Source organism: Ranitomeya variabilis, chromosome 7, assembly GCF_051348905.1.
Source record: "Ranitomeya variabilis isolate aRanVar5 chromosome 7, aRanVar5.hap1, whole genome shotgun sequence".
In the NCBI taxonomy this organism is placed as follows: domain Eukaryota; kingdom Metazoa; phylum Chordata; class Amphibia; order Anura; family Dendrobatidae; genus Ranitomeya; species Ranitomeya variabilis.
In genome coordinates this window covers 1,823,305-1,895,133 of record NC_135238.1, presented here as the reverse complement: position 1 = coordinate 1,895,133, position 71,829 = coordinate 1,823,305, and the positions used below count along the sequence as shown (strand labels likewise).

Sequence of the window (71,829 nt, the reverse complement as noted above, 5' to 3'; positions counted from 1 at the left end):
ATCACTAATTTCCATGACACTGGGCAGTTGTGTGTGGAGACCCTCATTATTATCTACCATCCATTTGGCGGGGGGGGGGGGCACAGTTCTTTCCCCTGATGTCGCATGTTACCTCGAACAGAGGCCACCCTTGTCACCGGCTCCAGCCATGTACCCTCCCTGTGTTCCCACGTCACACTGCAGCCGACTTCTTCACAAACAGCTTGAAAGAAGGGGCACCCCGCCAGCACCCCAGAAGACTTGCACAGTAGAATTGCTTCCTGACAGCCCTGACTCCTACTGGCAGCAGCCCATCCAGCAAAGTCAAGCCATGGTGCATCCTCTGCCAGCCAGTCCCGAGCCAGACGCTGCAGGCGACAACGTGGCAGGAGAAGAGCCAGGTCATTGGAGGCCATCGAAACCTGGGGCCACAGAAAAAAAGGAAATCAACAAACACGGCAGCGATCCACTCTCACATTGCAAATCTGCAGCCAGTTCTTACCCTCACCCACTCTGCACCCTGCACACCATCACTCCAACCTACACCCCCTCACACACACGTTACACCCCACCAAATAATGTACTACCCCCCACAACATGCTGGATCCAATGCCCCCCACTCTGACCCCTCAGCCTTGTCCTCACCTTACGTCTTGGTGCAGCGGCTGCAGATGGAGTAATAAACACATTTCTGGTTTTTACTTTCGGGGCAAGGTAAACAGCAGGTTACACATTGACATTACACAGGGGTCAAAGTTCAGAGGTAGCTTACGTATGGGGGACTCAATACTGATAAACAGGGAAGAAGAAAGGAGGCTCCTCCCCGTATAGCTCATATACTGTCATGGCCTGACTGTGTAATGTGTCAGGGCAATTATTTTCTGGGAGATAGGCTTTGTTTCCTGGAACAATTTCATGGGTACAAACACTTTCGGCCATGCCTGTATGTGGCAATCTGCCGCTGGGATCGCATCTTCTGGGTATGATGGTCAACACTCCAACATGGTGGATTAGGGTCAGAATGGACAGCAGCCAGCTTTACTATCCTAATATAAGGCAACTCAATACATTATAGAGCAAAATAAATCCCCGACCATCCCACTTCCGATTAAACAGAGAGGGACAACCAGGCCCTATTCCTGGTGTGGTGAAGATCACTGATGGCGAGCATCGGAAATGGAGCTACAGGTAGGATCAAACAGAGCTGAGGGGAACACTGAGGGGGACTTCACAGGGGATCGATGAAAGTGATCATCAGAAAGAGAGCTGCAGGAATCACTGATGAGGAGCTGCAGAGGGGATTGATGAAAGTGAGCATCAGAAAGAGAGCTGCAGGAATCACTGATGAGGAGCTGCAGAGGGGATTGCTGAAAGTGAGCATCAGAAAGAGAGCTGCAGGAATCACTGATGAGGAGCTGCAGAGGGGATTGCTGAAAGTGAGCATCAGAAAAAGAGCTGCAGGAATCACTGATGAGGAGCTGCAGAGGGGATTGATGAAAGTGAGCATCAGAAAGAGAGCTGCAGGAATCACTGATGAGGAGCTGCAGAGGGGATTGCTGAACGTGAGCATCAGAAAGAGAGCTGCAGGAATCACTGATGAGGAGCTGCAGAGGGGATTGCTGAAAGTGAGCATCAGAAAGAGAGCTGCAGGAATCACTGATGAGGAGCTGTAGAGGGGATCGATGAAAGTGAGCATCAGAAAGAGCTGTGGGGATCACTGAGGGGGAGCTGCACAGGGAATCGATGAAAGTGAGCATCAGAAAGAGAGCTGCGGGGAACACTGAGGGGGACTTCACAGGGGATCGATGAAAGTGATCATCAGAAAGAGAGCTGCAAGGAACACTGAGGGGGACTTCACAGGGGATCGATAAAAGTGATCATCAGAAAGAGAGCTGCAAGGAACACTGAGGGGGACTTCACAGGGGATCGATAAAAGTGAGCATCAGAAAGAGAGCTGTGGGGATCACTGAGGGGAGCTGCAGAGGGGATCGATGAAAGTGAGCATCAGGAAGAGAGCTGCAGGAATCACTGATCAGGAGCTGCAGAGGGGATTGCTGAAAGTGATCATCAGAAAGAGCTGCAGGAATCACTGATGAGGAGCTGCAGAGGGGATTGCTAAAAATGAGCATCAGAAAGAGAGCTGTGGGGATCACTGAGGGGGAGCTGCAGAGGGGATTGCTGAAAGTGATCATCAGAAAGAGAGCTGCAGGAATCACTGATGAGGAGCTGCAGAGGGGATTGCTAAAAATGAGCATCAGAAAGAGAGCTGTGGGGATCACTGAGGCGGAGCTGCAGAGGGGATTGCTGAAAGTGAGCATCAGAAAGAGCTGTGGGGATCACTGAGGGGGAGCTGCACAGGGAATTGATGAAAGTGAGCATCAGAAAGAGAGCTGCAGGAATCACTGATGAGGAGCTGCAGAGGGGATTGCTGAGAGAGAGCATCAGAAAGAGAGCTGTGGGGATCACTGAGGGGGAGCTGCACAGGGAATTGATGAAAGTGAGCATCAGAAAGAGAGCTGTGGGGATCACTGATGAGGAGCTGCAGAGGGGATTGCTGAAAGTGATCATCAGAAAGAGAGCTGCAGGAATCACTGATGAGGAGCTGCAGAGGGGATCGATGACAGTGAGCATCAGAAAGAGAGCTGTGGGGATCACTGAGGGGGAGCTGCACAGGGAATTGATGAAAGTGAGCATCAGAAAGAGAGCTGCAGGAATCACTGATGAGCTGCAGAGAGGATTGCTGAAAGTGAGCATCAGAAAGAGAGCTGCAGGAATCACTGATGAGGAGCTGCAGAGGGGATCGATGAATGTGAGCATCAGAAAGAGAGCTGTGGGGATCACTGATGAGGAGCTGCAGAGGGGATCGATGAAAGTGAGCATCAGGAAGAGAGCTGCAGGAATCACTGATCAGGAGCTGCAGAGGGGATTGCTGAAAGTGATCATCAGAAAGAGAGCTGCAGGAATCACTGATGAGGAGCTGCAGAGGGTATTGCTAAAAATGAGCATCAGAAAGAGAGCTGTGGGGATCACTGAGGGGGAGCTGCAGAGGGGATTGCTGAAAGTGAGCATCAGAAAGAGAGCTGCAGGAATCACTGATGAGGAGCTGCAGAGGGTATTGCTAAAAATGAGCATCAGAAAGAGAGCTGTGGGGATCACTGAGGGGGAGCTGCAGAGGGGATTGCTGAAAGTGAGCATCAGAAAGAGAGCTGCAGGAATCACTGATGAGGAGCTGCAGAGGGTATTGCTAAAAATGAGCATCAGAAAGAGAGCTGTGGGGATCACTGAGGGGGAGCTGCAGAGGGGATTGCTGAAAGTGAGCATCAGAAAGAGAGCTGCAGGAATCACTGATGAGGAGCTGCAGAGGGTATTGCTAAAAATGAGCATCAGAAAGAGAGCTGTGGGGATCACTGAGGGGGAGCTGCAGAGGGGATTGCTGAAAGTGAGCATCAGAAAGAGCTGTGGGGATCACTGAGGGGGAGCTGCACAGGAGATTGCTGAAAGTGATCATCAGAAAGAGAGCTGCAGGAATCACTGATGAGCTGCAGAGGGGATTGCTGAAAGAGAGCATCAGAAAGAGAGCTGTGGGGATCACTGAGGGGGAGCTGCACAGGGAATTGATGAAAGTGAGCATCAGAAAGAGAGCTGTGGGGATCACTGATGAGGAGCTGCAGAGGGGATTGCTGAAAGTGATCATCAGAAAGAGAGCTGCAGGAATCACTGATGAGGAGCTGCAGTGGGGATTGCTGAAGGCGAGCATCAGAAAGAGCTGTGGGGATCACTGAGGGGGAGCTGCACAGGGAATTGATGAAAGTGAGCATCAGAAAGAGAGCTGCAGGAATCACTGATGAGGAGCTGCAGAGGGGATCGATGAAAGTGATCATCAGAAAGAGAGCTACAGGAATCACTGATGAGGAGCTGCAGTGGGGATTGCTGAAAGCGAGCATCAGAAAGAGAGCTGCGGGGAACACTGAGGGGGGCTTTACAGGGGATCAATGAAAGTGAGCATCAGAAAAAGAGCCACAGGGATTACTGAGTGGGGGCTGCAGACAGGATCAATGGAGTGAGCATCAGAAAGGGAGCTGCAGGACCACTGAGGAGGAGCTGCAGACGGGATCAATGAAAGACAGCATCAGAAAGAGAACTGCAGGGGAATACTGAGGGTGGCCTGCACAGGGTATCGATGAAAGTGAGCATCAGAAATCACTGAGGGGAGCAACAGAGGGGATCAATGAAAGTGAGCATGAGAAAGAGCTACAGGAATCACTGTGGGGAGATGCGGAAGGGATTGATGAAAGTGAGCATCAGAAAAAGAGCTGCGGGGAACACTGAGGGGGGCTTCACAGGGGATCGATGAAAGTGAGCATCAGAAAGAGAGCTGCAGGAATCACTGAGGGGAAGTGTCATGGTTAGGACATGGTTAATGTCCTTGTTCTCTCAGGGTTAATGTTGTTAGCCTCTTTTTCAAGATGGGAGAGCTACTTATACTCACTCCTAACCAGGTATCCTTGTCAGCTATAGGTTTACTTCAGTCTGTATGCTTGATCTCTGGACAGTGTGCCGGCTTTTATAGTGCTCTTGCTTTCCGTGCTTTACTTAATTCGCTTTCCTGGATTTCAGACCCCTGGCTTGGCTTCTATTACCTGACTCTCCCTGCTGGTATCCCGTTATCTCCTGGCTTCAACCTCTGCTTGTTTGACTATTCTTTTATGCTTGTCCCTTGTCTGTTTCCCGGCATCTGGCTCTGCCCCCTGACCACCTCCCACTGTCACATGTCTAAGGTCCTGTTGTTTTACCTGATCACTCTGTCACATGTGTAAGGTCCCATTGGTGATCAGGTTAGTACTCGGCGTCTAGTCCAGCTCCATTGCTGCTGGGTGCAGTTTCCCCTGCAACAGCAATACCTGGGCTTCATGACATTATAGCTGACTACACAGTCTTTCTCCCTGGTGGGGGGGTGTTGGTATGCCATGGACCAGGTACAGGATCTCACGGGACAGGTTAATGAGCTTTCCCAGCTTTTGCAGAAGCTGTCTGTGGAACAGCAAGCCCTGGTCCACTCGCACCAACAGGTGCAGAGAGATGTGGCAGGTGCTTTACAGATGTCTGCTCCATTTTGGTCCCGGGAGGGGGCCCCTCTGATGTATACTTAGCGGACCCCGAACCACTGGTAAATTTACCCAACACTTTTTCTGGGGATAAAAAAATTGTTCAGGGTCTTTAAGGAGGGATGCAAGTTGTTTTTTGAGTTACGTCCCCGGGCCTCTAGAAATGAAGGTATAGGGTGGGGGTAGTTATGTCCTGGGGGCCTTCTCTCTCTCTTCCTCTGCTCCTGAACGCATGTCTGTGAACCTGTTTTTTGAGTCTCTGGGGCACATTTATGATGAGCCTGGTAAAGTGCGTCTGGCAGAGGATTTGGTGATGAGTGTGACACAGGGGAGGCACTTCGCTGAATGGTTCTGCTCAGAGTTTAGGCGTTGGGCAGCCGAAGTTTCTTGGAATGACACAGCCCTGAGGGGGTTGTTCCGCATGGGTTTGTCTAACCGTCTGAAGGACGCTCTGGCACTTCATCCTCCTCCTGATACAGAGGGAGCATCAGAAAGTGATCTGTGGAGATCATTGAGGGAGAGCACCGGAAAGCGATCTGCAGGAATCACTAAGAGCATTTGAAAGTAAGCTGCGGTGATCATTGCGGGGGACCTTCAGGGATCATTAACTGTCAATAACCATTCTGCTGCCTCACCACCACCCGAGCTGCCGCCTCATCAACCACCCGAGCTGTCGCCTCACCATCCACCCGAGCTGCCGCCTCACCAGCACCCGAGCTTCCGCATCACCACCGCCAGAGCTGCCGCATCACCAACCACCCGAGCTGCCGCATCATCAACCAACCACCCGAGATGCCACGTCACCACCACCAGAGTTTCCGCATCCCCATCGCCAGAACTGCCGTCTCACCACCACCGGAGCTGCCGCCTCATCACCACCCGAGATGCCGCTCCCCCCAACCTTCTGTCTTTTCCCCATTATCCCGTAGAATGTAAGTCCGCAAAGACAAGGTCCTCTCCCCTCTGTACCAGTCTGTCATTGTAAATTCGTTTACTGTAAACGTTATCTATAACCCTGTATGTAACCCCCTTTCTCATGTACAGCACCATGGAATTAATGGTGCTATATAAATAAATAATAATCATTGAGGGGGAGCATCTCAGATCACTGAGCGGGAGCATATGGGATCACTGAGGGGGGGGCACCAGAAAGTGAGCTGTGAATATCATGGAGGGGGAGCCTTGCGGATTATTGAGGGGGAGCACCGGTAAGGGAGTGTTGGGGATTATTCAGGATGAATATCGGTAAGGGGGATGCAGAGATCACTGAGGGGGAGCGCTGGAAAGTGAGCTGAGGCGGATGTTATGATCCTTAGTGGTTGAGGATCACAAATTACTCCAGCTAAGTAACAAACATAGGACAAGCTCTAGGGAGGTGGCAAACTGGACTGACCGCAAATCTGAACCTATCCAAACACACTAGAAGTAGCCGGTGAACGTGCCTAAAAATCCTAGACGTCTCGAGCCAGCCTGAGGAACTAACTACCCCTAGAGAGAAAGAAAGACCTCTCTTGCCTCCAGAGAAATAATCCCCAAAGATATAGAAGCCCCCAACAAATAATAACGGTGAGGTAAGAGGAAGGCACATAGACAGGGGTGAAAGCAGATTCAGCAAATGAGGCCCACTAATACTAGATAGCAGAAAATAGAAAAGGGAATCTATGCGGTCAGTAAAAAACCCTTACAAAATATCCACTCTGAGATTTCAAGAACCCCCACACTAACTAACGGTGTGGGGGGAGAAACTCAGTCCCCTAGAGCAACCAGCAAGCGAGGAAATCACATTTTAGCGAGCTGGACTAAAAACATAATGAACACTGATGATCAAAAAATGATCAAACAAAAACTTAGCTCGTCTTGGAGAGACTGGGAGCAAGGTAGCCACAAGGAATCTGAAGAGCACTGAATACATTGTTAGCAGGCAAGGAACTGAGTATCCAGGTGAGCTAAATATGAAACCAACCAAGGATAACGAACCAGCTGATGCTGCAACCTGCAGAAAGACAACACTACACAGTACCGCTTGTGACCACTAGAGGGAGCCCAAAAATAGAGTTCACAACAGCGGATCACTGAGTGGGACTTGCAGGAATTATTTAGAGGGAGCATCCGGGATCATTGAGGGGGGAGCACCAGAAAGTGAGCTGGGGTGATCATGTAGGGGGAGCATTTAGGATCACTGAGGGGGAGCACCGATAAAGGAGCCTTTGGAATTACTAAGGGGGAGCACGGCACATGCAAGAGCATTGCAAAGTAAGCTGTGGGGATCACTGAGGCGGAGCACCAAAATGGGAACTGTGGGGATCAATGATGCAGATCATTGGAAAGGGAGCTGCAGGGGAGATGTGGGAGTTGATTAACAGGGTGCACATAAGAACAGTATGTCTTTAGCAAGGATTTATGGAAGACATCTGGAATCTGAAAGGATTAGGGAAGTTTTAGATAAAAGGCTACTGGATTACCAACCTCCGATATCTCCCAACGATCAATGAATTTGTGTCCTAGCTTAGCAGAGGGGACTTTGAGTTTCATATCTACCAATACTAAGGCACCTTGTCCCCAATAGCAAAGCTTGGCCCATTTATGCGCCTCTATTAGTGGAGGAGGTCTATTTATTAGCGGAGGAGGTCTATCTATTAGCTCTTAACTTTTGGCTGGCCCACAGATTTCGAGGCTCCCGCCAGTATAGTCTGTAGTCACAGTCCATGTTCTATTAGATAGCAGGTAACTCAACCGACATCCATGTATCCAGCAGCAACAGTCCTTAAGAAAGTTCCTGAAACCTGGACGACAGATCCCGTAACAGTAGAATGTGTGTCCAGCCCAGCTGGAAACCAGTCTCCAAGCTCCATAGGCCATTTATCCATGTTTCCAGGACCTCATCCTAGATCCTCTCCCTTCGATGTCACACTCCCCAGCTCCTTGACTAAACATGTGGCTTCTTCCTCCCTCCAACATTTTCTTTTAGCTCAAAAAAATGAAGAATATTTGAGAAGCCCTTCACCAGGGATTGTATGTGAGGCCCCCTGTGGTGATGGCTTCCCTGGGTCTACTATCCCCATCCACACAATGGGCCTAGTGGCTGGGAGAACAATGATGTGAGACCCTGAGATACTGATGAGATTAATAGAATGATTGATAAAAGGTAAATGTAAAGGTACCGTCACATTAAGCGACGCTGCAGCGATATTGACAACGATGCCGATCGCTGCAGCGTCGCTGTGTGGTCGCTGGAGAGCTGTCACACAGACCGCTCTCCAGCGACCAACGATGCCGAAGTCCCCGGGTAACCAGGGTAAACATCGGGTTACTAAGCGCAGGGCCGCGCTTAGTAACCCGATGTTTACCCTGGTTACCATCGTAAATTTAAAAAAAACAAACAGTACATACTCACATTCCGGTGTCACGCCCCTCGCCGTCTGCTTCCCGCACTGACTGTGAGTGCCGCCGTAAAGTAAAAGCTGAGCACAGCGGTGACGTCACCGCTGTGCTGTGCTTTACAGCCGGCCGGCGCTCACAGTCAGTGCGGGAAGCAGACGGCCAGGGACCTGACGGACATCAGAGGGTAAGTATGTAGTGGGTTTTTTTTACATTTACAATGGTAACCAGGGTAAATATCGGGTTACTAAGCGCGGCCCTGCACTTAGTAACCCGATATTTACCCTGGTTACCATTGTAAAACATCGCTGGCATCGTTGCTTTTGCTGTCCAACACGACGATACACGCCGATCTGACGACCAAATAAAGTTCTGAACTTTCAGCAACGACCAGCGATATCACAGCGGGATCCTGATCGCTGCTGCCTGTCAAACTCAACGATATCGCTATCCAGGACGCTGCAACGTCACGGATCGCCGTCGTTATCGCTGCAAAGTCGTTTAGTGTGAAGGTACCTTTAAGCAATCTCCTGTCTTGCCTTCAGTAAACATAAGATCCAACTGATCTAAACCAGGAATTGAAGCTTGTGGGAGATAATTTGCAAATCTTTACGGCGATTGTACAGAAATTCGTTTTGTTCAATATATAGAAGGAGATTACCAATATATATATGTTTACAGACCAGAGGAAAACACAAGCTCTACATGCCAGAAATGCAAACTTGGGACTCTGTTAGGGGAGAAGGTGCAAAGTCTTCAGGAGACAATAGCTAATCTGAAGCTCATCACAGAAGATAGGGATTTCCTGACTCAGCAGAACAATCTCGTCAGAATGTTCCAAGAGAAGAACTTCTCATTGTTCCTTCAGAATATGGTGACAGAGTAGAAAAATCTATTCAGAAAGTTCGAAGAGAAGCAGCTTTCAGGACAACTATGAAAATGTACATAAAAAAAGTGCTTTGCTCACAAAGATCACCCCAATAAGAAATCAGAAGCCTCTTGACGGGATAAAAAAAGCACGGTGTTGAACATGAAAAGGAGTGGAGTGGTTGTGGTGGACTCATTACTGAGAGGAACAGAAGCCGCTATCTGCTGACCGGACATCACCTCATGAAGTGTGCTGTCCTCCAGGTGCCCAAATCAAAGATGTGTCTGATAGGGTATCAAGACTCTTCAGTGCTACAGACAACTACACATGTCTGCTAATACACGTAGGAACAAATGACCCAGCAAGAAAGGACCTAGAAACTATATGCAGAGACTAAGAAGACCTAGGCCGGAAAGTGAAGGAACTGGGAGCGCAGGTCGTCTTCTCATCCATCCTCCCAGTGGATGGACATGGACCAAGGAGATTGATCAGCATTCTACAGGTGAACGACTGGCTACATCGATGGTGCCGTGAGCAACGTTTTGGATTTCTTGACCATGGAGTGAATTACCTGTATGATGGACTCCTTACTAGAGATGAGTTGCATCTTATGAATACAGGAAAACACATATTTGGTAGACGCCTTGCTACACTCATCAGGAGAGCTTTAATAGAGTAATATGGGATTGGAAATATACAGCCAGGAAGAAATATGCAGCTAATGAATTATTTTGAGAACCTAATATTAGAAGTGGAAATAAAGAACAAAAACAACAAACTCTGAATGAAAATAGAGGAGCAAGAAAAGCTGACTGCAAACTAAAATGTGTCTATACAAATGCACAGAGCATGGTAAGTAAACAAGGAGGATTGGAGCTGCTAACACAGGAAGAGAGATATGATGTCATAGGCATCACTGAAACTTGGTGGGATGATATACATGATTGGAATACAAACCTTGAAAGATACAACTTATTTATTGGAAACAGGATTAACAAGAGGGGAGGAGTTGCATTATATGTTAGTAAAACATATGTGTCCACAGAGATCCAAGCTCCAGAGACTGGTAGCTCAGTAGAAAAATGATTGGATAAAAATTCAAGGAGAGAAGAACAGAGAACAGAAAGGACACTATTGTAGGTGTTTACTATAGGCCACCTGGAAAGATTCAAGATATGGAAGAACTCTTTTTACATCAGCTGTCTGCTTTCAAAAAAGTACCCCATCGTGATCATGGGAGATTTTAACTATCCAGATATTTGCTGGGAATCTCTCCCAGGCAAAAGTAATGGGTCCAAAAATTTCCCATCTTCTCTTGCTGACAACTTTATCTTTCAAAGGGTAGAAGAGAGAACAAGAGGATCTGTAATCTTGGACCTAATTCTTACCAACAAGGAGAAAATGGTTGAGGAAGTAAAAGGTGGCTGGGAATTTAGGAGGCAGCGATCATGCTATCCTCAAATTTTGTATTACAAGAGGAGTAAGACCAGTGAGGACTCAGACTAAAGGCCCCGTCTCACATAGCGAGATCGCTAGCGAGATCGCTGCTGAGTCACAAGTTTTGTGACGCAACAGCGACCTCAGTAGCGATCTTGCTATGTGTGACACGTACCAGCGATCAGGCCCCTGCTGTGAGATCGCTGGTCGTGTCGGAATGGCCTGGACCTGTTTTTGGTCGTTGAGGTCCCGCTGACATCGCTGAATCGGTGTGTGTGACACCGATCCAGCGATGTCTTCACTGGTAACCAGGGTAAACATCGGGTTACTAAGCGCAGGGCCGCGCTTAGTAACCCGATGTTTACCCTGGTTACCAGCGTAAATGTAAAAAAAAACAAACAGTACATACTCACCATCTGTTGCCCGTCAGGTCCCTTGGCGTCTGCTTCCTGCTCTGACTGAGCCGCCGTACAGTGAGAGCGCAGCACAGCAGTGACGTCACCGCTGCGCTCTGCTCTCACTGTACGGCGGCTCAGTCAGAGCAGGAAGCAGACGCCAAGGGACCTGACGGGCAACAGATGGTGAGTATGTACTGTTTTTTTTTTTTTACATTTACGCTGGTAACCAGGGTAAACATCGGGTTACTAAGCGCGGCCCTGCGCTTAGTAACCCGATGTTTACCCTGGTTACCCGGGTGCTGCAGGGGGACTTCGGCATCGTTGAAGACAGTTTCAACGATGCCGAAGTCGTTCCCCTGATCGTTGGTCGCTGGAGAGAGCTGTCTGTGTGACACCTCCCCAGCGACCACACAGCGACCACACAGCGATGCTGCAGCGATCAGCATCGTTGTCTGTATCGCTGCAGCGTCACTGTGTGAGACGGGGCCTTAAGTAAGGGTGGACTTCAGAAAGGCAGATTTTAAGGGACTCAGAAAGAGGGTAGGAAAGGTCCAATGCCCGATGTTCTAAAGGACAGAAATGTCCAAGAAGGATGGGAGGTTTTACTAAATGAAATTCTCACAGCACAATCTGTAACAATCCCCCAAAAAGGAAAAAATGGAAGAATTTAAAGAGACCAGGGTGAATGAACAAAGAAAGTAATCACTTGTTAAAAAGGAAAAAAGGAATGTATATGAAATGGAAAGAGGGGCATATCTACAGAAGAATATAATACCGTGTACAGGGAATGCAGGGGAAGAGTCAGAAGAGCTAAAGTCAGTAATGAAGTCAAGCTTGCAAGGGAGACCAAAAGCAGTAAAAAAGGATTTTGGGGTTATGTCAGAAGCAAAAGAAATATCAAAGATACTATAGGATATTTACAGGATGAAAAGGGTGAAGCGGACAAAAAATATGTTGAGAAGGATGAACTTTTAAATTCCTATTTTGCATCTGTGTTCTCTAATAAAGAAAATAATAAAGAAAATGATGCCATCAAAGGAATCCATACTATACATGAACAGAGAGATGGTGAGAGAACACTCTGGTCCAGATGAATTACATCCTAGGGTACTGAAAGAAATGGTTGAGGAAATTGCAGAACCACCTGCCAGAATCTTTGAAAAATCCTGGAAAACAGGAAAAGTCCCAGAAGATTGGAGAAGGGCAAATGTTCTCCCTATCTTCAAAAAAAGAAAGAAGACGGAGGCAGAAAATTACAGGCCAATGAGCCTTACTTCTATACCTGGAAATATCTTAGAACAAATTATTAAACAGCATGTATGCAAGTACTTGGATAACATAGTAATTAACCAGAGCCAGCATGGATTTGTAGCAAACAGATCATGTCAGGCTAATCTAATTTCCTTCTATGATGGAATCGCTGACTGGGTGGATCAGGGAAATGTGGTAGATATAGTACATCTCAACTTCAGCAAAGCATTTGATAAAGTCTCTCACACTATCCTTATTGAGAAAATAACCAAGTATGGGACTGACAAGGCTCCGGTTAGGTGCATTAATAATTGGCTCAGTGATCGTCCTGAAAGAGTGGTAAATGGTTGCACATCCAATTGGAAAAGTGTTTCAAGAGGGTACCACAAGGCTCTATCCTGGCCCCAGTGTTACAAGTGGGGTACCACAAGGCTCTGTCCTGGCTCCAGTGTTACAAGTGGGCCTACAAGGCTTTGTCCTGGCCCCAGTGTTACAAGTGGGGTACTACAAGGCTCTGTCCTGGCCCGTGTTACAAGTGGGGTACCACAAGGCTCTGTCCTGGCCCCAGAGTTGTTTAACATTTTTATAAATTATCTACATAAGGGAACTGAAGGTAAACTGATCAAATTTGTAGACAATGTAAAGCTAGGATGGATAGCTAAGGGTACTGTCACACTCTGCAACTTTCCAACGATCACAACCAGCGATACGACCTGGCCGTGATCGTTGGAAAGTCGTTGTGTGGTCGCTGGAGAGCTGTCACACAGACCGCTCTCCAGCGACCAACGATGCCGAAGGCCCCGGGTAACCAGGGTAAACATCGGGTTACTAAGCGCAGGGCCGCGCTTAGTAACCCGATGTTTACCCTGGTTACCAGTGTGAAAGTAAAAAAAAAAAAAACAGTACATACTCACATTCCGGTGTCCTTCAGGTGCCTCGCAGTCTGCTTCCTGCTCTGACTGAGTGCCGCCGTAAAGTGAAAGCACAGCACAGCGGTGACGTCACCGCTGTGATCTGCTTTCACTTTACGGCCGGCAGTCAGTCAGTGCGGGAAGCAGACGGCAAGGGACCTGACAGACACCGGAATGTGAGTATGTACTGTTTGTTTTTTTTTACTTTTACGATGGTAACCAGGGTAAACATCGGGTTACTAAGCGCGGCCCTGCGCTTAGTAACCCGATGTTTACCCTGGTTACAAGCGAACGCATCGTTGGATCGGTGTCACACACACCGATCCAACGATGACAGCGGGAGATCCAGCGACGAAAGAAAGTTCCAAACGATCTGCTACGACGTACGATTCTCAGCAGGGTCCCTGATCGCTGCTGCGTGTCAGACACAGCGATATCGTATGGATATCGCTGGAACGTCACGGATCGTACCGTCGTAGCGACAAAAGTGCCACTGTGAGACAGTACCCTTACACTAGAGAAGACAGAGAAAGGATTCAGAAGGATCTAGATAAGCTTGAACAATGGGCAGCATCTAATAGAATGGTATTTCACAAGAAGAGAGGCAAGATTCTACATCTGAGCAAGAAAAAAGAAAATTACATCTATAGAATGGGAGGAATAGAAATAAGCAACAGCATATGTGAAAAAGACTTGGGTATACTAATAGATCACAGACTGCACATGAGTCAACAGCGTGATGCAGCAGCAAAAAAGGCAAACTCTGTTATAGGATGTATTAAAGGTACCGTCACACTGAGCAACTTTTGAACGAGACCGACAGCGATCCGTGACGTTGCAGCGTCCTGGTTAGCGATCTCGTTGTGTTTGACACGCAGCAGTGATCAGGATCCTGCTGTGACATCGCTGGTCGGAGCTAGAAGGCCAGAACTTTATTTAGTCGCTGATCACCCGCTGTCATCGCTGGATCGGCGTGACGCCGATCCAGCGATGTGTTCACTTGTAACCAGGGTAAATATCGGGTTACTAAGTGCAGGGCCGCGCTTAGTAACCCGATATTTACCCTGGTTACCATTGTAAATGTAAAAAAAACAAAACAGTACATACTCACATTCCGGTGTCTGTCACTTCCCTCGCCGTCAGCTTCCCGCACTGACTGTGAGCGCCGGCCGTAAAGTAAAAGCAGAGCACAGAGGTGACGTCACCGCTGTGCTCTGCTTTACGGCCGGCGCTGACACAGTCAGTGCGGGAAGCTGACGGCGAGGGAAGTGACAGACACCGGAATGTGAGTATGTACTGTTTTTTTTTTTTTACATTTACAATGGTAACCAGGGTAAACATCGGGTTACTAAGCGCGGCCCTGCGCTTAGTAACCCGATGTTTACCCTGGTTACCCGGGGACTTCGGCATCGTTGGTCGCTGGAGAGCTGTCTGTGTGACAGCTCTCCAGTGACCACACAACGACTTACCAACGATCACGGCCAGGTCGTATCGCTGGTCGTGATCGTTGGTAAATCGTTTAGTGTAACGGTACCCTAAGAGAAGCAAAGAGTCTAGATCACATGAAGTAATTATCCCCCTTACTCCTCCTTGGTCAGGCCTCGTCTGGATACTGTGTCCAGTTATGGGCTCCACATTTTAAAAAAATACTGTGAAAAACTGGAAGCTGCCGCACGTGGGGCAGGCGCAGATCCGTGACCTTCTGTCTAGGCCTCTGACAGGATCCCACCCCTGTCAGGGACCCTCTAACTGAGCGGAGCTCAGATAGCAGCTGCCTGAGTCAAGCTCAGCCATCTTCTGCCTTCTGCCTAGCTTTCTATCCAGACCACCAGTTTTACCTAATTGTGAAGAGTGCCCTAATAAATAGAAGCATAGCCCCCCTGGTGAACTTGAGTATGAAATGTGTTGTGTGTTGGTGTTACCTGGTAGTGAGATCTCCTTTATTGCTTCAAATGTAACATCACTCCCCCCCTAGAGGAGAATGATATTACTGCAACGACCAGGACCCTGGGGCGCTGCACTCCCCCCCTGTTAAATCCAGTACTCTAGGACTGGGAAAAGAAAACAACAATGCATTAGTAAAAAGACTTGCAATTTTTGAAATGCTATAAAACAAGTTAATATATACTATGCTTCCCTTTATGGGAGGTGAGGACACTTGAACGTTACAAACAATAACATATTTACATTGCCAGCCTACTCCTAAAAATAGAACATACTAGTAACAAATATATTAACTGTGAAATGTAATTACCCATACGGGTATACTATCTATTAAGTGCAAAGGCAAACATTTTATTTTTATTCAAGTGCAAAACAATTATTCCTTTCTAAGTGCAAAATTTTTAACTAACCCCCTCGGGTTCACTTTATTCAATTGCAGATCAGTTTATCAACCCCCACGGGCTCACTGCATTTCTTGTCAATTTATTCTGAAGTACATCATTTCAGACTATCTAACTTTTATCTCTATAATGTTAACTACATTCTAAAACACAATACTATCTAACTACTCAATACTTTCAAACATTATCACTTTTAAACAAAGTGTGACAAATAAACATTCCCTTTAAGTGCAAACTCAAGTCTTTTCTGAGGTAGTGCATATCAATCACATCATCAATATTCAAGTCAGTTTAGCAACAAAGGTGATGTGATGTGAGGGACCCGTGACGAACCCCCAACGTTGTCCTTGGGCGGGCTACAAGGTGTGTATCCTGACCCGGAATTCTGCCACACCAACCGGTTTTTCTTCAGGTCTGAAAAGCAAAGCAATTCTCACAACTAGATTAACAGTAGTTTCTGTTGGAGGCAGTCTGTGTAAAAGCCTCCTTTGTAAAACCAGTAGGAAGCACCCTTAAGAAGGTGACAACTATTTAAAAGGCCAGTTTGTGAATCATTCACCGTCCATGATTCAAATGTTGTTTAAAACAAGGCAATTTGTGCAAAACTGAGGATCCCTTTAAACATGGGACCCCTTTAAGAAATAACCCTGGACGGGTTTAAACTTGAAATTAGCAGCAAAAGAAAGTTGAAGAACTATTTACATTCCGTGTTCAGTGTTTAATTGGACGGCTTCCAGGGCTTCACTTGAATCCTTTCTGGTCTGGGAAGGGTTGGATCTAGGGTTACACCCGGTGCCAGATAAACACCATTGGTCTGTGTTTCATGAATTGTGAGATCATGGGCAGCAATGAAGTCTGCGTAGCTTGGGTGTAGGCATTTGCAACAGGGGCAGCAGCTGCTGTCTCCGTGGTGAGTTAATTTTCCTGGGCCCTAGGTGACGCTATAAGGGCTGCGCATCTCTGGACATCCCGAGCCCACCAACTGTTTCCTTTTCGGTGCCGGGTATAAGTTACGGTATCCCCGAGGGAAAGGTCTGGGTCCGGGTGTCCCCCTCTAAGACAGGGTTCCACCTCATCCCTGGTGACATGGACCCGCACTGGCAATCCAATTTCCTGGATGAAACCCTTCCCCTTCTGGAGATGGAGAAATACCATGACACCCCATTTTAATGAAAGGCTGTCCTGCAGGTCACCCCGGGCCTCTTGTTCGGCTTCCTCCCTCCACTGTGCTATTAAATGTTGTTGGTACTCTCCCCAGGGGAGGATTCTAAGGTCGTGCCCCTGTAGTCCGGAGCCTGGAAGAGGGGCTGTCAGGGTTCCAGTGGCCACAGTGGGGGAAGGAGCGGTCACGGGGGCAAGCAGATCCCTGGGATGTCGCCGTTTCCGGTACCTGCGCGGGACGCGACTCAACCAACGCCGTTCCACTCCTCTGAGGAAGGCGCTAGGATCAGCGGCGGCATGGACTGCGACTCCTCCATTGACAGCTCTGAGAAGTCCACACCCTCCAGCAGCGGCAGGCCCGGGCATTCCTCCGGCGACCGAGGTCCGCGCTGGGCCGGATCGCTTCCTCTCAGGTGCCCGTGGGTCGCCATCTTTGCTCCTTCTCCATCTTCCCGCTCTCTTCTCCTGGGGCGGTTTCTGTTTCTTTGTCTCCGCCTGCCATTGAGGATCAGGAGGCGGATCGCGGCTGCTGACAGACACGTCCTCAAGGTAGAGATATTTAGACTGGGCGGCCATTATTTTTCGCGCTTCTCAGTCAGTTCACGCCCACGCTGGCACGCCCTTCTTCTCCTGCGCTTCTTCTCCTGCGCTCCTCGTGGCGCTGCAATGGCAGCAGTTTGGGCGGGAATTTTGGCGGCAAATGGCAATACACAGTCTTTCAATAAATCACAGTTCAAGCACAATTCTGGCACAGTTCTTAGGCGCACATGACCCGATTTTCAGGCTTAAGTAGATCCTGTTCGTGACGCCAAAAGTTGGAGCGCCCCCAGTAGGGCAGTGGGGTACTCGGTACCGGGCCCTTCGGTTCTCAAGGGGGATGTCACGGTGGCAGACCCAGTCCGTGGCCCTAGGGATGTCCGTATTAAAAGGGAAAGGTCTTTAAAGGGATAATGTTCATGACGCCACCTGTGGTATTTGGTCAGGGTGACCAATGCTGCTTTAAGGGGTCTGCTGGGGTGATGTTATGGCAGCTAGATGGTACACCTTCCCACAGGTGAAGTATATCCCCAGGGCTTCCCAGTGTGTGGATGGTGGATGGTGAGAGGCGCAGTGAAGAACGAGGACACAAGGTTGCAGTCTCTTTACCTTTACTGAAGGCTTCAGTATCCACAGTCCAGAGCACCAGATCACAGGGCAGGCAGAGTCCGGCCGGTCTGAAGGCAAATCTAGAGTCCCCTTATCCAGGTGGAAATCAGTAGCCTTCCTCTAGCGCCTGGGTGTTGTAGTCCCTTATTGCTGAGCCTCTCATAAGGTCCTCACAACTGTTGTAGATGTTCTAGATGTTATGTCTCTTTCTCTGTCCCCCTGATGGTAAGGATAGGACAAACCCGTATGACCGGTGGCTTGAGGCTTTTTACAGGGACTCTAGCACACCCCGGCCTCTCGTGGGTGCCACCTTGCCTCCTGGGTATGGGGTGGATCAGTAACGTGAAATTAGCTGTCCTGCCGGTCTCTGGAGCAAGGCATAAAGGACTATTGCTCCCTCGGTGTTCCGGCTACTGGATCCTGCGCCTCAGAAGGAGGCAGCCTGTGCAGGGCAGAACTCCTTCTGGTTTCCTCTCCTTTTGCTATGCCTTCTCCTCACACTTTACAATACAGTTCTCTGTTCGTGTCTCTTTCTGGAAGCTACCGCACGTGGGGCAGGCGCAGTCCCGTGGCCTTCTGTCTAGGCCTCTGACAGGATCCCACCCTATCAGGGACCCACTAACTGAGCGGAGCTCAGCTAGCAGCTGCCTGAGTCAAGCTCAGCCAGCTTCTGCCTTCTGCCTAACTTTCTATCCAGACCACCAGTTTTACCTAATTGTGAAGAGTGCCCTAATAATTATGTAATAATTATAGGGGATAACTCAGGAGACTCTTTGCGTGGAACAAGACAACTACAGGACACAGTTTTATAAGTGGTAAAGTCTATATTATCACACGGTGATTCAAACAGGTGCAGAGAGAAACAACACTTGGAGTAAATATTAAATGCAGCTTAGCAGTCTATACGAAACTTCAGGGAAAATGCAATCAAGCAGAAAGTCTATGAAGCACAGTTATTCTTGAGGATACTTGACACGAATAAGTCCTTGCTTAGTCCAAAACAGATAGATATGCTTATAAGGCAGTTCAAATCATATCTTAGCTCAACCAGGGAGGCCTGGGTAATAGTCTCAGGTTCTTGCAGAGCAGCAACAGCTTACATGTCCAGCAAATGCAGATGGAAATAAACACGAGCAGCAGATGAAGGAGGATTACTGAACACTGGTGTATGCAGCAGGAACTCAGAGCAGAGTAGCAGGATAACCCCACAGGTTCACAGGAGCAGGTGTATAGCAAGGGAGTAATCAGAGGTCAGGAGCTGGATGCAAGGCAGAATACTCTAGCACTGTTGTTAATTTGCTTTTTGCTCCCTCTAGTGGTTACTAGTTTTTTGACTCTGGTTTTTCTGTCATTCCTTTTATCCGCACCTGGGTCGTTAGTTAGGGGTGTTGCTATATAAGCTCCCTGGACCTTCAGTTCAATGCCTGGCAACGTAGTTATCAGAGCTAGTCTGCTGTGCTCTTGTCTACTGATCCTGGTTCCAGTTATATCAGCTAAGTCTGCCTTTTGCTTTTTGCTATTTGTTTTGGTTTTGTATTTTTGTCCAGCTTGTTCCAAATCTATATCCTGACCTTTGCTGGAAGCTCTAAGGGGGCTGGTGTTCTCCCCCCGGACCGTTAGACGGTTCGGGGGTTCTTGAATTTCCAGTGTGGATTTTGATAGGGTTTTTGTTGACCATATAAGTTACCTTTCTTTATTCTGCTATCAGTAAGCGGGCCTCTCTGTGCTAAACCTGGTTCATTTCTGTGTTTGTCATTTCCTCTTACCTCACCGTCATTATTTGTGGGGGGCTTCTATCCAGCTTTGGGGTCCCCTTCTCTGGAGGCAAGAAAGGTCTTTGTTTTCCTCTACTAGGGGTAGCTAGATTCTCCGGCTGGCGCGTGTCATCTAGAATCAACGTAGGAATGATCCCCGGCTACTTCTAGTGTTGGCGTTAGGAGTAGATATATGGTCAACCCAGTTACCACTGCCCTATGAGCTGGATTTTTGTATTCTGCAGACTTCCACGTTCCTCTGAGACCCTCGCCATTGGGGTCATAACAAGCACAGACTGAAGGCTGGGGTGGAGTTTTATAGCAGGAAAACACAGTGCACATGAGACCAAAGACGCCATCTTGGAAAAGGGCAGTAATGCACAAAAGGTAATAAAAAATGTTCAGAGTCCTGACAAAATAGAAGCATAGCCCCCCTGGTGGACTGGAGTATGAAATGTGTTGTGTGTTGGTGTTACCTGGTAGTGAGATCTCCTTTATTGCCTTCAAACGTAACATCACTCCCCCCTAGAGGAGAATGATATTACTGCAACGACCAGGACCCTGGGGCTCTGCACTTATATAATAAAAAGTGCATAGTTGTTGTATTATATATTTTTTAATATGATTTCAACATTTCAATTAATTAATACGAATGATAGAGATGTTGATTGGTTTTGTTATTAGTATATACATATATGTACTTTTCAATGGAGTCCACAGAATGCTAATTGAAAACTTGTCCAGCTACATGTCAATTGTTTCAAATGGTCAGTCTAAGCAAATGTAAACCAGTAATTTACATTCAGGCCATGTTCACACTTTGCGTTTTTTACCGCGGAACCGCTGAGATTTTGATGCTGCGGGTCCGCAGCAGTTTCCATAGCGTTTACATTAACATGTAAACCCTATGGAAACCGCAAACTGCTGTGCACATGCTGCGGGAAAAACCGCGCAGAAACGCAGCGGTTTACAACCCGCAGCATGTCACTTCTTTGTGCAGAATCGCTGCGATTCTGCACCCATAGGAATGCATTGAACCGCTTACTTCCCGCATGGGGCTGTGCCCACAATGCGGGAAGTAAGTGGTTAATGTGCGGGTGGTACCCGGGGTGGAGGAGAGGAGACTCTCCTCCAGGCCCTGGGAACCATATTTGGGGTAAAAAAAAGAATAAAAATAAAAAATCATGTTATACTCACCTCTCAGCGCTGCACACAGCCGGCCGGTGTCAGGGTTGCTGTGCGAACAGGACCTGCGGTGACGTCGCGGTCACATGACAGTGAAGTCACGAAGGTCCTTCTCGGCACAGCATCTTTGGAACCGGAGCGCCGCGTGCAGCGCCGAGGAGATCGGGACGTCAAAGGGTGAGTATATATTTTTTTTTTATTTTAACATTACTATTGATGCTGCATATTGCTGCATATGCAGCATCAATAGTATAGGCGGAAACCCGCAGCGGAAACCGCGGAACAAACCGTGATACGTGATAAATCTGCAGGGATAACCGCAGCGGGTTTGCCCTGCAGATTTATCAAATCCGCTGCGGGAGAACCCGCAGAGGTCACCCGCAAAGTGTGAACGTGGCCTTAGAGTACACTTTACATTTATCTTCAAAGAGGAGAACCAAGGGAATGGACTTGTTCGCATGAGATGGTATCAGATACAAGCTCCCAGGGACGCCAGGTGGTGTTCTTATCTATTTGGCCTGAAGGCTTCAGTACACATACCATGACAAAGCCTCAGATAACAGGGTATAGATCAAAAGCCTTTAGGCCATGTGCACACGTTCAGTATTTTTCGTGTGTTTTTCACGTTTTTTCGCTATACAAACGTGATAATAACGCAAAAAAAACGCTTACATATGCCTCCTATTATTTACAGTGTATTCCGCATTTCTTGTGCAAATGTTGCATTTTTTGAGGCGAAAAAATTGCATCGCGGAAAAAAAAGCAGCATGTTCATTAAATTTGCGGAATTGCGGGGATTCCGCACACCTAGGAGTCCATTGATCTGCTTACTTTCCGTATGTGGCTATGCTCACCATGCGGGAAGTAAGCAGATTATGTGCGGTTGGTACCCAGGGTGGAGGAGAGGAGACTCTCCTTCACGGACTGGGCACCATATAAGTGGTTAAAAAAAAAAAAAGAATTAAAATAAAAAATAGTGATATACTCACCTTTGATGGCCCCGGAGTCTTCCCGCCTCTCATCGGTGCATGCTGCCGCTTCCGTTCCTATAGATGGTGTGTGTGAAGGACCTGCGATGACGTCGCAGTCTTGTGATTGGTCGCGTGACCGCTCATGTGACCGCTCACGTGACGTCATCGAAGGTCCTGCAGACACACACCATCTATAGGAATGGACGCCACTGAGGAGACCAGCTGTCTGCAGGTGAGTATAACTATTTTTTTTATTTTTCTTATTATTTTAAAACATTCTATCTTTTACTATTGAGGCTGCATAGGCTGCATGTATAGTAAAAAGTTGGTCACACTTGTCAAACACTATGTTTGACAAGTGTGACCAACCTGTCAAGAAAACTTTGGCATTCTGCAAGCTAATTTCGCTTGCAAAATGCTAAAAAAAACGCGAAAAAAATACGGGAAAAAAACGCAAAAAAAATTGCGGATTTCTTGCAGAAAATTTCCAGTTTTCTTCAGGAAATTTCTGCAAGAAATCCTGACGTGTGCACATACCCTTAACATATAAATGGATTGCCTGAGACAAGGGATAGGGACAGATTTGGATGAGCGAGGACAAATGAGAGAGAAGGCTGACTTTGACTCCTACCATTTCCAATGTAATGTATGACTTATGATTACTGATTGTGTGTTATTCTGAGTGACTGTTTATATTTATCATCTTTTATTAAGTAAATTCATTTTTTGTCTTATTCAATTTACGTGTGAGCATTTATTTATTCATCACAATTCTTCTGAACCTTTAACAAACTAATAGTACAGGATATAATTACTCCAATATTAAAGGGAACCTGTCACCCCCAAAATCAAAGGTGAGGTAATCCCACCGGCATCAGGGTCTTATCTCCAGCATTCTGTAATGCATTCTGTAATGCTGTAGATAAGCCCCCGATGTATCCTGAAAGATGAGAAAAAGACGTTAGATTATACTCACCCAGGGTCGGTCCGGCTGTGGTCCGGGGCCTCCCAACTTCTTACGATGACGTCCTCTTCTGGTCTTCACGCTGCGGCTCCGGAGTACTGATTTATCCTGTTGAGGGCAGAGTAATGTACTGCAGTGCGCAGGCGCTGGGCCTCTCTGACCTTTCCCTGCGCACTGCAGTACTTTGCTCTCCCCTCAACAGGACAGATAAAGTACGCCAGCGCCGGAGCCGCAGCCTGAAGACAAGAAGAGGACGTCATCGTAAGAAGATGGGAGGCCCCGGACCACAGCAGGACCGCCCCTGGGTGAGTATAATATAACCTCTTTTTCTCATCTTTCAGGATACATCGGGGGCTTATCTACAGCATTACAGAATGCATTACAGAATGCTGGAGATAAGCCCCTGATGCCGGTGGGCTTAGCTCATCTTCGATTTTGGGGGTGACAGTTTCCCTATAATGTTTTGTCAAAAAGAGATAGGCAGCTTGACCAGGATAGGTATATGATTGATAAAAATTAATCCTTGTAAGAATAATGACCAGATAGTACACATCGCCCCCTCACTGCACTCCAACGCGCGTTTCGCTACCGCTACGAACATTAGTCTGTGCCTCCTGGCTTACTGATAATAGGCGTCTGGATGATTAAGATTAAATGTTGCTGTGTCGTCACAGTACCCAATCTAAATGTCACAACAAAAATCAAATCTAGAAAAGAACAGAGCCCATCTAGCTGCTTCAGGTACAGTCTTTTATCTGATTCTAAGAAGTCATCATTTTGCGGTCTGTGCTAACGGTGATTTTATGTTTGTCACTTTTGAAGAAGTGGCGCCGTCCTTCAGAAGGTCCATCCAGTAAGTTTCCAACAATTTACAATTACGATTGCCTGAGGTTATAATTAATCTCAGCAGATGAAAAGTTTTGTGAAATGAAGATGCACGGATAAAGTTGATGGAGACGGAGTATGTTGCAAATAGCATCACTCCAACTTAAGCCTCAGAGGCCTCAATCTACACCAAAAAAGGACGCTCAAAACACAACCAATAAGTGATAAGATGAGAAAAGTTCTGTAATTTCGTGAAGGTGCGGATAAACTCAGGCTTCTAACTAACCCCATCTGAACTCTTCTTTGTAAAGTAAATCATTGCTTTGTCAATCTTTGAATTAAAAAAAATTTAATAGTTTGCAAACCCAGGAAAATTCTGCAAGACATTCAGGAACTTGGGTTGCAACCGCTCCTTTATAGCTTGGGGTCCATTCAGGAACCTTTAGTGGTTGAGAAATATCCCAGAAAATTTACTTTCTGAACACAAATTGTTCAAATGTAGTAAATAATAAATTGTCTCTGAGTCTTTGGCGAACAGTACATACGTGTCGGATGTGTGACTTAATATCAGGTGAATAAACCAAGATGTCATCCAGAGGCCACCACATACAGTCCTGCTCACCATTATTGACACCCCTTCATTTTATATCATAGACTGAACAATATCTTCAACAATAAATGGAAATGGACCACAGTTCTATCCTCAGGATTTTTTATTAGCAGTCCAAAGAAATACAACAATAAAACATTGTTTTTCAACTTACATTTTGCAATTTCAAAGAAGAAACATTGTAATCAGCATGTGCAGCCATAAAGGCCCCCGATAAATACTTGGCTGCACACCCTTTGGCACTGATGACGGCCTCCAAACATTTCTTGTAGCCATCTAGAAGCTTCTTGAACTCCTCGGCTGGTACTTTCTCCCACTCTTCCTTTGCAGTTTGTTAGAGCTCTTGAATGTTTGCAGGGTTCTTTTTCCCAATGGCAGATTTCAGCTCACCCCAAAGATTTTCAGTGGGATTGAAGTCAGGACTCATTACCGGCCATTTTACAAGAGTCCATTTTTTTCTTTTTCAACCATTCCTGTGTACTTTGGGATGTGTGCTTTGGGTCTTGCTGGAGGACCGAGGATCTTCAAGTTTTCTTACACTGGATAGAACATTTCGCTCTAAAATCTCTTGATAATTCTCTGATTTCATGATTCCTGTGATGCGGTCAAGGCTTCCAGCACCAGACGCAGCAAAGCAACCCCACAGTATTATGGATCTTCCATCTTGCTTAACTGTTGGTAGGGTGCTCTTTTCCTTATAAGCTTCATTGCGCCGTCTGTATAGCTGTTGCTTTGCATTGCCAAAAACCTCTATTTCTTTAATCTGTTCACAGAACATGTTCCTAGAAGGATTGTGGATTGTCAAGGTACTCTTTGGCAAGATCAGTTGTTCCTTTTTATGCCTTTTCTTCAGGAATGGTTTCTTCCTTGGCCTTCACCCGACTGTTGCAGGGTCTTTGGATGTTTGACATAGCTCACTCCCCTCTGACACAGCCTCTCCTGCTGCACTTTCTTATGATGGAGTCCACCTTTCCCACACACCCAACCTCAGCAGCAAGCATGGCGGAGGAGTTGGTTTTCTCCTGTCAGATAACTGCTCCTTCACCCCAATCCCACTTCCACCCCGTTACCCCTCTGTTACCCTCCCTTTCTTTGAGGTGCACTCCCCCTCCAATTGGCTGTCATTTACCACCCCCCAGGGCCAGCCACCACCTTCTTTGACCACTTCACCACCTGGCTACTTCATTTCCTCTCTGCTGACATCCCCACTATCATCTTGGGAGACTTCAACATCCCCATTGACACTTCCCTCTCAGCTGCCACTAAACTTCTATCTCTCACTTGCTCCTTTGGCCTCACTCAATGGTCTTCTGCAGCCACTCACAAAGATGGTCACACACTGGACCTCATCTTCACCTGCCTCTGCTCCCTATCTAACCTCTCTAACTCACCTCTTCCTCTTCCTGACCACAATCTACTCACATTCTCATCTCTCTCCACTCCTTGTCTACAATCCCCACCCCACAAACTTTTACACTCTCGCAGAAATCTTAAACATCTTGACCTACATTCATTCTCTAAATCCCTCCTCCCTCTCACAGACATAAGTTCCCTACACAATGCGGATGTCGCTGCCGCTCTATATAACACCACAATAGCTGCAGCTTTGGAATCTCTTGCCCCTCTCACACATACCAAAGCTCGCAAAATCAAGAGACAGCCCTGGCACACCAGCCTGACCAAAGAACTGAGGCGGGCTTCCAGGGCTGCTGAGCGCAGATGGAAAAGATCCCACTCCAACGACCACTTCATCGCATTCAAACAGTCCCTCACTACTTTCAAGACCACACTCGCCACAGCTAAACAAACCTACTCATCTCTCATATCCTCCCTGTCTCACAACCCTAAACAGTTATTCAACACCTTCAATTCTCTCCTCCATCCTCCAGCACCTCCTCCCTCCCCATGTATCTCTGCTGAAGACTTTGCCTCATTCTTCAAGCAGAAGATTGAGAACATCAGAGACAGTTTTGGTCAACAACCCCCAGAGCCCTTCCTCCCATCTTCCCAGCCCTCCTCCACCAAAACCAACTTCTCCACCATTACAGAAGATTGACTCTCCACTCTACTCTCGAGATCACATCTCACCACCTGTGCACTTGACCCGCTCCCATCCCACTTCATCCCAAACCTCACCACAGTCTTCCTCCCAACCCTAACCCATCTCTTCAACCTATCACTAACAACTGGTGTTTTCCCCTCAAGCTTTAAACATGCCTCAATCACACCTATCCTCAAACAGCCCTCTCTTCACCCATCCTCTGTATCTAGCTATCGCCCTATATTACTTCTCCCCTATGCCTTAAAACTACTGGAACAACACGTCCATCTTGAACTGTCCTCCCACCTCTCTTCTTGCTCCCGACCGCTTACAATCTGGTTTCCGGCCGCATCACTCCACTGAAACTGCCCTAAAGTCACCAATGACCTATTAGCTGCCAAGGCCAACCGACACTACTCTGTCCTCCTCCTCCTCGACCTGTCGGCTGCCTTTGACACAGTGGACCATTCCCTATTATTACAGACCCTCTCATCCCTTGGCATCACAGACTTGGCCCTATCCTGGATCTCCTCATACCTAACAGACCGGACATTCAGCGTCTCCCACTCACACACCACCTCCTCACCTCGCCCCTTGTCTGTCGGAGTTCCTCAAGGTTCAGTCCTTGGGCCCCTGCTCTTCTCCATTTACACCTTTGGCCTGGGACAGCTCATAGAATCTCACTGCTTTCAGTATCACCTCTATGCTGACGACACACAGATCTACATCTCTGGACCAGATATCACCTCCCTACTAACCAGAATCCCTCAATGTCTGTCCACTATTTCATCCTTCTTCTCCGCTAGATTTCTGAAACTTAACATGGACAAAACAGAATTCATCATCGTTCCCCCATCTCACGCGACCCCCCCAACGAACCTATCCATTACAGTAAATGGCTGCCCACTCTCCCCAGTCCCACAAGCTCGCTGCCTCGGGGTAATCCTTAACACTGATCTCTCCTTCAAACCACATATCCAAGCCCTTTCCACTTCCTGCAGACTTCAACTCAAAAACATTTCACAGATCCGTACATTCCTTTTTCAAACAATCTTTATTAAAATTTGTTTGTCTCCAATTATAAAACTGTAATGACGCTGCCTGGTGTCATAGAAAGGCAGCCTAAGGGGGCGCTAGCGGGAGCGCAGGGAGAGGGAGGAGTGAGGCACGCAGTGCACACAGGACCTGAACTAGGTTGGTCATGTGATTACTGCAGAGATGATGGGGCGGAGCTACCATGCGAGAACGGGGGGTCTGCAATAAACGCAGGACACCGAGCACTAAGACAGAGACATGGTCAAAGGACAAGCCGAGGGTCGGGAGCCAGACGGGAGCGAGGTACCAAGGAGCAAAACAGCAGATTAGTCAGAGACAAGCCAAGGGGTCAGAAAGCCAGGACAGACAGAGAAGTACGAAGCAGAAAACAGGGGAAGTAGTTGGGGACAAACCGGGTCATACACAGCAAGGCACATACACAGAGGTTCAACAATTACAGATGAATAACCTGGGTCAGCTATCTCAAACCAAGAAGACGGAAGTATAACTGACTCAGAACCCAGGAACCACCAGCATTAAATAGCCGCCCCAGAACCAAAGAGATCACACATCACCACAGGGACCCCAGTGCACCGGACCTGCAGCACGGGCTGGGATCGCTCTCCCTTCACTGACCTTCATTCTCTCTGCATTAACGCCAACTGCTCTATCCTAGAGCCTGCTTTACACAATTATCTGTCCCGTAATTGTGGCGTACCTTCCACTATTATTTCTACAACAAGTGAGGTCTGACAAAGGCCCACCACGGGGCCGAAACGTTACCTCAGCATCGGTATATTATTGTGGTGACCTCAGCTTCGCTATATCACTGTGGTGAAAATAAATTACCCCCTCGAATTTGAAAAACTACAAAACTTGAGTGCAGCCGTTTCTTACTTATCCAGAACCAAAGAGAGGCGGACTAATTTAACCCAGACCTGACCAGGACGGTGCCAGAACCAGCCCATCCAGGGTCATGACAAAAACAGATTTGATTTTTTAATTGGATCCGTACATTCCTCAACCAAGAATCTGCGAAAACCCTAGTCCACACACTCAACATCTCCCGCCTTGACTACTGCAACCTCCTGCTCTGTGGCCTCCCCTCTAAAGGTACCTTCACACTAAACAACTTTACAACGAGAACGACAACGATCCGTGACGTTGCAGCGTCCTGGATAGCGATCTCGTTGTGTTTGACACGCAGCAGCGATCCGGATCCCGCTGTGATATCGCTGGTCGGAGCTAGAAGTCCAGAACTTTATTTGGTCGTCAGGTCGGCGTGTATCGTCGTGTTTGACAGCAAAAGCAACGATGTCAGCAATGTTTTACATGGAGCTAACGACCTGTGAGAACGATAAGTGCGTCACCGCTACGTCACTGGATCGCTCCTGCATCGTTCTGGAGCTGCTGTGTTTGACGTCTCTACAGCGACCTAAACAGCGACGCTGCAGCGATCAGATCGTTGTCTATATCGCTGCAGCGTCGCTGAGTGTGACGGTACCTTAACACTCTTGCACCCCTCCAATCTATTCTAAACTCTGGTGCTCGACTAATCCACCTGTCCCCTAACTAACCCTAAGACTCCAGTTCAAAACCCTAACCATGACGTACAAAGCCATCCACAACCTGTCTCCTCCATACATCTGTGACCTCGTCTCCCGGCACTTACCTACACGCAACCTCCGATCCTCTCAAGATCTCCTTCTCTACTCCCCTCTTATCTCCTCTTCCCACAATCGCATACAAGATTTCTCTCGCGTATCACCCCTACTCTGGAACCCTCTACCACAACACATCAGACTCTCGCCTACCATCGAAATCTTCAAAAAGAACCTGAAGACCTACTTCTTCCGACAAGCCTACAACCTGCAGTAACCACCGATCGACCAAACCGCTGCACGACCAGCTCTATCCTCGCCTACTGTATCCTCACCCATCCCTTGTAGACTGTGAGCCCTCGCGGGCAGGGTCCTCTCTCCTCCTGTATCCTCACCCATCCCTTATAGATTGTGAGCCCTCGCGGGCAGGGTCCTCTCTCCTCCTGTATCCTCACCCATCCCTTATAGATTGTGAGCCCTCGCGGGCAGGGTCCTCTCTCCTCCTGGACCAGTTATGACTTGTATCGTTTAAGATTACTGTACTCGTTTTTATTATGTATACCCCTCCTCACATGTAAAGCGCCAAGGAATAAATGGCGCTATAATAATAACAATATAGTGGCATGTAACCTATTTTTAGATTTAACAAGTGTCCTTCAGTCCAGCCTCACAGATAAGGGGAAGAATGGTGATGAGATCAAGTAGCATTATTTGAATATTTAAACTACTTGCATAGATTTTACCTTTCTGCTTTCAAAGTCAACAAATTGGATCCATAATACAATGCATAATTAGCATATCGGCAAACATCACTGTGACGACTCAACTTTTATTCTTAATTATGCCAGATATAAATTGTGTAGGCCCAGAATCATAAACTGTTGACTCTTCTTGTGGGAGGAATCTTGGGCCCTGATGTTGTCTCCTACATTTTGTCTTCTGCGATCTTTGTTAAACAATGAGGTGTGGCCACTGAACAAAGATGTTTGATCGTATGCTAATTATGCATTGTATACCTATTGGTATACATGTGGTTGTGTTCCTGGAGACTCCCGGACACCGCGGTGTAAGGACGGCGCAGTGGACGGATCACATGATGTCTTACGGTCAGTACCGGAGACTCCCGGACACAGCGGTGTAAGAACGGCGCAGTGGATGGATCACATGACGTCTTACGGTCATTACCGGAGACTCCCGGACACCGCGGTGTAAGGACAGCGCAGCGGACTGATCACATGACGTCTTACGGTCAGTACCGGAGACTCCCACACCGCGGTGTAAGGACAGCGCAGCGGACTGATCACATGACGTCTTACGGTCAGTACCGGAGACTCCCACACCGCGGTGTAAGGACAGCGCAGCGGACGGATCACATGACGTCTTATGGTCAGTACCGGAGACTCCCGGACACTACGGTGTAAGGACGGCACACATGACGTCTTACGGTCAGTACCGGAGACTCTCGGACACCGCGGTGTAAGGACGGTGCAGCGGACGGATCACATGAAATCTTACGGTCAGTACCGGAGACTCCCGGACACTACGGTGTAAGGACGGCACACATGACGTCTTACGGTCAGTACCGGAGACTCTCGGACACCGTGGTGTAAGGACGGCACAGTGGACGGATCACATGATGTCTTACGGTCAGTATCGCAGACTCCCGGACACCACGGTGTAAGGACGGCGCAGTGGATGGATCACATGACGTCTTACGGTCAGTACCGGAGACTCTCGGACACCGCGGTGTAAGCACGGCGCAGCGGACGGATCACATGATGTCTTACGGTCAGTACCAGAGACTCTCGGACACCGCGGTGTAAGGACAGCGCAGCGGACGGATCACATGATGTCTTACGGTCAGTACCGGAGACTACCGGACACCGCGGTGTAAGGACGGCGCAGTAGACGGATCACATGACGTCTTACGGTCAGTACCGGAGAGTCCCGGACACCGCGGTGTAAGGACGGCACAGCGGACGGATCACATGACGTCTTACGGTCAGTACCGGAGACTCTCGGACACCGCGGTGTAAGGACAGCGCAGCGGACGGATCACATGATGTCTTACGGTCAGTACCGCAGACTCCCGGACACCGCGGTGTAAGGACGGCGCAGTAGACGGATCACATGACGTCTTACGGTCAGTACCGGAGAGTCCAGGACACCACGGTGTAAGGACGGCACAGCGGACGGATCACATGACGTCTTACGGTCAGTACCGGAGACTACCGGACACCGCGGTGTAAGGACAGCGCAGTGGATGGATCACATGACGTCTTACGGTCAGTACCGGAGACTCTCGGACACCGCGGTGTAAGCACGGCGCAGCGGACGGATCACATGATGTCTTACGGTCAGTACCGGAGACTCTCGGACACCGCGGTGTAAGGACAGCGCAGCGGACGGATCACATGATGTCTTACGGTCAGTACCGGAGACTCCCGGACACCACGGTGTAAGGACGGCACAGCGGACGGATCACATGACGTCTTACGGTCAGTACCGGAGACTACCGGACACCGCGGTGTAAGGACAGCGCAGCGGACGGATCACATGAAATCTTACGGTCAGTACCGGAGACTCCCAGACACTACGGTGTAAGGACGGCACAGTGGACGGAACACATGACGTCTTACGGTCAGTACCGGAGAGTCCCGGACACCGCGGTGTAAGGACGGCACACATGACGTCTTACGGTCAGTACCGGAGAGTCCCGGACACCGCGGTGTAAGGACGGCGCAGTGGACGGATCACATGACGTCTTACGGTCAGTACCGGAGACTCCCGGACACCGCGGTGTAAGGACGGCGCAGTGGACGGATCACATGACGTCTTACGGTCAGTACCGGAGACTCCCGGACACTGCGGTGTAAGGACGGCGCAGTGGACGGATCACATGACGTCTTACGGTCAGTACCGGAGACTCCCGGACACCGCGGTGTAAGGACGGCGCAGTGGACGGATCACATGACGTCTTAGGGTCAGTACCGGAGACTACCGGACACCGCGGTGTAAGGACGGCGCAGCGGACGGATCACATGATGTCTTACGGTCAGTACCGGAGAGTCCCGGACACCACGGTGTAAGGACGGCGCAGTGGATGGATCACATGACGTCTTACGGTCAGTACCTGAGACTCTCGGACACCGCGGTGTAAGGACGGCACAGTGGACGGATCACATGATGTCTTACGGTCAGTACCTGAGACTCTCGGACACCACGGTGTAAGCACGGCGCAGCGGACGGATCACATGATGTCTTACGGTCAGTACCGGAGACTCTCGGACACCGCGGTGTAAGGACAGCGCAGCGGACGGATCACATGATGTCTTACGGTCAGTACCGGAGACTACCGGACACCGCGGCGTAAGGACGGTGCAGTAGACGGATCACATGACGTCTTACGGTCAGTACCGGAGACTACCGGACACCGCGGTGTAAGGACAGCGCAGCGGACGGATCACATGATGTCTTACGGTCAGTACCGGAGACTACCGGACACCGCGGCGTAAGGACGGTGCAGTAGACGGATCACATGACGTCTTACGGTCAGTACCGGAGACTACCGGACACCGCGGTGTAAGGACGGCACAGTGGACGGATCACATGATGTCTTACGGTCAGTACCTGAGACTCTCGGACACCACGGTGTAAGCACGGCGCAGCGGACGGATCACATGATGTCTTACGGTCAGTACCGGAGACTCTCGGACACCGCGGTGTAAGGACAGCGCAGCGGACGGATCACATGATGTCTTACGGTCAGTACCGGAGACTACCGGACACCGCGGCGTAAGGACGGTGCAGTAGACGGATCACATGACGTCTTACGGTCAGTACCGGAGACTACCGGACACCGCGGTGTAAGGACGGCGCAGCGGACGGATCACATGAAATCTTACGGTCAGTACCGGAGACTCCCGGACACCGCGGTGTAAGGACGGCGCAGTGGACGGATCACATGACGTCTTAGGGTCAGTACCGGAGACTACCGGACACCGCGGTGTAAGGACGGCGCAGCGGACGGATCACATGACGTCTTAGGGTCAGTACCGGAGACTCCCGAACACCACGGTGTAAGGACGGCGCAGTGGACGGATCACATGACGTCTTAGGGTCAGTACCGGAGACTACCGGACACCGCGGTGTAAGGACGGCGCAGCGGACGGATCACATGATGTCTTACGGTCAGTACCGGAGAGTCCTGGACACCGCGGGGTAAGGACGGCGCAGCGGACGGATCACATGATGTCTTACGGTCAGTACCGGAGACTCTCGGACACCGCGGTGTAAGGACAGCGCAGTGGATGGATCACATGACGTCTTAGGGTCAGTACCGGAGACTCCCGGACACCGCGGTGTAAGGACGGCGCAGTGGACGGATCACATGATGTCTTAGGGTCAGTACCGGAGACTCCCGGACACCACGGTGTAAGGACGGCGCAGCGGACGGATCACATGACGTCTTAGGGTCAGTACCGGAGACTCTCGGACACCGCGGTGTAAGGACAGCGCAGTGGATGGATCACATGACGTCTTAGGGTCAGTACCGGAGACTACCGGACACCGCGGTGTAAGGACGGCACAGTAGACGGATCACATGATGTCTTACGGTCAGTACCGGAGAGTACCGGACACTGCGGTGTAAGGACGGCGCAGTGGACGGATCACATGACGTCTTAGGGTCAGTACCGGAGAGTACCGGACACCGCGGTGTAAGGACGGCGCAGCGGACGGATCACATGACGTCTTAGGGAATGTGTCCACGTTCAGGAAACGCAGCGCCCAGATGTTACAGCATAGTGGAGGGGATTTCATGAAATCCCTACTCCACTATGCGTTAAAAAACGCAGCATGTTGCTACAATGAGCAAAACACGCAGGAACACCGCAGGTCACTGCATAAAATCCTGACCAAAGCCTGAAGCAATCCTGACCGTGGACACATACCCTATGCGTGGAAACCCGCACGCGGCGGCCCTGCGACTCCGGACATGCTGCGCGTCTTTTCAGACCGCAGCATGTCCGTACACCTTGAGGGGGCGCAGCGTCGCCGCAGGTAATATCACAGGGCGCTATGGGAGGGGGGCGATGATCCCGGATGTGTACAATGAACGATACCGCATCCTGACCGTGGACACGCAGCCTAAGTACCTTGGTGATGATATGGAGCCGAACTCTCAGCACTGGCCCGGGACATAATCCTGGAGGCTCCTTCCCATCATCCCTCGGGTCACAGCTGTAGAGAATAATGATGTCCGCTGCGGGATCCAGGCCAGCATGGTTTCCATGGAGACAGCTGGTAGTTTATGTCCGTGATAAATAAAACTGCATGAGAGAAGTCGTGAGTGGGCGTGTCCTAGCGTGAGTGGGCGTGTCCTGGCGTGAGTGGGCGTGTCCTGGCTAACGTATTTGGCGCGAACTAAAAAAAAGAAATATTTATACAGGCTCCGCCCACAGCAGAAGATCACAGTCAGTGCACGTGAGCAGGAGGAGGTCAGGAGGAGGACCGGGGGTCTGTGCGTGTGTGAGGGGAGAATGTGCGGAGGAGGAGGAGGACCGGGGGTCTGTGCGTGTGTGAGGGGACAATGTGCGGAGGAGGACCGGGGGTCTGTGCGTGTGTGAGGGGAGAATGTGCGGAGGAGGACCGGGGGTCTGTGCGTGTGTGAGGGGAGAATGTGCGGAGGAGGAGGAGGAGGAGGACCGGGGGTCTGTGCGTGTGTGAGGGGAGAATGTGCGGAGGAGGAGGACCGGGGGTCTGTGCGTGTGTGAGGGGAGAATGTGAGGAGGAGGAGGATCGGGGTCTGTGCGTGTGTGAGGGGAGAATGTGCGGAGGAGGAGGAGGACCGGGGGTCTGTGCGTGTGTGAGGGGAGAATGTGCGGAGGAGGAGGAGGACCGGGGGTCTGTGCGTGTGTGAGGGGAGAATGTGCGGAGGAGGAGGACCGGGGTCTGTGCGTGTGTGAGGGGAGAATGTGCGGAGGAGGAGGAGGACCGGGGGTCTGTGCGTGTGTGAGGGGAGAATGTGCGGAGGAGGAGGAGGACCGGGGGTCTGTGCGTGTGTGAGGGGAGAATGTGCGGAGGAGGAGGAGGACCGGGGGTCTGTGCGTGTGTGAGGGGAGAATGTGCGGAGGAGGAGGAGGACCGGGGGTCTGTGCGTGTGTGAGGGGAGAATGTGCGGAGGAGGAGGAGGACCGGGGGTCTGTGCGTGTGTGAGGGGAGAATGTGCGGAGGAGGAGGAGGACCGGGGGTCTGTGCGTGTGTGAGGGGAGAATGTGCGGAGGAGGAGGAGGACCGGGGGTCTGTGCGTGTGTGAGGGGAGAATGTGCGGAGGAGGAGGAGGACCGGGGGTCTGTGCGTGTGTGAGGGGAGAATGTGCGGAGGAGGAGGAGGACCGGGGGTCTGTGCGTGTGTGAGGGGAGAATGTGCGGAGGAGGAGGAGGACCGGGGGTCTGTGCGTGTGTGAGGGGAGAATGTGCGGAGGAGGAGGAGGACCGGGGGTCTGTGCGTGTGTGAGGGGAGAATGTGCGGAGGAGGAGGAGGACCGGGGGTCTGTGCGTGTGTGAGGGGAGAATGTGCGGAGGAGGAGGAGGACCGGGGGTCTGTGCGTGTGTGAGGGGAGAATGTGCGGAGGAGGAGGAGGACCGGGGGTCTGTGCGTGTGTGAGGGGAGAATGTGCGGAGGAGGAGGAGGACCGGGGGTCTGTGCGTGTGTGAGGGGAGAATGTGCGGAGGAGGAGGAGGACCGGGGGTCTGTGCGTGTGTGAGGGGAGAATGTGCGGAGGAGGAGGAGGACCGGGGGTCTGTGCGTGTGTGAGGGGAGAATGTGCGGAGGAGGAGGAGGACCGGGGGTCTGTGCGTGTGTGAGGGGAGAATGTGCGGAGGAGGAGGAGGACCGGGGGTCTGTGCGTGTGTGAGGGGAGAATGTGCGGAGGAGGAGGAGGACCGGGGGTCTGTGCGTGTGTGAGGGGAGAATGTGCGGAGGAGGAGGAGGACCGGGGGTCTGTGCGTGTGTGAGGGGAGAATGTGCGGAGGAGGAGGAGGACCGGGGGTCTGTGCGTGTGTGAGGGGAGAATGTGCCGAGGAGGACCGGGGGTCTGTGCGTGTGTGAGGGGAGAATGTGAGGAGGAGGAGGAGGATCGGGGGTCTGTGCGTGTGTGAGGGGAGAATGTGAGGAGGAGGAGGACCGGGGTCTGTGCGTGTGTGAGGGGAGAATGTGCGGAGGAGGAGGACCGGGGGTCTGTGCGTGTGTGAGGGGAGAATGTGCGGAGGAGGAGGAGGACCGGGGGTCTGTGCGTGTGTGAGGGGAGAATGTGCGGAGGAGGAGGACCGGGGGTCTGTGCGTGTGTGAGGGGAGAATGTGCGGAGGAGGAGGACCGGGGGTCTGTGCGTGTGTGAGGGGAGAATGTGAGGAGGAGGAGGAGGATCGGGGGTCTGTGCGTGTGTGAGGGGAGAATGTGAGGAGGAGGAGGACCGGGGTCTGTGCGTGTGTGAGGGGAGAATGTGCGGAGGAGGAGGACCGGGGGTCTGTGCGTGTGTGAGGGGAGAATGTGAGGAGGAGGAGGACCGGGGTCTGTGCGTGTGTGAGGGGAGAATGTGAGGAGGAGGAGGACCGGGGTCTGTGCGTGTGTGAGGGGAGAATGTGCGGAGCAGGACCGGGGGTCTGTGCGTGTGTGAGGGGAGAATGTGAGGAGGAGGACCGGGGGTCTGTGCGGAGGAGGAGGACCGGGGGTCTGTGCGGAGGAGGAGGACCGGGGGTCTGTGCGGAGGAGGAGGACCGGGGGTCTGTGCGGAGGAGGAGGACCGGGGGTCTGTGCGGAGGAGGAGGACCGGGGGTCTGTGTGTGTGAGTTGAGAATGTGCGGAGGAGGAGGACCGGGGGTCTGTGCGGAGGAGGAGGACCGGGGGTCTGTGCGGAGGAGGAGGACCGGGGGTCTGTGCGGAGGAGGAGGACCGGGGGTCTGTGCGGAGGAGGAGGACCGGGGGTCTGTGCGGAGGAGGAGGACCGGGGGTCTGTGCGGAGGAGGAGGACCGGGGGTCTGTGCGGAGGAGGAGGACCGGGGGTCTGTGCGGAGGAGGAGGACCGGGGGTCTGTGTGTGTGAGTTGAGAATGTGCGGAGGAGGAGGACCGGGGGTCTGTGCGGAGGAGGAGGAGGACCGGGGTCTGTGAGCGAGCGGGGGGCGGACAGGTTGGGGGGACCACGTGTGCACAGGATGTTCCCTAACTGCGCCCTCTCCCCCTCAGGCCGCCATGAGCGCCTCCCAGGCAGAGTTCTGCTTCAGTGACTCCCCGAGCATGGAGGAAATGTGAGCAGGGTCCAGTCCTGGTGGTCGGGGGGAGCCCTGGTGCTGCTGGCACATTGGTCCTGCTGTATAGTGGGTCCTTCCTTGGGGGGCCGCTGATGTTGCCCCAAGGCCTCACTGATCCTGTTTTCCCCTCCACAGCCGGCGCCTGCAGTCCCGCTTCACTGCCGACAGAGACTGGAATAAGTTCCACCAGCCGAGGAACCTGCTGCTGGCGCTGGTGGGGGAGGTCGGGGAGCTGGCCGAGCTGTTGTGAGTAGCACGCACTCTCTGATGTCCACTGCTGGGTAATAATCTGCTGGGACGTATGGACCGTGCCGGCCCAGTGATGTCGGAGCTGGGTCTGCAGCCCTCACATGGCAGAACAGTTCGGCTGCAGTGCTCAAGTGTCGTCACATGCTGCTCCGATATCGCTGGGTCGCTGCAGGGGTGAGTGTTATAAGGAGATCTGTTCATTGCAGTGCCCTGTCATCAGGATTGTGCTCAGTGACTACAGACAGTGTCAGGTCGGTGCAGTTATACTGATTACACTGATACCTGTGATCAGGATTGTGCTCAGTGACTACAGGCAGTGTCAGGTCGGTGCCGTTATACTGATTACACTGATACCTGTCATCAGGGTTGTGCTCAGTGACTACAGACAGTGTCAGGTCAGTGCCGTTATACTGATTACACTGATACCTGTGATCAAGATTGTGCTCAGTGACTACAGACAGTGTCAGGTCGGCCCCGTTATACTGATTACACTGATACCTGTGATCAGGATTGTGCTCAGTGACTACAGACAGTGTCAGGTCGGTGCCGTTATACTGATTACACTGATACCTGTGATCAGGATTGTGCTCAGTGACTACAGACAGTGTCAGGTCGGTGCCGTTATACTGATTACACTGATACCTGTGATCAGGATTGTGCTCAGTGACTACAGACACTGTCAGGTCGGTGCCGTTATACTGATTACACTGATACCTGTGATCAGGACTGTGCTCAGTGACTACAGACAGTGTCAGGTCGGTGCTGTTGTTGAGGGAGGATTTAAAGTGATCCTTCACGGTTAACCCAGTGATTTCCAAATTAATATATAAAGTGTTGCCGGCAACTGAAAATGACCAGACGGAGACGTGTGTCTCTGTATGGGGATCGAGCAGATCTCTGGCCCCCGTTTATTCTGCATGACTATATCACAGTCATAGAAATTACACTTCAACCAATCAGCATAAGAACACGCTCACGGTTCTTAGCCTATAAGAATACAGGAACAATCTGTGCGTCAAAGTTTTGTAGAACATTACACCCTCAGTCTCATGTTCTACCGAGGTTGCAACAATCAAGGTCTCATCAAAATCTCATAACAGCTGTAACCTTCAGCCTACTAACAAAATTTACCGTATTTTCCGTTTTGTAAGACGCACTTTATTTCCCCCAAATTTGGGGGGGAAATGGGGGTGCGTCTTACAAAGCAGATATACCGCTTACCGTTACAGGCTGGGATGAGGGGGTGTCCGCTGCCGCCCGCTGCTGCTGCCGCCCGCCACCGCTGCTGCTGCCGCCCGCCACCGCTGCTGCTGCCGCCCGCCACCGCTGCTGCTGCCGCCCGCCACCGCTGCTGCTGCCGCCCGCCACCGCTGCTGCTGCCGCCCGCCACCGCTGCTGCTGCCGCCCGCCACCGCTGCTGCTGCCGCCCGCCACCGCTGCTGCTGCCGCCCGCCACCGCTGCTGCTGCCGCCCGCCACCGCTGCTGCTGCCGCCCGCCACCGCTGCTGCTGCCGCCCGCCACCGCTGCTGCTGCCGCCCGCCACCGCTGCTGCTGCCGCCCGCCACCGCTGCTGCTGCCGCCCGCCACCGCTGCTGCTGCCGCCCGCCACCGCTGCTGCTGCCGCCCGCCACCGCTGCTGCTGCCGCCCGCCACCGCTGCTGCTGCCGCCCGCCACCGCTGCTGCTGCCGCCCGCCACCGCTGCTGCTGCCGCCCGCCACCGCTGCTGCTGCCGCCCGCCACCGCTGCTGCTGCCGCCCGCCACCGCTGCTGCTGCCGCCCGCCACCGCTGCTGCTGCCGCCCGCCACCGCTGCTGCTGCCGCCCGCCACCGCTGCTGCTGCCGCCCGCCACCGCTGCTGCTGCCGCCCGCCACCGCTGCTGCTGCCGCCCGCCACCGCTGCCGCCCGCCACCGCTGCCGCCCGCCACCGCTGCCGCCCGCCACCGCTGCCGCCCGCCACCGCTGCCGCCCGCCACCGCTGCCGCCCGCCACCGCTGCCGCCCGCCACCGCCGCTGCTGCCGCCCGCCACCGCCGCTGCTGCCGCCCGCCACCGCCGCTGCTGCCGCCCGCCACCGCCGCTGCTGCCGCCCGCCACCGCTGCTGCTGCCGCCCGCCACCGCTGCTGTCTGCTGCTACTCCGGTGACATTTTATGAAAGACCAGAGCCCCCCGGCAGTTCGTCCATGCGTTCCTTCCTGTATGACTGACTCCGGGAAAATGGCCGCCGAAATCTCGGGAGATGAGATTTCAGCGCTGAGATCTCATCTCTCGAGATTCCGGCGGCCATTTTCCCGGAGTCAGTCATACAGGAATACATGGACGAACTGCCAGGGGGCTCTGGCCTTTCACAATATGTCGGCAGAGCCCCCGCAGCACTGGTAACAGCCCTGCAGCCCCGAAGCCCCCCTGCAGCACAGGAGCCCCCCCGCAGACCGCCTCATCCCAGCCTGCAGCACAGGAGCCCCCCTGCAGCACAGGAGCCCCCCTGCAGACCCCCTCATCCCAGCCTGCCGCACAGGAGCCCCCCCGCAGACCCCCTCATCCCAGCCTGCTGCATAGGAGCCCCCCTGCAGACCTCCTCATCCCAGCCTGCAGCAATGATCCACTCCTGCCTCCAGCAACGACCCTAGGACCCTGATCCACCGCAGCCACAACCCCTGGTAAGTAATAAGACGCATGGATTATAAGACGCCCCACCAATTTATTAAAAAAAATTTTTTCCTATTTTTCTCCTCAAAATTTGAGGTGCGTCTTATAATCCAGAGCGTCTTACAAAGCGAAAAATACGGTATATCATAACAACAAAATGGAGTCGAAAAGCACAAAATGGAGATTCTTTCTTAATTTCTTCCTTCACATTCCCCCCTAGATAAATTTTGTTAATTAATGTCCAGCATCAGAGATACTATCCCAAGCTCTAAACTCGAGGGGTACTGGTCTTCACATGGCTGGTGCCATGTTACCAGCCATGGCTGTTGCGGCGTACCCGTCCCCCCCTGTATACTAGAATTTACGAATAACAATTATTGATAACAGTAGTGGGGATCCTTTGAAGATAGCCATGCGCTTGGCTTCAACATCTTCGTCAGATAACTTTGTGAAATCGGTGTAGAGAAGAGCAGGGGTGGCAACGCTTTTGGTTTCATCACTAGTTATCCTAGTGCAGAATTTCCTAATACACACAGAAATACACCAAAAAAAAAAACAAGTTTTAGTATTACATACATGACAAAGATAAAGGTGAATACTGGCAGCCATTTTAAATAGTTATATCTGCAAGCATAAGAAAAAGTTATTGTTTCACAGTATAAGAGTATAGCAGTACAAAAAGGTATAAGATATATATTCTCACCTTGACAATCCCCCCTAAATACTAAGTTTTTCCCCTAAAGAAAGATCCTTCGAGACTGTCCATGTGATGGGAAAGGGGAGGTGGATTTCTTCATCCAGACACCTCAGAAACTCTCCCCTAGCGAGAGGCCTCCAGGCAGCTGAACCCTTCACTAACCTCACATGGAGTTCTCCCGCTGTCCCTAAACTAAATCTCTTAGCATCACCTGAGAATGGGGGGTTCTGTCTACTCTCTTGAGGGGGACATACTTAGGGATCTCCCCTGGATCAGTACCATTGTACTCTGGTGGGTCTGGTGCCAGTCGGGATTGCTTTCACTAACTACCTAGGCCTGCCCAGGTGCACTTATACGTCCATCATATTGTCATTATTTGTCTGTAAAATGAGAAAGGTTGGTTCTCAGGGTCAGCCAATTGTTTTTGCATAGCTAGCTAGTCAGTGGGCCTCCAGGGATAATACTCCTGTATTTGTCTTACCCTACCTGATGTGGTTGGTTCTCTGGTGGTGGGGGCGACATGACATGCTGGTCTACAGCTCCTTCCCAAAAGGATTACTGTCAGCCTACTCCTAAAAGTTAATGTCTCCAGTATCCACCAACCACAATCCTGTGTCAGCTTCTTATATAACTACATGTGATCTTGTCTGGACAGGATTCAGTGTAATTCTCTTAGGTCGGGTTGCAGCACGGGTCATACAAGTGTTAGGGCCCAAATCCTCAACTATACCCTAAAAGGCATCACAGCTATAATTAACAAATCTTTGTTCACTGTAATATATATATATATTTGATCCATTCAACATTTTTATTAATCTGCACCCGTGGGATTATAGAAGCAAAGCCAGCATAGATCTGGTTCTGGGCTTTAAACTGGTCAGGCACCCCCCTTGGCACTCCAATGGTATCAATATATACTAGTGGATCTTCTTCATAACTCATGTGGAGTTGATCGAGACTTCTCCTCTTTCTGGTAGGTTCATCAGGTGTCTTTGGATCTCAAGGTAAAATCTTGAACTGCATGGCTAGTTTAACAAGGGTGCATTGGCCTATCCAGGCATTAGGCAACCTAGGACGGAGCTTACCATCTCCACATAACCAATAAATATCGTACATATAATGTCGGGGTCGTAAAACGACAATTAATCCTCATTCACCAGTCATTCCAAATTGTAATGTGAGCGCAGAACTTCTGGTACTGGAAAAAGAAATGATTCAGACACGTAGCTGATTCAATCTTTGCTGATGCTCTTGCGTTCACCTCAGTGAGGAGCCGAGCAGCAAGTAACTTTTATTTTCCAATACACAATACTAAAAAGGGAATGCAATAGGTGGGGTTTAAGCAGTATACGTCTAGTGCTCAGTCCTTTTGATTCGTCGAACGTCTCCTGGTGGATTCCTCCTCTTCTTCATATTCCTTTAGTTTCGTTTCCAAAGAAATGAATCTTGTCCCTTCGGACACAAGGGTGAAACGAAACTGAACACTGGTGGCCATTTTTAAATACAATTACATTTGCATTAGCAGGGGAAAACTTATTGTTTCACAGTATAAGAGTATAGCAGTACAAAAAGAGTATAAAGATATATAAAAGTATAAAAGGTATATAAGAAAATACATTTTCACCTTGACAATCCCCCCTAAACACTAAGTTTTTCCCTTAAAGAAGGATCCTTCGAGACTGTCCATGTGATGGGAAAAGGGGAGGTGGATTTCTTCATCCAGACACCTCAGAAACTCTCCCCTAGCGAGAGGCCTCCAGGCAGCTGAACCCTTCACTAACCTCACATGGAGTTCTCCCACTGTCCCTAAACTAAATCTCTTAGCATCATCTGAGAATGGGGGGTTTTGTCTACTCTCTTGAGGGGGACATACTTAGAGATCTCCCCTGGATCAGTACCATCGTACTCTGGTGGGTCTACTTCTTGATTGAGGAAGGTGCCAGTCGGAGTTGCTTTGGCAATGACCTTTTTATACAAGGGAATAACACAACAGAGAATTATCGATCCAATTACAAGGAGGGCAATCAGTACCAGACAGGCTTGTTGAAAGAATCCCTTGAGCCCACCCAACCAACTGGAAAAGAAGGATGAGTCTACTCCGGCATTAGTTTTCAATTCTGCTGCTAACCCAGTTATCTTTTTAAGGGCTATCATGGTTTTTCCATTCACTCCAGTGTTCTGAGGGATATAGGTACAACATTCTTCTCCCACCATCCCACAAACTCCTCCTTTCTCAGCTAAAATCATATCAAGGGCTAGTCGGTTTTGAAGAGTCATTCTAGTGTTAGGGCCCAATTCTTCAACTATACCCTGGAAGGCATCTTGGCTAAAATTGACAAACCTTTGTTCACTGTAATATATGTAATTGATCCATTCAACATTTTTATTAATCTGCACCTGTGGGATTATAGAAGCAAAGCCAGCATAGATCTGGTTCTGGGCTTTAAATTGGTCAGGCACCCCCCTTGGCACTCCAATGGCATCAATATATACTAGTGGATCTTCTTCATAACTCATATGGAGCTGATCGAGACTTCTCCTCTTTCTGGTAGGTTCATCAGGTATCTTTGGATCCCAAGGTAAAATTTTGAACTTCATGGCCAGTTTAACAAGGGTGTATTGGCCTATCCAGGCATTAGGCAACCTAGGACGGAGCTTACCATCCCCACATAACCAATAAATGTCGTACATATAATGTGTATGTTTGATTAGCAAGTCAGTATCTAAAGAACTGTTCTCCCTGCAGAAACCTGTCTCGAAGATCCCTACTGGTGTACCTGTGGTGTCATGGGAATTATAGCAGGTGTAATTGTCAGCTAATACGATTACTTCTCCTGGGACCTTTAGTTTAGGTTTCTCATGAATTAGTGGGACATAGTCTGGGCAATCAGTGGGCTTCAAACCTTTCAACAGATTCATGACACAGGCAGTGGTGTTGTCATCAGGAAAAAGCAATGCATGTGTGTAGAGGTGCGTATTCGCAGCAGCACAAGCAATACATCCTACAGAGATGTTCTGGACTCTTACATTGTATCTCACCCATTCTAACCATAGGTTTTTCCTTGGGGCTGTTTGTGTTTCTATGGAGAAAACCTCTTGCCAACTGAGACCTGGAATGGGGATCACTTCATTAACTACATTTTGCAAACGCTCACCTGGGCCTGTTTTAGGTGTACTGGTAACAGGGGCCTTGGTTGGTCTAGAGCTAATATCCTGGAGCTGTATATGGCCTAAATACGCATGGGGTCCGGCACTAAATACATAATTATAATTCCTTCCCAATACGAACGTCTGCAGATTGGGCGTTCTCCAGATTTAGGAGGAGGGGGTGACAACTTCTACCCCATTTACAGCCCCTAAGTGGTTGCAGAAGGGCTGTTAGATGCATTCTCTCACGAAGACTCCTACCCGTCCCATCCTTAGGGAACATGGCTTCACTAGGTTTATATCCCCAATCTTTCCCTGTACTCCAGGCAGCATCTGTCCAATAATGACCATTATTGTTGTATTGTCTGGTAACACACATATAAAACTGGATAGTTCCCCCTACTATCTGTTTAGTCTCAAGGCACTTGACTACATCACAGAAATCAAATCGCCAGATATTCACCGGGGCTGTCAGGTTTACCCAGAGAATAGTGGGACCAGAATTCTTATTTACAATAGGGGCCGAAGAGGTAGGGGCGAGGATGGCCCCCAGCCCCAGGACCAAAAACAACAGCAACATTTCCCTTCAGTCACTTCTGTGACTAAACACTGGTTCGGTCTCTTTTACAGTGTGAAGCGTGAATCCAGGTGCTCTTTCCTTCAAGTTTTACTGCAGTGGGGGTGACCAGGATCACCGTGTGGGGTCCTTCAAATCTTGGCTGGAGACAATCTCTGCGCACAAACTTTTTCACATACACCAGGTCTCCTGGCACAAAGTCATGGACCACGTCACCTGTGGATTCTGGAAGAGAAGCAGAAACTGTAGAGTGGGTGTTAGACAGTTCCTTAGACAATGCAATCACAAATTGTACAACTTTATCATTTGTCTCAGACAACTCTTGAGGCCTAAAATCTCCTATTTTAGGTGGAGCACCGAAAAGAATCTCAAAGGGAGTCAGGCCGTGTTTTCCCTGTGGGGTGTGTCTGATATGGTATAAGACCACAGGGAGCAAATCTGGCCATGGGAGTGGGTGGTCCTGGCTCATTTTCAGCAACTGTGTCTTAATTGTGGAGTTCATTCTCTCAACTTTGGCTGAACTGGAGGGGTGATAAGGGGTGTGCAGACCCAAATCTGTCCCTAACATGTGCCACAATTCCTCGTAGACATTGGCAGTGAAGGCTGGGCCTTGATCTGATTCAACAACTTCGGGTATTCCAAATCTGCACGAAATTTCAGTGATGAGCTTCTTAGCTGTAGTTTTGGCAGTCATATTGGTCACTGGGTAGGCTTCAGGCCATCCCGAGAACATATCCACAGCCACTAGGACGTACTCATACTTTCCTGACTTGGGCATTTGAATATGATCAACCTGGATTCTCTGCCAAGGGTAATCTGGTTTGGCAAGATGCTGAAGTGGAACCTTGGCGGTGGCTGTTGGGTTACAGATGGCACAGACTGGGCAGGCTCTTGAGTAAGCTGTGACAGTGGTAGAGATTCCTGGGGCCCAGTAGAGCTTCTTGATACAGGCTAGTGCTTGGTTCTTTCCTCGATGAGTTGATCCATGAGCCCATGCTGCAACGGCTGGATACATTCTTTTGGGTAGACAGGGTCTCCCATCCACCTTATAGAGTCTAGAAAATTGATATTGTCCAGCAGAACTACGATTCCCATGAATGGCTCCTGCAGCTTCCCACTGTTTCTTTTCTTCTCTAGAGGTCAACTTTTGTTCTTCCCACAATCTTTCTTCAGGTGGTCGAGCTGGCTTCCAGCCAGATCCGGTGGCAGGGTATTCCATTTCCATGTCTATCAACTTCTTCTTCTTTCTTCGGGCTTCAGACTTCTCAAAGTCTCGTTCTTCTTCGGCTTGGGTAGCTTCCTTGGTTGCTTGTTCCTTTGTTTGTGCTCTGGTAAGCACAGGCATCATGGGTGTAGCAGTGTCTTCCCAACAGGGTTTTTCTGGTGCTGTTTCTTCTTCTTCCCACTTTGCTGCGACATTCTTTATGGCAGCAGCTTTGGCAGCTTGATCTGCTAAATGGTTTCGAGTTGACTTTCCCATGAGCTTTGACCTTTATCACCGCAATCTGTGCGGGGAGCTCCAGTGCCTTCATCAGGGCTTTAATCCTTAGTGCATGTTTAACAGGGGTTCCTGTAGCCGTAATGAACCCTCGGGACTTCCACAGGAATCCAAAATCGTGACAGATTCCATAGCCATATCTTGAGTCAGTGTAGACATTGGCCGTTTTCCCTTCTGCTAGATAACATGCTTGTTGTAGGGCCACAAGTTCGGCTTCCTGAGCTGACAGGTGAGGTGGTAGAGCTTCAGCCAGAAGGACTTCTGTGTCAGTGGTGACAGCATATCCAGTGTGGAACTTGCCATAAGAGTCTGCAAATCGGGATCCATCAGTCCATAGTTGCAAATCGGGGTTGAGGAGTTCCTGAGTTACCACATTCTGTGGTGCAGAAATTTCTTGTTCCAGTGCTTTTACACAGTCATGTGGGTCACCAGGTGATCTCCAGTCTGGTAAGTCCTTATACCATTCAGGTAACTCCCCCCTAGAATGTGGAAGCAAAGTGGCTGGGTTGATAGTAGTACATTTCTGGAAAGTGATGTTGTAAGGCAGAAGTAGAGAGCACTGAAGCCTGAGATGTCTTTGGCTCGTCAGATGCTTAGGAGATGTTTGTTGAAGGACGGCAGAGAGATCATGTCCAGCTTGAATGACCAAGTCATGACCAAGGGCTATGTCAGCAGACTTGTCCAGAAGAACATGGGCCGCATGTACAGCCTTGAGACAGGATGGAGCAGTTCTGGCAACAGGGTCTAGTCTGGCTGAGTAGTAGGCCAGAGGACGGAAACGATCAACATGTTTCTGTGCTAGCACACCAGAGGCATATCCTTCAGACTCTGAAACAAAGAGGTGGAACGGCTGAGTGTAGTCAGGGAGACCCAGAGCAGGGGCACTGACAACAGCTTCCTTGAGAGTCTCAAAACAGTCCTTTTGCTGAGCATAGATATACGGATTTTCAGCATGTTCCCAATCTGGTCCTCCAGTTTTAAGACAGTCATACAAGGGTTGCATGAGTCTTGAAGCATCCGGAATCCACTGTCTGCAGTAGGTAATGAGTCCTAGGAAAGACTGCATAGCAGAGTACGTCTTCGGATAAGGGATGTCCTCGATGGCATGTTTTCTGTCCTCGGTGAGGTGCCTCGAGCCTTGAGAGATGCAGTGTCCGAGGAAGACAACTTTCTCTTTGCACCACTGGACCTTAGCCTTTGAGACTTTGCAGTTAGCAGAGTGGAGGAAGAGGAGTAAGGACTCAGAAGCAGCAAACAGATTCTCTTCAGTTCCACAGAGGAGTAGGTCATCAACATACTGGAGAAGCGTGACATGAAGATTCTGTAACACCCACGGATCCAGGGTCATCTTCATAGCATGAGTGAACTGGTTAGGGGAGTTCTGGGCACCTTGAGGTGTCCTGGTCCAGGTCAGCTGAGATCCTTGAAACGTGAAGGCAAATAAGAATTGTGAGTCTTCATGAAGCGGGACACTGAAGAAAGCATTAGCCAGGTCAATAACGGTGAAGAGTGTTGCTGAAGTAGGCACTTGGGAAAGCAAGGTGTTGGGGTTGGGTACCACAGGAGTTTCCAAGATGGTGGCTGAATTGACTGCTCTGAGGTCCTGTACGAGTCTGTATTTTGGAGGGTCTCCAGGAGCTGTCTTTTTCTTTACCGGAAACAGGGGCGTGTTGCAGGGTGAAACACATCTGATTAGCACTCCAGAACGCAGGAGGGAGGTAATCTGAACTCCAAGACTCTGCTCTTGGGCAGCCTTAAGTGGATACTGAGGTAGTCTGGGGTACGGATGCCCAGGTTTGAGGTGTACTTTTACTGGAGGCACTTTGAGCAGACCCACATCTTCAGGTCCAGTTGACCACAGACCGGTAGGTACATTGGGCAAATCCGGGGAAGGTGTCGTTTGCAGAGTCATCATCAGAGGGAAAGCTTTAAGGACACAACGATCTTCAGTGCCTTGTTGTGAGGCAGGGTCCTGTAACTGCAGTTCCATCCCTTGATCACTGAAGGTGATGGTAGCATGAAGTCTTTGAAGGAGATCAGCTCCTAGAAGGTTGACAGGGCAGGTTTCAGACACCAGAAATTTGGCAAAGACACCAGAGAAAGGGCCAGCTGAGACAGAAACAGTGAGTGGTGATGAGGTTTGTTGGCCTTCAACTCCAATACACGTGAGGAAATCTGAAGACAGGGAAATCGTAGGAGGCAGCTGAGATGAAGAGATAACAGAGGTGGCCGCCCCAGTGTCCACTAAGAACTTGAGAGGTTGGCTGTCCACTTCCAGGGTCACTGCACCGCAAGATGAAGAAGTACAGGTGGCGGGAAAAGTGGGCACCGGTTGGCCTGAACTTCATGAGTGTGGAGGAGGGAGTCTCCGAGGGTGCTCCTTGTGGGGGCAATCTCTTCTCATGTGGGCAGGGTTGCCACACTCCCAACACAGAGGTCTCCCTTGGTCATCACGAAATGGTCTATCCCTGTAGTTTCGGCCTTGGGGCCCCCTCGGCCTTAAAGATGGTGGTCCATACCGATCCTGAGCTTGGTACACCATAACAGGTACTTCTGAGGCCTCTGCCATATACATGGCTGGTTTCTTCTTTCCTTTGTCCTTCTGCGCTTCCTTCTCTGCTTCCTTTGCTGCTTCTTTTTCTGCTTCTTTCTCTTTCCTTTGAAGCATTTTCTGATAACTCTTCACAACAGTAAGGGCCTGTTTTAGGGGACCATCAGGTAATTCGGGACGAAGCTTCATGACCTTATCCTTCAGTGGATCTTCCAGACCATCAATAAAAGCACGGACCAACAAGGCTGCCTGCGTCTTCACATGAGTTGAATAACCCAAATCTTCAAACTGCATAGTTAGTCTGGCAGCATATTTCTCCACAGCTTCTCCAGATTCTTGTCGTATATCCTGTATTGATCCTGCTTCGTCACAGAGACGATCCTGGGCCCACTTTGTGAGTTGAGCAATAAACTCCTTTCCAGACTTGAACTTATTGAGAGGTCCTGCTTTAGTGGGGTCCAATTCCTTCATGATAGTGTGGAGAAAGTATTCGGAGGCTCTGATAGATGTAATACCTGATAGATCTGACCATGTAGCCCCATAGATGCTCCTAATCTGCTCCAGTCTCCTCACATACTGCATGGGAAATTTGTCTGGGTCACATAACTTGCTGACAATAGCATCAATCTGTACCGGAGTGAAGGGTTTGTACTTCAGCTTCAGTTCTTCTTCTTCTTCATCATGTGTCACTACCTCGCCCTCCGGGGCAGTTGGGGGTGCTGTGGGTGTTATCCCATCCAGAGGCTTTATACCCGTATGCATCAGTGGCACCATGTATTCAGCTACCAAGGGCATGATGCCCTCTAATCCAGACTCGTGGTAACAGACGATTCTGACTTCTTGTAAGTCTAGATTTGGGGTTTTTTTTTTGGAGGCAATTCTTGATGACTTCAACATGTTCCTTCATACAGGGGCCCAGTGGGTATCCAAAGAGTCCTGAAGATATCAATGGTACAGCCAAAGTTCTACGAGGAAGTGTATCTCTCCCTAGCCGTCCTGCAAGGATGACCACTGTCTGCAGGGCAGTCTGCAACATTGTACGGCAGTGTTCGGGTGTCCTGTTGTCGTATATAGGGCCTGCAGTGTGTAGCACTATATCACAGGGCAAATTCCCTCCCTGGGTAGTCATAGCATCTCCTGGATGCAAGGGGCCATAATTGGCAAGGTAGGCCTGACACTCTTGAGCTATGGATGGGCCCCCCTTTTTAGCTATCTGTTGGGCCAAACCACCTCTATGTGACAGGGCAGAATTAGCTGGGTTCACTATGGCTCCCACCTGGTGGGTAAGTATGTCCCCATAGCCCACTGTGAAGAGAACCTGGGAGCCCTGAGGTGTGGTGTAATAGCGTGAATGACAGGGGAACCAGATTTCGGAGTCATGGGGCAACTTAGAGGATTTGTTGAGAGGGGTAGATAGTGGGCTCCTTCCGGGCCGGGGGGATTCGAACGGACCTAATAGCATTGGCTGGGCAGGGGGAATTGTAGCGGCCTGGTTATCCAGATCTTCCGATTCTTCATCATCTCCGATAGCTTGGCGTCTCTTACGTATTACGGACTGGAAAGCTGCACTGCCGGTCAGAGCTTCGAGGGTAAAGGGACCCTGACCTGGCGTGTTTACAAATATCACAGTGGGTTGCACTGGGAGACTAGACCCCGAGACTGAAGTGGATACGGGAACATTGGAGGTGGAGGCAGCATCAGTCGGTGCTGGAGGTTTCTCAGGGAGTGGTGGTCCCTGATAGTACTCGCCGGAAAGTGTTACCAGCGGACATAGTGGCTGGGGAGGAATTCCAGGTGCACCAAGATGGCTGCCGGTGGAAGCGTGGCACGCCCCACTTCCGGGGGAAGTTCCGGGTGCACCAAGATGGCCGCTGGAGGAAGTGTGGCATGCCCCACTTCCTTCCATGATCTGGGCGGACCCCTGAGGACGGCCCGCCCCACACACACGGCAGGTTTCCACCCAGTTTGGATTCTGCACGCCACAAGCAGGACACACCCACGCTTCTGGAGAGTTTGGCCCATCGCCATTATAGGGTGGTGGTTGGGACTGCATTTTCATCACCAGTGGCACGGCGGCCATTTTACAATCTGTAAAATCACATCTCAAAGGCATTTTATAACCAAACATGGGCTCCGCACTGTCTGAACCTCCCCCCCATCGACTTCTTTCCATCCTTCATTCTTCAAGCCTCGCGCAACTCGCAGATGAGCCTGTGCTTGCTCTAACAATCCTTTATCTTTCAACATGCCTCGCTTGTTCTCTATGAGGTTATACCACATAGCCGGCTGCAATCTGCCTGACGAGGGCAATCCTACATGCTTATACAATCTCTCAACATTCTTGATTGCCTTCTTGCCCTCCCGTGACTCAACTATTGCCCTGACTTCCACAGCATCCTCATCTAACTTGTGGGGCACGGACTTCTTCTGCTTTAAGAGACGCAACATGACTCACAGAATACTGTGATTTTCTGCAGTAAAACCACTAGCAGCGATATCAACGCTGGTGTCCTGCAATACGGAATCTCGCTCAACGTATTAGAAAAAGATTTTCTGTCCCTAACCTGAACACCAGCGATTAACAGACTATCCTGCTACGATATTCTAAACAGTCGGGAGGCGGTCTCCTAGTGAGAGCCCTCCACAAAAATTCTGGTGGTCCCGTACGGAGCGTCTTAATTACCTGTTTCTGGTGGTCCCGTTCCGGGATGTCTTAATTACCTATTTCTGGTGGCTCCATACGGGGCGTCTTAATTACCTATTTGTACTCAAAATTCTGGTGGTCCCGTACTCGGGACGTCTTAATTACCGGTTAGTACAATATCACAGAGGCTGCGTCTCCTATCCCTTTCTCTAAGCCGCCCCACAATCTACAACTGGCTCAATTTTTCAGTCCACTTCACTACTAAACAATAGTCACGGGTAAGATGGTTGAATGGAGTACAATGACCGGTAAAGGAGGTGTGGTGTACAGAGGACGCACAGAATGTGACGTCTCTCAGTTGCTGGTTCAGAGCGTGGCACAGGATCACATTCGATCTCACCACTCGACCGGTCACTCTCCAGACCCAAAAAGAGACCACAGACAAACCAATAACGGCTGAGACACTAGCAAGTGTGACACATACAGTGTATATGATCGCCACTTACCGTGTAAGGAGGGTGATCAGTCCTCGAGGTCAGCCACTACGGGTATCATCCACAGACATCCAGGCATGGGTCCAGAGAGTCTCGGATCGCTGTCCACGCCCCACGTTGGGCGCCAAAATTGTCGGGGTCGTAAAACGGCAATTAATCCTCATTCACCAGTCATTCCAAATTGTAATGTGAGCGCAGAACTTCTGGTACCGGAAAAAGAAATGATTCAGACACGTAGCTGATTCAATCTTTGCTGATGCTCTTGCGTTCACCTCAGTGAGGAGCCGAGCAGCAACTAACTTTTATTTTCCAATACACAATACTAAAAAGGGAATGCAATAGGTGGGGTTTAAGCAGTATACGTCTAGTGCTCAGTCCTTTTGATTCGTCGAACGTCTCCTGGTGGATTCCTCCTCTTCTTCACATTCCTTTAGTTTCGTTTCCAAAGAAATGAATCTTGTCCCTTCGGACACAAGGGTGAAACGAAACTGAACACTGGTGGCCATTTTTAAATACAATTACATTTGCATTAGCAGGGGAAAACTTATTGTTTCACAGTATAAGAGTATAGCAGTACAAAAAGAGTATAAAGATATATAAAAGTATAAAAGGTATATAAGAAAATACATTTTCACCTTGACAATAATGTGTATGTTTGATTAGCAAATCAGTATCTAGAGAACTGTTCTCTTTGCAGAAACCTGTCTCGAAGATCCCTACTGGTGTACCTGTGGTGTCGTGGGAATTGTAGCAGGTGTAATTGTCAGCTAATACCGTTACTTCTCCTGGGACCTTTAGTTTAGGTTCCTCATGAATTAGTGGGACATAATCTGGACAATCAGTGGACTTCAAACCTTTCAACAAGTTCATGACACAGGCAGTGGTGTTGTCATCAGGAAAAAGCAATGCATGTGTGTATAGGTGCATATTCGCAGCAGCACAAGCAATACATCCTACAGAGATATTCTGGACTCTTACATTGTATCTCACCCATTCTAACCACAGGTTTTTCCTTGGGGCTGTTTGTGTTTCTATGGAGAAAACCTCTTGCCAACTGAGACCTGGAATGGGGATTACTTCATTAACTACATTTTGCAAACACTCACCTGGGCCTGTTTTAGGTGTACTGGTAACAGGGGCTTTGGTTGGTCTGAAACTAATATCCTGGAGCTGTATATGGCCTAAATTCCCATGGTATCCACTACTAAATACATAATTATAATGCTTTCCCAGTACAAATGTCTGCAGGTCAGCAGATTGGGGGCTTTCGAGATTTAGGAGGAGGGGGTGACAACTTTTATTCCATTTACAGCCCCTAAGTGGTTGCAGAAGGGCTGTTAGATGCATTCTCTCACGAAGACTCCTACCCGTCCCATCCTTGGGAACATGGCTTCACTAGATTTATATCCCCAATCATCTCCCGTATTCCAGGCAGCATCTGACCAATAATAACGGTTATTGTTGTCATTTCTGGTAATACATATATAAAACTGGATGATCCCCTCTACAACCTGTTCAGTCTCGGGGCACTTGACTACATCACAGAAATCAAATCGCCAGATATTCACCGGGGCTGTCAGGTTTACCCAGAGAATAGTGGGACCAGAATTCTTATTTTTACAATAGGGGCCGAAGAGGTAGGGGCGAGGATGGCCCCCAGTCCCAAGATCAAAAACAACAGCAACATTTCCCTTCAGTCACTACTGTGACTAAACACTGGTTCGGTCTCTTACAGTGTGAGGCGTGGATCCAGGTGCTCTTTCCTTCAAATTTTACTGCAGTGGGGGTAACCAGGATCACCGTGTGAAGTCCTTCAAATCTCGGCTGGAGACAATCTCTGCACACAAACTTTTTCACATACACCAGGTCTCCAGGCACAAAGGGATGGTGTCCAGGAACCTTGTCTGGGTCTGGAAAAGAACTGAAAACGGTTAAATGCACTCTGGCAAGGTATCCATGTAAGGCCTGCACATAGCTAGTCAAGTCCTGGTACTTGATCTGCAACTGTTGTGGAAAGAAACATTCAAAATTGGGGCTCCTGCCAAACAGAATCTCATACGTGACAGTCCTGTCTTCCTGTTTGGGGTATGTCTTATTATAAACAAAGCTAGAGGAAGGCATTCTGTCCATGGTTTACCAGTCTCTGCCATTGCCTTCTGGATTTTAAGCTTAAGAATTCCATTTAGTCTCTCCACTCTTCCACTACTCTGTGGATGGAGTATGCAATGCTTGACTTACCCCCAGTGCTGCCATTACCTCGGACATGATCTCTCCAGTAAAATGGGAACCCTGATCGCTTTCAATGACTTCAGGAACTCCATACCTGCATATGATCTCAGCCATCAGTTTCTTCGCTGTTGTCTTAGCCGTAGCTTTGGCAACTGGGTAGGCTTCTGGCCAACCTGAAAATAAATCAATGCAGACCAACACATACTCATACGTCCCTACCCTGGGTAACCGAATATAATCAATCTGCAGTCTCTGGAATTGGTTAAAGGGGCCGGGGAGTGTGTTTGGATGGGGTTTTCACTGTCCTACCCTGATTATGTGTGGCACATATCATGCAGCTCTGTACCTGCCTTTCTGCGCAGGTGGAAAACCCGGGGGCAATCCATTGTTTCTGTAGGGTGTCACACATGGCCGTCTTCGAGTGGTGCACATTCCCGTGCGGAACCTGTGCCATCATTGGGTACAGTACCTGTGGTAGGCAGACCTTTTCACCCCTCCCCCATAGTCCAGTGACGGTATCAGAGCAAGCACCTATCTTTTGCCACCTATTTTTCTCCTCCTTACTTGCCTGTTCTTGTAACCGAGCTAAGATGTCTTTCAACACAAGTGGAGATGGTGGGGTGTCTAGGTGATGTACTTGAGAGGCTACAGGAGTGCTTGCTGCTTTCTTGGCAGCCTGGTCTGCCAGTGCGTTACCCTTTGTCCGTCCATCAGTGCCTTTGGTATGTGCCTTTACCTTTATGATGCCTGCTTGGGTGGGAAACTGTAGTGCATTCATAAGTTGCTGGACTGCCTCAGCATGTTTAAAGGGGTGGCCATTTGCTGTCAGGAAAGCCCTGGCTCTCCAGATAGGCCCATAATCGTGTGCAATGCCAAAAGCATACCTGGAATCAGTGTAGATATTTACAGTCTTACCTTCTGCTAGTTTGCACGCTCTGCTTCTTGTGCAGACATGAGCTGGCATTGACTCTGCCTTGATTACCTCATGTTCTGAGACCACAGCATATCTGGTACAGTAGCGTCCTTGGTTATCTTGGTGACGGGATCCATCTACAAAAAGCTCAATATCAGCATTAGAATAGGCACACTAGAGACCAGCCGTTTCCTGAGACATCAATTCTAGACAATCATGTGGTTTGGAAACCTAATCTTGTTCCTCTGGATCCATTCTAGAAAGAAAAAGAGTGTCCTTGCTCATGTCACCTACTCCTTATGTCACCTACTCCTCCCCCCTTTGGATCCAGGGGAACTAGGAGAAGAGTAGCGGGGTTCAGGACAGTGCACCTTTTCAAAGTCACATTAGTAGGCATGAGAATAGCACACCAAAGTCGCAGCTGTCTAGCCATGGACATGTGGCCAGGTTGTACTTGGTTAAGGATACTATATACATCGTGTGGGGTGGCCATAGCCTCTCCTGGTTGCAAGGGGCCATAAGTGGCAAGGTAGGCCTGACACTCTTGGGCTATGACTGGCCCCCTTTGGCATAACTGTCCACGTCAATTGTCATCCCTGATAAATGAATGCAAACAGAACTGGCAATCTGGGTGTAATGGAATGCTGAAAAAGACATTGGCAAGATCGATAACTATGAACCAAGCGGCATCCTGAGATATCTGGGACAAAAGAGTATGTGGCTTAGGCACCACCGGAGTTTCTGGAACAGTAACTGCATTAAATGCCTGTAGATCTTGTACCAGCCGGTACACGGGGTTGGCCGGGTGGGGTCTTTTTCTTAACGGGAAACAAGGGTGTGTTACATGGGGAAACACAGGGTATCAGGGCACCATTATCGAATAACATTTGTATTTGCCCCTTGAGACACTGCTCCTGATCATATTTCAAAGGGTATTGATGGACTTTAGAAAAAGGGGCACCAGGTTTGAGAAACACTTTTACTGGTTCTACAGGCATTATTGGGGGAGAATCTGGGTCTATCAGGACCATCATAACCGTAGGAAGGGCAAGTAGGATACACATCTCTTTATATTCATTTGCATAGGAGTTATATAACGCAAGGACCATCTGACCATCGTCTTGGAATTATATCCTGGAGCAGAACTGTAATAATAAATCTGCCCCCAGTAAATTTACCGAACATATAGAAGAGATTACGAACTGAGCAGTAACTTCAGGGAAAGGTCCCACAGGGATAGGTTTTATAAGAGTATATTTATTGGGTCTGTTATCTACTCTAATTAAAACAAGCTCTTGATCTGAGAATTTGCATGGTGGGGCTGGGGAGAGAGATTCCCAGACAGGGTTAAAAGGGATATTTTAGTATGAGACTGGATTTGTGTAAGGTGGGAGGGCTGGAGCTGATAAGAAACGCTGCTGTCCTTGCAGCTGTGAAAGGGGGGCTGTATTTGGAGCGGGGAATTGCTGTCAGCGTTTAGCAAGGGAAAGGTGGGGGCTACAACTCCGGGTCTTCTTGCTTCACAATTGTAACAGACCCCTCTACACTGAGAATTAGTAACTCCGCATACATCACAGATCCACGCAGCCGGATCACAGGATGGAGGCGCACTAAGTTCTGACAACCCAACATATATATTGGTGCCTTAGGATTGAGGGGCACAACCAGATTTCACTTTCAATTTACAATATTTCACAGATCTACCAGCGCGTACAACACTAAGAAAACACAGAGAGACTCGAGCGCAGCGACCTGCTGCTGCCCCTCCCTACCAGAAACACGGAGATAGGAAGAATCAAAACATTCCTCAGCACAGAAAAAAGCCATAACGCAGCTGTATAACTCCCCCCGCCCATCGGATATTTTAGAGACAAACACAGACACGGAAATACAGCAGTTCTCAGACTTAATTTCTACAAAATCTTCATCGCACAATTCACATACCAGATTGAGAATATTTTCCCTGCATTCCTGACAGATTTCTTTTCCCTTCTTTGGGTTAACAATATCTAATTTTTATCACACAATTCAAAGTCTTCTTCTTCCACGGACTGATTCTCCTTTAAAGCGAAATACCCCTACTTAGTCGTGTATAGATACCAGAGCGGCCGCTTAGCCTATTCCACTGGGGTTTTTACCTGTCCCCCGCTGGGACAACCCAAAATCGCGGTACTCAGTGAAAGGAGGAGGGCGTCTTAGACTTAACCCTCCGGACACCCCTGGAAATATTTAAATCAATATATTCCTGAGTTATGCATCCTACCCATCTTCGATCACCTCACCGCACAAATCGCGGTACTCAGTGAAAGGAGGAGGGCGTCTCAGACTTAACCCCTCCGGACGCCCCTGGACATACACATATATATCTATGTATTCCTGAGTTACGCATCCTACCCAATCTTCGATCACCTCACCGCGCCTGATTCTAACAGTGATCAGGAATTCAGGGTATTTTGACTGTAAAGAGAATTACATCACTGGTTAATCCGGGGTGTCCGTCCCTTATGAGGTACGGTTCGAGCACTGGGCTTCCAACGGAACTACACCTCTATATGATTCCACCCAAGAATCATCCCACCATCGGGGACAAACCTCAGATCCTCTTTGCAGCAACAAACACAGGAAAACCACACCAAACGGTCAGTCTGGACAGTATAACTGCCAACTTACCGTGGTTGTTGTGGGGGATGATCAGTCCCAATTTTCCAGTGCCTGTGTCCGGTCCGAGGGTCCTTTGTCTTGTTGTCCTCCGGGCGGCAGAAGCGTTCCTGCTTGGTTCCCGGGTTTCGGCACCAACTGTTGAGGGAGGATTTAAAGTGATCCTTCACGGTTAACCCAGTGATTTCCAAATTAATATATAAAGTGTTGCCGGCAACTGAAAATGACCAGACGGAGACGTGTGTCTCTGTATGGGGATCGAGCAGATCTCTGGCCCCCGTTTATTCTGCATGACTATATCACAGTCATAGAAATTACACTTCAACCAATCAGCATAAGAACACGCTCACGGTTCTTAGCCTATAAGAATACAGGAACAATCTGTGCGTCAAAGTTTTGTAGAACAATACACCCTCAGTCTCATGTTCTACCGAGGTTGCAACAATCAAGGTCTCATCAAAATCTCATAACAGCTGTAACCTTTAGCCTACTAATTTATATCAAAACAACAAAATGGAGTCGAAAAGCACAAAATGGAGATTCTTTCTTAATTTCTTCCTTCACACTGTTATACTGATTACACTGATACCTGTCATCAGGATTGTTCTCAGTGACTACAGACAGTGTCAGGTCAGTGCTGTTATACTGATTATACTGACACCTGTGATCAGGATTGTGCTCAGTGACTACAGACAGTGTCAGGTCGGCCCCGTTATACTGATTACACTGATACCTGTGATCAGGATTGTGCTCAGTGACTACAGGCAGTGTCAGGTCGGTGCAGTTATACTGATTACACTGATACCTGTGATCAGGATTGTGCTCAGTGACTACAGGCAGCGTCAGGTCGGCCCCGTTATACTGATTACACTGATACCTGTGATCAGGATTGTGCTCAGTGACTACAGACAGTGTCAGGTCGGTGCTGTTATACTGATTACACTGATACCTGTCATCAGGATTGTTCTCAGTGACTACAGACAGTGTCAGGTCAGTGCCGTTATACTGATTATACTGACACCTGTGATCAGGATTGTGCTCAGTGACTACAGACAGTGTCAGGTCAGTGCCGTTATACTGATTATACTGACACCTGTGATCAGGATTGTGCTCAGTGACTACAGACAGTGTCAGGTCGGCCCCGTTATACTGATTACACTGATACCTGTGATCAGGATTGTGCTCAGTGACTACAGACAGTGTCAGGTCGGTGCCGTTATACTGATTACACTGATACCTGTGATCAGGATTGTGCTCAGTGACTACAGACAGTGTCGGGTCATAATGCAAACTGCTGATAGGTCACTGATCCCTAGTTTGCATAATGAATATCTGCACATACTCAAGAGAATAACCGCATAATCATGTTTAATGTCCTAGTAATCACTGTTCTTCATGTTATTGAACAAGTACAAAAAAAATCAGTTTAAAAATGGCGCCGCCTGCGCAGTAGTAGTTCTCGGTGATCGCCAATAGCTGCTACTGTGCAGATGCCGGTGGCGCCATCTTGGAGGAGGAATTTTCTTTTTTACTCCATTAAGACGCCTGCACAGTAGCAGCTATTGGATCTCTATAAACACCGAGAGCTGCTACTGCGCAGGCGATGCCAGTGTCAAATGTGTTTGTTTTTTTTTTTTTTTTGTTCTTGCTCAATATCATCAAGAACAGGGATTACTAGGACACTAAACATGCGAATATTCGCAGTGGCCACCAGCCTGTAGAAGAGTTTTTTTATTTATTTTTTTTCCTTCTGTATGTACCGGTATTCATTATGCAAGCTAGGGGGCAGGTCACTGAGGGATCAGTGACCTATCAGTAGTCTGCATTATGAATAATCAGCACCACATGAAAACCCACTCACAGGCCACACCGAAGCACAAGCAGATAATTAACTGAAAAGTGAAAATAAAGATTAAACAACAACCACAAGCCGAATTTAATCACCAGGTATCAGTGTAATCAGTATAACAGCTCCGACCTGACACTGTCTGTAGTACTGAGCACAATCCTGATCACAGATATCAGTGTAATCAGTATAACGGCACCGACCTGACACTGCCTGTAGTCACCGAGCACAATCCTGATCACAGGTATCAGTGTAATCAGTATAACGGCGCTGACCTGACACTGTCTGTAGTCACTGAGCACAATTGTGATCACAGGTATCAGTGTAATCAGTATAACGGCACCGACATGACACTGTCTGTAGTCACTGAGCACAATTGTGATCACAGGTATCAGTGTAATCAGTATAACGGCACCGACCTGACACTGCCTGTAGTCACCGAGCACAATCCTGATCACAGGTATCAGTGTAATCAGTATAACAGCTCTGACCTGACACTGTCTGTAGTCACTGAGCATAATCCTGATCACAGGTATCAGTGTAATCAGTATAACGGCACCGACCTGACACTGTCTGTAGTCACTGAGCACAATTGTGATCACAGGTATCAGTGTAATCAGTATAACGGCACCGACCTGACACTGTCTGTAGTCACTGAGCACAATCCTGATCACAGGTATCAGTGTAATCAGTGTAACGGCACCGACCTGACACTGTCTTTAGTCACTGAGTACAATCCTGATCACAGGTATCAGTGTAATCAGTATAACGGCACCGTCCTGACACTGTTTGTAGTCACTGAGCACAATCCTGATCACAGGTATCAGTGTAATCAGTATAACGGCACTGACCTGACACTGTCTGTAGTCACTGAGCACAATCCTGATCACAGGTATCAGTGTAATCAGTATAATGGCACTGACCTGACACTGTCTGTAGTCACTGAGCACAATCCTGATCACAGGTATCAGTGTAATCAGTATAATGGCGCCAACCTGACACTGTAGTCACTGAGCACAGTCCTGATCACAGGCATCAGTGTAATCAGTATAACAGCACCGACCTGACACTGTAGTCAGTGAGCACAATCCTGATCACAGGTATCAGTGTAATCAGCATAACGGCACAGACCTGACACTGTCTGTAGTCACTGAGCACAATCCTGATCACAGGTATCAGTGTAATCAGCATAACGGCACTGACCTGACACTGTCTGTAGTCACTGAGCACAATGCTGATCACAGATATCAGTGTAATCAGTATAACGGCACCGACCTGACACTGTCTGTAGTCACTGAGCACAATCCTGATCACAGATATCAGTGTAATCAGTATAACGGCACTGACCTGACACTGTCTGTAGTCACTGAGCACAGTCCTGATCACAGGTATCAGTGTAATCAGTATAACGGCACTGACCTGACACTGTCTGTAGTCACTGAGCACAGTCCTGATCACAGGTATCAGTGTAATCAGTATAACGGCACCGACCTGACACTGTCTGTAGTCACTGAGCACAATCCTGATCACAGGTATCAGTGTAATCAGTATAACCGCACCGACCTGACACTGTAGTCACTGAGCACAATCCTGCTGACAGTTTCCATTGAAGGCTACATGCACACAGTCAATATTTCACATCAGTATTTGTAAGCCACAACCATGAGTGGTGATAATACAGAAGTGGTGAAATGTTTCTATTACACTTTTACTCTGATTGTAAGTCAAAATCGGGAGAGGAACAATCCGAGTAAAAGTGTGATAGAAACATTTCACCACTTCTTTATTTTCAGCGCTCATGGTTGTGGCTTACAAATACTGATGTGAAATACTGAACGTGTGAACATGGCCTAATAAGTCCCAGCAATGAGTAGAGGCTGGATGTCCTCTAAGTGGTGGGTTGCTGATTGGGGGCTAGCTCTCCTGTGGGTGGTGAGTGGGCAGGGTTTCATCAGTGATGGTGGGGGGCTGACTTTCCTGTAACTTTCTTGTTGTGATTGGGGGCTGGCTATCCTGTGAGTGGTGGTTGGGGCAAGGTCTCATTGGTGGTGGTTGGGGGGACTCTCCTATGAGGATCTGGATGGTGATTGGGCATGGTCTCGTCAGTGGTGGGGGGGCGGCTCTCCTGTGAGTGTCTGGATGATGATTGGGGCATGGGCTTGTCAGTGGTGGTGGTGGTGGGGGGCCGGGTCTCATTTCAGGGGTAAGCTCTCGGTGGTGGTGGGGGCCGGCTGTCCTATGAGGATCTGGATGCTGATTGGGGCAAGGTCTCGTCAGTGGTGAGGGGGTCGGATCTCATGTGAGTGTCTGGATGATGACTGGGGCAAGGGCTTGTCGGTGGTGGTGGGGGCCGGATCTCATGTCAGGGGTAAGCTCTCGGTGGTGGTGGTGGGGGTTGGCTGTCCTATGAGGATCTGGATGCTGATTGGGGCATGTCCTCGTCAGTGGTAGGGGGCCGGCTCTCATGTGAGTGTCGGGATGATGATTGGGGCTTGTCAGTGGTGGTGGTGGTGGGGGGCCAGGTCTCATTTCAGGGGTAAGCTCTCGGTGGTGGTGGTGGTGGTGGGGGCCGGCTGTCCTATGAGGATCTGGATGCTGATTGGGGCAAAGTCTCGTCAGTGGTGAGGGGGTCGGATCTCATGTGAGTGTCTGGATGATGACTGGGGCAAGGGCTTGTCGGTGGTGGTGGGGGCCGGATCTCATGTCAGGGGTAAGCTCTCATCGGTGGTGGTGGGGGGGGTTGGCTGTCCTATGAGGATCTGGATGATGATTGGGGCATGGTCTCGTCAGCGGTGGGGGCCGGATCTCATGTCAGGGGTAAGCTCTCATCGGTGGTGGTGGAGGGTCCGGCTGTCCTATGAGGATCTGGATGCTGATTGGGGCATGTTCTCGTCAGTGGTAGGGGGCCGGCTCTCATGTGAGTGTCGGGATGATGATTGGGGCAAGGGCTTGTCGGTGGTGGTGGTGGTGGGGGCCGGATCTCTTGTCAGGGGTAAGCTCTCATCGGTGGTGGGAGGGCCGGCTCTCCTGTGAAGGGCTCATTGTGATAGAGGGTTGGTTCTCTTCTGAGTGGTGATTGGGGCAGGGTTCCATCAGTTTTGGGGAGGAAGGCCATCTCCACTGTGTATGGCTGATTAGTGATTGGGGGCCAGGTCTCCTGTGAGTGGTGATTGGCGGCTGGGACTCACCACTGATGGGGGTCGGCTCTCCTGTCGGGTCAGGATCTCACCGGGGGTGGGGAGGCTGTCTTGTAAGTAGCTAGTTATGATTGGGGCAGGGTCTTACGTGGGGCGATAAGGATGGGGGGCCACTGTGGGTGGTGTGGCGGCTGTGTGTGGGATGTTCTCTAGTTCCTGTCTTTCTCTCGGCAGTCAGTGGAAGGGGGAGGTTTCGGAGGGCCTTCCTGATTGGTCGCCATCACAGAAGGAGTCGCTCCGCCATGAACTTAGTGATGTCCTCATCTACCTTCTGGAGCTGGCGGAGAAGTGTCATGTGGATCTACCCTGCGCTGTCTTGGACAAGATGGAGTTAAATGCCAAAAAGTATCCTGTGGAGCGGGTACTGGGCAGTGCCAAGAAGTATACGGAGTACAGTGTGGAGCCAGCCATTGATGGTGTCGTCCAGCAGGACTCTGTTTCATCATGAGCCCTGGGTCTGTTCTCAGGACTTCCACTTTTTATGTTCTCGTTTTTGAGTTTTATGTAAAGTTTTGTGGTTTTTATTTTTGAACTGTAAAGATGAGAAGTGATCACTGAGCAGGAAGTGGCATCTGCACACAAGAATCACTGGTGGCCTCTTGCCACCTCGTCCTAGGAGCCGACCCTCCTGCTCGGCCGACCTCACATGTTCTGTTAACGTAGGCCGCCTGTGTGAATGGCGTCTGCCCCACCGAGTATTGGGTGTGGGTCCAGCTTGTGGTCTTGGGTTAGTTTCTATAATTGTGGGGCTCAGAGGTTTGTTGCTCAATCCTTTCTCATTGTGATCTTTTCAGAATTGATTAAATTACATGTTCTAGAGTTTCGTGCTGCAGAGTTTTTCCTGGAGCTGTTTTGGGGTGTTTTAACCAGCCTGTGGCACAGTCCTCCATCTTCTGTTCCCTGCCTGAATACTAGAATAGAATACTTACCAGCCTGCCATCTTCGGGTCCCTGCCTGCAGTAGAATACTTACCAGCCTGCCGTCTTCGGGTCCCTGCCTGCAGTAGAATACTTACCAGCCGCCGTCTTCGGGTCCCTGCCTGCAGTAGAATACTTACCAGCCGCCGTCTTCTGTTCCCCCGCCTGCAGAAGAATACTTACCAGTTGATGACTGTGACTCTTCCATTCCCTGTATCTCTGTTGTCACCTGCTGATGACTAGTGATGAGCGAATTTGTTCTTAAAATGATCGCCAAACACAAATTCCGCATGAATATGGCACAGAGGTGCCGTGATTTTGTAAGCAGTCATTTTTTCTCTAGTCACCACACCCTAATGAGGGACAGGAAGCACAAAAAGGTTAAAAGCCCCTCCTATTTGCCAGTGTCTTTCCTGTCCCCCATGGGGCATGGATAGGTTTTCGTTTTATTCCGTATGCTGTATGGCCGGCGCCGCAATGTACCTGCTTTAGCCAGGCAGCGGTGGTCGTGGGCTCCACTCTCCTCCGTGCTGCTCCCGTCTCCCGCTGGGGGGTAAAGCAGGCCAGTGGTCCCCATAGCCAGAGGCCTCCCAGGGCTCTCCAGCTTCCTCTCCCTCACTGCATGCTGTTTGGCGACCCGGACGTGATGTCATACTACTGTTCCACTGTGGAACGCATTCACTTCCTGTTTCGGCTTTCTGTAGCCTCCCGGTTCCTGAACGGTGTGCAGAGCATGCTGAACCCGCTGATGCCTGCTCAGGACCCAGAGGGGGAGGAGGGAATATTGATGGTGTTAGGGGCAGGGTTTATTCCCATATAAACCTGCCGGAAGACACCTGCAGGTAAGGCTAGTCCATGCAGCATGGATGTTGTCTGCTTCCTGCATCTGCAGAGCCCAGCGCTGCCCCAGCCTCAGTAAGTCTGTGGAGGGGGGTCCTAGCCTGGGTCCTGGTTCAGTGATATTGGGTCCCTTTTAGTTATACTTCTCTTCCTAGGGAGACAAGTCTGCCCACAAGCATCTGGCTAAGAAGGTCCTTAAATGTGCCATCTGCAATAAGAAGCTTCTCTCGTTGCGAGAAGAAACTGTGACAGGAGTGTACGGATAAGGTGGTTAGGGCTGAACATCCCTTGCTCCTGGATGAGATATGTACCCTTGTAAGCCGGAGGTTCAGTCCTCCTTAGCAACCCTTACACCTCCTTCTCCGGGGCCATCACCCCCTATGAGAAGAAGGATCCAAACTGAGGACTCAGAGTCTGAAGTCTGTTATGGCTCAGCTTCAGAAAAATGGGAAGAATCATCCCATAAAACATCAGAGGCTAAAAAATCTCTACAGAGTATATGGAAGAGTTAATTGGTGCAGGCCGTAACACTATGGGCCTGAAGGAGGAACAGGTTCCCCAAGCAATCCAAGTGTCATGGTCTGTATTAAGTTTTGTATAGTGCCTCTGGGGTTAATCCTGTTGGCCTCCCTCTGGCTTTGGGAGGGCTTTAAATAGCCTATCTGGGGCTGTCAGTTTGTCAGGGATACTCCTGCCCTCGGCTGAGTTAGTTGACCCTTGAGTGCTTGGGCATGCTTTCGTGTGATCACCCTGTTCCTGACCTGGTCGCCTGGTATTGACTCCTGCTTCGTTTTGTGACTGCCCGTTTTTCTTGTTCCCCTGGTACCTCCGTCGCTCTCCCGGTATCCGACTCTTGGCTTTGACCTGACCATTCTCTTGTCTCTCATTCTGATTCTCTGCTGTCCTCTCTGCATTGATCTCGGTTCGCCTGACCTCCCCTCGGCCCTGCCGGTCCCCATCACTCTCTGGTGTCCCCTCCAGGAGCTTGCTGGTTGGCTCCGCCCTGGACCCTCCCTCAGCGGTCACGTGTCAAAGTCCCTGCACACCGGCAGTCACTTTCGTCCCGGCAAACCCTCCGTGCACTAAGAATCAGGTAACACAGTACGCAGGTGGGACACATGTACTGATCTGCACATCGGTCACTGTGTTCTTGATACCAAGATTATATGTTTGGAGGGTTGAAAGTGGGAAGGCAGATTGGGTTCCTGGTCCAAGAGAGCATCATGGACATGATCTCTCAGGAGTGGAAGTCCCCAGAGAAACTGCTGAGCACCCTCTCGGAACTTAAGCATAGATTTCCTCTGGAGGGTGAATCAGTTAGCTGGGATGTTCCTAAGGTGGATGTGCAGGTGGCAAGAGTAGCCAAGGAAACTGCACTCCCCTTTTGAGGACTCATCCCAGCTTAAGGACCCATTGGATAGGAAGGTGGAGAGCCTGCTGGAAAAATCCTGGGAGACCTCACCACCTCGTCACTTAAGACCAACATAGCTTCTACCTGTGTTGCCAGATCCCTCTTCCGGTGGCTGGATCAATTCGAGAATCACATCTCTCAGGGGGGACCTTAAGAGGGGAGTTATTGGATTCCCTTCCGTTACTCAAAATGGTAACTGGATTCTTGGCTGGCGCCTCTGCAGAATCGGTTTGCATCGCTGCTAGGTCCCTGGTCCAGTCCAACTCTGCTAGAAGGGCTCTGTGGCTTAAAATGTGGAGTGGGGATGTCACATCCGAGATCAAACTGTGCTCCATCCCCTTTAAGGGTGAATGTCTTTGGACCAGCTCTTGATAACATACTGGAGAAGGCCACAGGCAAAAAGAAGACTCTTCTTGAGCAGAGGATTGCCAAGAAGCGCTTTTTTCGTACTTCTCTGCCTCAGACCCCTCAAGCCTAGGGTAAAGGGAAAACAGATAGATGAAGCTATGCTCGGGGACAGGCAAGAACATCCTTGTCCCCCAGCAGCAGCAGCACCAGGACAAGCAATGACTCCGACACTGTAGGAGGGAAGGAGGGAGGCTTTTGAATTTCTTCCACCAATGGCTGGCCATTTCCAATAGCCAGTGGGTCCTCGATGTTATCAAGGAGGGCCTCCTTATAGTTCGAATCCTGCCCTCCTCGGGGGTCTAAGAGTCACCTCCCTGCCATTCCAGGGAGCCCAGAACTTACTGATATCAGGTCTTCAGAAACTGCTAAAGTCAAATGCAATCTCCCCTGTACCAGTGGAGGAGTGGGGAAGAGGTCACTACTCCTGCCTCTTTCTGCTGAAAAAATCTTCAGGAGATACCTGCATTATAATAAATTATTATAATACATTTTTATAGCGCTATTTATTCCATGGTGCTTTACACATGGAAGGGGCAAATAGATAAGTACAATAAACATGAGCAAAACAAGGCACACACAAGTACAGAGAGAGGACATTGCCCACGAGGGCTCACAGTCTACAGGGGATGGGTAAGGATACACTAGGAGAGGGTAGAGCTGGTCGTGCGGCGGTTCAGCAGGCTAAGGATCAGTGGAGGTTGTAGGCCTGTCGGAAGAGGTGGGTCTTCAGATTCTTTTTGAAGGTTTCTGTGGTAGGCGAGAGTCTGATGTGTTGGGGTACAGAGTTCCAGAGTATGGGGGAAGAAGAGATAAGAGGGGAGTAGAGAAGGAGATCTTGTGAGGATCGAAGGTTGTGTGTGGGTAAGTACTGGGACACCATGTCACAGATGTATGGAGGAGACAGGTTGTGGATGGCTTTGTATGTCATAGTTAGGGTTTTGAACTGGAGCCTCTGGACAATAGGAAGCTAGTGAAGGGCTTGGCAAAGAGGGGAGGCTGGGGAATAATGGGGAGACAGGTGGATCAGTCGGGCAGCAGAGTGTAGGATGGATTGGAGAGTTGCCAGAGTGCTAGAGGGGAGGCCAGAGAGTTGGAGGTTGCAGTCGTCGAGGCGGGAGATAAGGGCGTGCACTAGTGTTTTTGTGGATTCATGGTCAAGGAATACACGGATCCGGGAAATATTTTTGAGTTTATCGGCAGGAGGAGGCAAGGGCTTAGATATATGGCTTGAGAGGGCAGAGTCGAGGATCACCCCCAAGCCAACGAGTGTGTGGGACTGGGGAATGTGAGCAGCTATTAACATTGATGGATAGGTCTCGTGGAGGGCAGAATGAGATGGGGGGGGGGGGGGGGAGATGATGAATTCTGTTTTGTCCATGTTCAGTTTTAGAAAGCGAGCAGAAAAGAAAGCTGAAATAGCAGACAGACATTGTGGGATTCTCAAATCTCAAGGGTCTCAGCCGTCATTGTGTATCGAAGATTCAAGATGGAAGTCAGCAATTCCACTGATAGGACCTTATTATCTTATGGCAACCATCGACCTGAAGGATGCTTATTTTCACATTCCCATTCATCCTTTCCACAGAAGGTACCTCAGATTTGCAGTCCTACAAATCCAGCAGCTAAAGCACTATCAATACAACGTACTCCTCTTTGGCATTTTGTCTGCACCAAGGGTGTTCTCCAGAATAATGTCAGAGGCAGTGACCTACATCAGGGGGCAGGGCATCTGTATTATGCCTTATCTGGAGGATCTCCTAATCATAGCCCCATCTGCTTATACTCTCAGGAGTCATGTAGTGAGATCTCTGGACATTCCACAATCTCAAGGGTGGCTCCCAAACTTGGAGAAATCAGACCTCCAACCCTCCACAACAAGAAGGTTCTTAGGAGTACTACTCGATTTTAAGGAAGCAGATGTCCCTCCTAACAAAGGATCATTGCCTATGCCTAACTCTAATAACCAAAATCTTCAATTTCAGGAAACAGAAATCCCCTACCGTTCCGACAGCAATGTCTGTCCTAGGCTCAATGACCTCTTGCATTTAGTCAGTACCTTGGGCCCGGGCCCACTCCAGGGTCCGACAGGCTCACATCCTAAAGAGCTGGAACAGTGGTCTCAACTCACTGAACAGGAGAATTCTGACCCCGGGCTGAGTAAAGGCTTCCCTAGCCTGGTGGTTGAGCCCCAAAAATCTGTCCAAGGGCATAACCTGGTCCCAATCACCTCTTGTTACGGTTACAACCGACGCCAGCAAGAGAGGCTGGGGAGGCGTAGTATCCCATACCCCTTTCCAGGGACACTGGAGTCCGGAGACAAATGCCAGGTCATCCAACATCAGAGAGTTGAAGGCAGTGGAGGAGACCCTTCTTGCAGCAGGCAACCTGGTCACCGATTGTCAGGTCAGGGTATATTCAGACATCAGGGGAGCATGATGTTCGACAGCTTGAAAAGCATATCAAGCTGAATATTTTGTTGGGCCGAAAAACATTATCTCTGACGGCTGTCCACCTAAAGGGGTCTTCCAACCTTCAAGCAGACTTCCTGAGTCTTCAGGACATACAACCAGGAGAATGGAGCCTGAACCAGAAAATCTTCCGGATGCTGGTAGCAAGATGGAGTTTACCAGAGATCGACTTATTCACCTCAGGCCAAAATGCACAGATCAAAAACTATTTCTCCCTGAACCCCAGGGACAAGTCCAGGGAAGTATACACCTTTGCTCCACAGTGGAACTTCCAGTTAGCCTATGCATTTCCTCCCATTCTGATGCTGGCAAGAACTCTTTGGAAGATAAGGGAAGATCGGGTTCCAACCATCCTGGTGGCTCCAATGTGGCCAAAAAGGAGTTGGTTCACCTGGTCATCGATCTTCAGGTGAACGGCCCAATTCAGTTGTCACTGGACACCGATCTTCTCTCACAGGGACCTCTGCATCATCCAGAACCTCAGAGACTGAAGTTAGCTGCATGGCTACTGAGGCCCAGGTTTTACATGCACAGGGTCTTTCAGACAAAGTAATTGTCACCTTACAGATGTCCAGAAAGCCAGTTACTAATGCTATTTACAGCAAAGTGTGAAAAAATAGAATTACTTACCGGTAATTCGGTTTCTAGTAACCCACCTCGATAGCACACCTGGAGGATGTTACCCTTTCCTAATGGGGACAGGAAATGACAAAGAGGTTAAATAATCCCTCCCACATCCTCCCCTCAGTGAAATTATAAAGGACCGCAGGAGGAGGAATGCTTCAAATTATATTCTATTAAAGAGCTTAAATTAAGCTAAGGGAGGGATTACTCCTGCTGTCGTGGTGGGTTACTAGAAACCGAATTGCCAGTAAATCTAATTCTATTTTTTCTAGTAACGCCCACACGACAGCACACCTGGAGCAGTATGCAAGAGTAATGTTTAGGGAGGGACTATGGCTCGAAGGACTTTTCTCCCGAAGGCTAAGTCCTCTTTTGACATTAGGTCTAGCCTCTAATGTTTGGAGAATGTATGGACAGAGGACCAGGTATCCGCTCTTCATATCTGCTCGATGGAAGCACTGGCTTTCTCAGCCCAGGAGACAGACGTTGCTCTCGTAGAGTGAGCTGTAAATTTTTCTGGCGGTGGAAGGCCCTGTGCATGATATGCCTCCAAGATTGCTCTCTTGATCTAGTTGGCGATTGTGGATCTGGAAGTCTTCTTCCCCTTATTTGGACCTTGAAGGTGAACAAACAGGTTTTGGTCCTTCCTAATTTTCTCTGTCACCTGGAGATAATGAAGCACTATTCTTCGAACCTCCAAGGTGTGGAACTGTTCTTCAACTTTATTTCCTGGTTCTTGATAGGAGGGAAGAATAATCGCTTAAGATTTGTGAAACTCTGACACAACTTTGGGAAGTAATGACTGATCCAATCGCAGAATAAGTCGGTCCTGCAAGATTTTCATGTAGGGTTCACTGATCGAGAGTGGTTGTATTTCGCCCACTCTCCTGGCTGTAGTTATTGCTACCAGGAAGATTATTTTCCAGGAGTGTCTGTTTATGTCTATTGATAAGGGCTCAAAGGGTGGTAGTGTGTGAGTCCCTTCAAGACCCCATTGAGATCCCAGGATGGAACAAAGTTCATAGCCTCTGAATATATGCGAGATGCTGCTGTCTTAAACATCCTGATCCACCGAAGATCGGCTAATGTTTGACCAAAGTATGAGCTTAGTGCCGCCACCTGGACTTTGAGAGTGCTAGGTCTGATACCCTTCTCTAGTCCTTCCTGCAGAAAATTCATGATCCTTTCTAAGTTTGGCTGGTGTGGGTTAGGTCGTTCTTGTGCACTCCATGCTATAAATGTTTTCTATATTTTTGGGTAAATGGAGTTGGTCACTGCTTTTCGGCTTTTCTGCATTGTCTTAATGACTCAGACAATCCTCTGGTCTTCAGGATTGAGAATTCAGAAGCCAGGCCTTCAGGTGCAACCTCTTAGGATCCGGATGAAACATTGAAATATTGGTCCCTGGTAGAGAAGGTTCCTGACCGGAGGTAGTTCTACTGGTCCTTCTACCTTTAGGTTGGCAAGCGTCCCGAAACAGCTTCTTTTGAGTCAGAACGGAGCCACCAAGATTACCTTGATCCTTTCCTTCCTTATTTTCTGTAGAACTTTTGGAATAACTGGTAGTGGAGGAAAGACATAAGCCAGTCTGAATGTCTATGGGTGGGCTAATGCATCTACCCCTAGGCAGGGATCGGCTGGGTTCAGTGAACAATATTGATCCACCTTTTGTGTACTGAGCATTTGCAAATAGGCCCACCTCTGGATGGTCCCACCTTCTGGTCAGTATCTGAAAGACCTTGGGGTCTAGATTCCATTCTCCAGGATGGATGCTTGTTGTGCTCAGAAAGTTGGCCTGTATGATTACTGCACCTTTTATGTGCAGAGCGGACAGCAAGAGATGTTCTTCTGCCCATGAGAATATTCTGGCTGATATTGCCTTCAGATCCTCGTGTCTTGTACATCCTTGATGACGAAGGTGGCCAGCTGTTGTCATGTCTGAATATATTTTCACGTGGGTACCCTGGACTAGGGTTATTGCGGTCTTGAGGACTTCCTCTACGGCCTTGAGTTCTGAGAAGTTTGAGTACCGTTGGCTTATCTCGTTCAACCAGGACCCTTGTAAAACGTTTTGGGATACCATGGCTCCCCATCCTTTCCCACTGACGTCTACTTTTCTAGTGACTTCTGGGTCCTGAGTCCAGGGAACCCTTCTGCTTAAGTTCTGTTTCTTTAGCCACCATGTCAGTGAGGACTTTACACGAGGTGGTATTCGGATCTTCCTGTCCAAGGATTATGGGGATCTGTCCCAATTTGCCAGAATATGGGTCTGAAGTGTCCTGGTGTGCGCTTGTGCCCATGCCACCATCTGGATACAGGATGTCCATAGATCCAAGAACTGAAGTGGCCCATCTTAATGATACCATCTCCTTGCTCTGTAGTATCTTTATCTTTGCCTTTAGTAAAGGCCCCGTCTCACATAGCGAGATCGCTAGCGAGATCGCTGCTGAGTCACAAGTTTTGTGACGCAACAGCGACCTCCATAGCGATCTCGCTATGTGTGACACGTACCAGCGATCAGGCCCCTGCTGCGAGATCG

The 71,829-nt window shown here is 49.6% G+C and overlaps 2 protein-coding genes across 7 annotated transcripts in view; one reads left to right on the top strand and one right to left on the bottom strand.

Moving 5' to 3' along the window:
• The window catches only part of QPRT (quinolinate phosphoribosyltransferase), a 21,992-nt gene extending 20,849 nt beyond the window's left edge, over positions 1 to 1,143 (bottom strand). The window contains exons 1-2 of one of the 2 annotated variants that reach the window (XM_077273624.1): positions 625 to 1,143; positions 113 to 401 (exon numbers count right to left, since the gene is read on the bottom strand). In XM_077273624.1, coding sequence (XP_077129739.1) covers positions 113 to 395 — 283 coding nt within the window. In that variant the 5' untranslated portion in view covers positions 396 to 401; positions 625 to 1,143. Of the gene's footprint in view, positions 1 to 112; positions 532 to 624 lie in introns of those variants that run through there. The other variant, XM_077273625.1, reaches the window with a different exon arrangement.
• Positions 1,144 to 34,203: 33,060 nt separating this feature from the next.
• On the top strand, positions 34,204 to 63,441 carry DCTPP1 (dCTP pyrophosphatase 1). 5 transcript variants are annotated; one of them, XM_077273626.1, is made up of 4 exons: positions 34,204 to 34,269; positions 37,209 to 37,270; positions 37,409 to 37,519; positions 62,797 to 63,441. In XM_077273626.1, exons 1-4 carry the CDS (start codon positions 34,219 to 34,221, stop codon positions 63,068 to 63,070), a joined length of 498 nt encoding a protein of 165 aa, XP_077129741.1. In that variant the 5' UTR covers positions 34,204 to 34,218; the 3' UTR covers positions 63,071 to 63,441. The 5 variants fall into 5 exon arrangements, with proteins under 5 accessions (XP_077129741.1, XP_077129742.1, XP_077129743.1 ...); XM_077273627.1 differs by lacking the exon at positions 34,204 to 34,269 and adding an exon at positions 34,353 to 34,463; XM_077273628.1 differs by lacking the exon at positions 34,204 to 34,269 and adding an exon at positions 34,372 to 34,449.
• The last annotated feature ends 8,388 nt before the right edge of the window (positions 63,442 to 71,829 follow it).

Coding starts and splice junctions, on each gene's coding strand:
- DCTPP1 (XM_077273626.1), top strand. CDS start 34,219: ATGATGTCCGCTGCGGGATCCAGGCCAGCATGGTTTCCATGGAGACAG. Junction 34,270..37,208: donor GGTTTCCATGGAGACAGCTG/GTAGTTTATGTC, acceptor TCTCCCCCTCAG/GCCGCCATGAGCGCCTCCCA. Junction 37,271..37,408: donor TCCCCGAGCATGGAGGAAAT/GTGAGCAGGGTC, acceptor TCCCCTCCACAG/CCGGCGCCTGCAGTCCCGCT.